General features: G+C 32.8%; 1 protein-coding gene and 1 long non-coding RNA gene across 2 annotated transcripts; both read left to right on the top strand.

Annotated features, from left to right (window-relative positions):
- Nucleotides 1-8,063: 8,063 nt before the first annotated feature.
- LOC139524411 (uncharacterized) lies at nt 8,064-20,336 on the top strand. Its single transcript, XR_011664790.1, has 4 exons — nt 8,064-8,267; nt 10,826-11,023; nt 16,668-16,739; nt 20,254-20,336. It is a non-coding gene; the product is annotated as an uncharacterized lncRNA (long non-coding RNA).
- Nucleotides 20,337-33,046: 12,710 nt separating this feature from the next.
- Nucleotides 33,047-51,729, top strand: LOC139524410 (thrombospondin-1-like). The gene is made up of 8 exons (XM_071319184.1): nt 33,047-33,115; nt 34,204-34,275; nt 41,455-41,526; nt 42,030-42,187; nt 43,920-44,087; nt 45,627-45,794; nt 47,312-47,347; nt 49,949-51,729. The coding sequence occupies exons 1-8, from the start codon at nt 33,099-33,101 to the stop codon at nt 50,020-50,022; spliced, it is 765 nt and encodes a 254-aa protein (XP_071175285.1). The 5' UTR covers nt 33,047-33,098; the 3' UTR covers nt 50,023-51,729.
- The last annotated feature ends 7,080 nt before the right edge of the window (nt 51,730-58,809 follow it).

Genomic DNA, 58,809 nt, shown 5'->3' with positions numbered 1-58,809 from the left:
TGTAGCACCGTTAAAGTCAACAATTCCTCTAAAGTCCACAACACCGCTAAAGTCCACAACAAATTGCCGCTAAAGTCCACAACGCCGCTAAAGCCACAGGCACTTGTCTTAGATTTTTTCCCCTATATACCTTAATATAACACAAGGTTCTTAACTAAATTTTTTGAAAAATGACACCCAGTCCCGAATTCCCGTTATTTTTCGATTTCTCGGTTGTCAGAACTACTTAAACTTATTATGCCGTTAATTTAAATTGATTTATCTACACAATGGTATATGACACGACTATCATTGTTGTCGGGATCATTAGTAGCAGGCCTCAGAAGTCGGTCAACGGGATTTTTTTGCATACGTCTCAAGACTTGGCAACACCCAGTCCGCATGTAATTTTATACTGGTTTCTCATTGGTCAATCGTCTGGCTAAAAATAAATGTGGGAAATTTTGGTCAATTAATAACTCAACATTAGTGTCGTTGTGTACACGTCTGTTTCATAACAAAATGAATGTCAAACAGCTTATAGCATTGAATGAGGTCAAAAATGGTCATAACCTTTTGCTTCTGGAGCAAAGTGGAACGGGGAAGAGCCATTTGGTCTGTACTATAGAACAAGAACTAAAAAAAGTGGGAAAACCGTCGCAGGCACAGGAACAACGGGAGTGGCTTCCTTGAATATAGGTGGGATTACTGTCCATTCCTGATCCGGTATAGCAGATGGTCATTTTTCTAACGATAAACTCTTACAAAAATTGACTATTGATGAACATTTTCAAAAGTTCAAATTGAACATCAGGCAAACAGATGTTTTGATTCTAGATGAAATATCAATGCTTTCTGCTTAAATGTTTAATCAGATTGAATTTATATGTAGAAAAATCAGAGATAGTGATCTTTATGTTGGAGGTATACAAATAATTAGGTCAGGAGATTTTTTCAGCTCCCCCCAGTTCCAGATTTACTTTTGGAGTTATCTCAATATCTTATGTAAAGTCCAGAGAGAGTCTGAATGATGTCAATAAAATGGGAACATCTGAGTTCTAAAATTAGAAACTCTTGACACATTTGACAGACCTCAAATAACACTTATTTGAGTTTGTATCACATAATCTTTAAAGAATTTACAATAAAGATAATAATTCATATTCAGAGGGAAGCTGACAGTTTTTATTTTAATATTTTTTTATAAAATTCAATCACTGCGGGCTGGGTGTTGCCAAGTCTTGAGACGTATGCAAAAAAAATCCCGTTGACCGACTTCTGAGGCCTGCTTTTAATGATCCCGACGACATTGATAGTCGTGTCATATACCATTGTGTAGATAAATCAATTTAGATTTACGGCATAATAAGTTTAAGTCAGTTTGACAACCGAGAAATCGAAAAATAACGGGAATTCGGGACTGGGTGTCATTTTTCAAAAAAAATAGGTAAGTATTTTGTGTTATTTAAGGTATATAGGAAATTTTTTTCCTGAGACAAGTGCTTGTGGCTTAAGTCCACAAACTTTCCGCTAAAGTCCACAAACTTTCCGCTAAAGTCCACAAACTTTCCGCTAAAGTCCACAAAATGACCTCCGCTAAAGTCCACAAGAAAACTCCGTTAAAGTCCACAATAACAAGTTCCGCTAAAGTCCACAAAAAAGCACCGTTAAAGTCCAAACAATTTTTTTTATGTTATTTCAAATAGGCAGAAAAAAACCATTATAGTCATTCCTTATAATATTTAAATATCAATTCCATACAAAACCAAAGCAAATCATGAAAAAATTTGATGACTTCACGGTTGAATGAATAAATTATGTTTATGAGCTGATAGACAAAACACTGTCAGCCAATCAGAAGACACGTTACGCAGGGGCGGATCCAGCCATTTTTAAAAGGGGGGGAGGGGTTCCAGAACTCAATAATTTGAAAACTTGGGGGATCCAACACATTCAATTAGCTATATTCGGGAAAATCATTTAATGTCTAAGCAGTGTCAAATTGTCCTTGCAGCAACTTACAACATTGTTTTCAGGTCCTTCCGGTGAAATATAAATGCACGACATACAAATCATGTAACCTCAAATCAAGAACAAATTCCCTTATGTAACAATAAAGACAATTACGTTTATGTGCAAATTTCGTAAGCTGAGTCAGTGATTTCCTGATTGTAGATTTCAACTTGAACATGTAAAATATAAGATTTGTAATACACAACATGAAATTCAATGACAACTTCAGCAAGCATATACACTACATAATACAAACGTTGGAGTTTTAATGATATCAGATATATGGCAGAAAGTTTAAACAATATTACTTTTTTAATTTTCATTTTACATGTTTTAACAGAAGAACTGAATGAGCCACGAAATCAATAATATCGTGTTGAATGTAAAATTTTCAATTTGTATTTGGTATCTATCATATTCTTATGCTTTATTTATGTTCAAAATACATTTCTCAAACATCCTTCGTGTATTCTTTGAAATAAAAAGTTGGCAGATCTCCCCTACATCGATTTTTAAATCTTGATGATGAACATTCATCAAAACTAGCCCTGACAGGCGTTCTTCGCCCATAGTGTTACGTAAGTATGTTTTTGTTCTCCTGAGAGTTGAAAATGACCGCTCGGCTTCACAAGACGATATGGGCAAGGTGCATGCTACTGTAAGAAGACGTTTCACATTAGGAATACGTCTTCATCTATTGTTTTCAAATACTCATGAAGACTTTCCGGGTAGTCACACACATTCTTGCCCTACCATAATCTCTTCCACAACAATATCTCAGCTCTAAGTGAAGATGGTGTAAGTAAATCGTCCTCCAAAAGCAGAAGGCTTGTGACTAAATCATCTGCACTTTCTAGCTGAGTAATGTGTACTGGAAGCAACTCAAATAATGTAGTACCTTTCCGATCATCCGTCTGAAATCTTACTGCTATTTCGGTTTTTAAAATATTCCTCTGTATTGTCACTTTCGGCATTTGCTCTATGACTCTGTCGACCTGTTATTCTAGGTCTTGTAATTTCGGTACCAATATGCTCTGCGATCTTTTCAGAATCTTGAAGATTAGTTGTTTCATGCTTCCATTTATGAAATTTTCCCGTAAAAGGTGTGAAAGTTATATGAAGTTAAAATAAACAATACAGAACTTGCTTTTTTACTATTTTTATGAAGTTTTGATTCTTTGTTGTTAATTGATTTGTTTATTCCAAATCTCATTTTAAACATATTCTTCAGTTAGTGGTTTTGGACATTTTTCTCTAAAACAAAGGACAATTAGATCCCAAACCAACATAATGAAAACAACATGAAACAAACCAAAAAGAGTTGCAAAAGATAACAAAGGTATATTCAAACTGATCAGATGAAAACTAACTGACCATGCTATTTCAAAAGACTAAAACGTCGAAAAGACAAACATTACATATAAGACAACACAGAAATATAAAGACAAGGCAATACGAACCCCTCGTTAAACCGGGGAGGAGATCATGTGGTCAAGAACTGTAAGTAATTCCTGTTCAACATGTGGCGACTATCGTGTTGCTCATGTAAGTAATATGTACCATAATGTATTAAAATGTATCATAATGTATTAAAATGTATCATACAATTTCGTAGATTTATGACTATTGATCGTGTTACTAGCCTAGCTAGGTTGTGTTCAATATCCTAGCGGCTACATAGGGCTGTGTAGATTTATGACTAGCTGGGCCGCGTTCAATATCGTAGCTGCTACGTAGTGCTACGTAGATTTTGACTATTGATCGTGTTACTAGCCTAGCTAGGTTGCGTTCAATATCCTAGCGGCTACATAGGGCTGTGTAGATTTATGACTAGCTGGGCCGCGTTCAATATCGTAGCTGCTACGTAGTGCTACGTAGATTTTGACTATTGATTTTTTATAGTTCCATTTAGTGTGCCAAAAAATATGAAAACTTGACGTTCGTGAGGTCACATACCAAATAATGACATCATTCAATAAATTGCGTCACGCCCGAATGACCGTTCTATTGGACCTATTTTGAGGAAAATTTTGTCTTAAGCAAACAAACAAAAAACTGACTTTATGTAAAAAAAAAATTAAAAACTTAGGGGTGTGATAAAGGGTGCGCATCAAAGTTGCGCGATATGGATTAAACAGCAGGCTATTTATCAAATATGCAAAACTGCTGTATTTCCTACTAAACATATGATAAATGTGTGTATTTGTTATTTCCAAGTACAGAAATATCGTTATTATTGTATTAATATATAAGAGAGTTTATATGAGTTGTCCGAAGTTATTTCTAGTATTTAATATATTAAATGAGTAATTAACGTACGTTTTACTTTATGTTATTAGTTGAACCGATAACGTCATATATGGCGCAACTTTGTCATGTATTGTTCAGAACGTTACCGTTGGGTCAATATTTTAAGCGTGAACCCAAAAGTGTTCATTTCTAAAAGTTCTTAAATGGAAGAATTAGTACGTCTAGATTTGTTTATTCATAAGATTGTATTATTATAAGCATTTTGAGTCGAGGACTCCTATATTTTATGTAAGCGTTTTACGTTATGTTTTTCTTCCTGCTTAGAATATTTATTTCCGGTAATTTGAATTAAATACCAGTGTAACGTCACGTTCGTCAGTCTTTGCTGTGTTTACATTTGGCTTGCAGCAAGGCTCATCCCGGGGTTCCTAGAGGTAAGAAGCAGCGCATTAGCTGTATGCCTCGAATTTTATATTACAAGTAAGGGTTATAATTTAGAGGTAAGAAGCAGCGCAGATAGCTGTATGCCTTGCATTTTATTTATATTGTCATTGTAATATTTAAGATAATCCCGTTTGGTCAGTAAGAAAATACGAGTAAGACTATTATTTTAGTAGCTCCGCCCCGTATGTAAATTATATATCATTGTTGGAATATTGTACTTGTATGGAAATATATCGGCTGGTCTAGAAGTTTAATAAAAATATCATTTTTTTCTATTGACTATTTATTCACGCTACCAATGATGAGAGACAACAGACAACAGAATTGACGTCCGTATTTCTTTATTACTCCGTGTATTTACTAGTTTTATGAGATATTCGTATTTGCTGGCTTTAATAACTATACCAAAACATAGCAAGAAGCAGAAATTACGACAAATAATATAAGGAAAGCAGATTAATTCAACATAAAAAGAGATATCTTATAACGTTTATTAGATATAATTATTATTAAGGTTTTCAGATGTCTTATCGATATCTTTTCAAATTTAAAACATTATGTCTTCTAAACGTAATCAGATCTCATAAACATTTATTCTATTTAAAAGTAACTTCAACTAAATAAGAAATCTAATAAACTAAATAAGACATCTTATAAACCAAAAAATATACCTGAAAAGCTAATAGAGATATCTTACAAATGAAATAGACCTCTGATTGACTAGTTAGGATGTCTAAAAAAAATAATAAAATGAGTGATCATAGAAAAAACAAAGAATATGGGGTAACCATCCATGAAAGAAAAAAAAGTACTTACACAGCCCAAAAAAAAACACAAAAAGTAAAGGAACAGCGCTTTAATTGCATTTTTCATATGTTTAGTAGTAAATACAGTAGTTTTGCATGTTTGATAAATAGCCTGCTGTTTAATCCATATCGCGCAACTTTGATGCGCACCCTTTATCGCATACCCTTTATCACACCCTTACCCTTTATCGCATACCCTTTATCACACCTTTACCCTTTATCACACCCCTACTTTTTTTTTTTACACAGTCCGTTTTTAATTATGTAAGAAATAATTTTCCTCAAAATAGGTAGGGTCATTCGGGCGTGACGCAATTTATTGAATGACGTCATTGTTTGGTATGAACATGTGACGTCACGAACGTCAATTTTTCATAATTTTTTGCACATTAAATGCAACTGTAAAAAATACAAACAACACAAAAAAATACAAAAAAATACAACAATAACCAAATATTTTTAAAACAACAGCACGCAAATTGTAAGGTAACCCAGGTGCTTTGGAGAAGTAATTGAGCAGTTCTTTTAAGGTAGATGGGGTGTCTAAATTATAATCCATAGAATCTTTTAATAATTTGCCAAAATGTAGTTCATATCCTGCTTGTTTAAAAACATTAATAAAAAGAATGGGTCACCGGACTTATTTTCACACTACAGGTTGTGCAAAATTGTAAAGATTTTGTATAGATTATGCATGGAAAACTAATTTTTCCGCCATAAGACGCAAACCACACCATAGAATTTTTAGATAAAATTTGAGATAGCTCCAATATTATGCTTTCAGATAAGAAAAAGAAAAAATGGGGTCACTGGACTCGTTTTCTTGCTACGTGTAAAAATGGGTAAATTCCTAACACATTCTATTGTAAAAGTAACACTATCTGAATTATCTGCCCTTGCATTTGAGTTGCCTCCCCTTATTTGACAAAGTTTGGAAAAAATGAATCAAACAAAAGAATTCTTATTTTTGTAAAATACAATCATAAATATGATCAAACATGGCATTTTCCATATTAGAATGAAAATTCTTACACATGAATTACCTACTACTATAAAAATTTGCACATTTCATCAAAGATCTAGACCATGTTTTCTAGTATTTCAAAATCCAAAATGGAGGAAGACACCCTATCTACCTTAAGGGTTTTTAAAATAAGACAAAAGTAGAACTGAAGGTAACCCAGTGAACAGTTCATATAATATAACTCTCCTGTTGAAATATATGATAAAGCGTATAAAACATGGCAAAATCCGTATCACATGCCGTATCACCCTCGACCAATATCATCCCTCGGGCCTAAAGGCCCTTGGGCTGATATTGGTGTCTCGGGATGATACGACATATGATACGGATTTTGTCATGTACTATTTTCTATGTATATCTTTTGATATATGACACAAGTTAAAAAGATATCTCATGAAGTAAACAATATCATATCCTATATACTTTTAAAGATATCTCATACACTATGCCCTATATCTCACAACGTATTTGGATAAAATATATCTTCAGCAGATATAAGATATCGTTCAAACTGTATCAGCTATAAGTTATAAAATCTAGTTTCAAAGATATCTTTTAAAGTTAAACAATTATATAATACAGTATGTCAGATATCTTAATAACTTCAAATTAAACATCTAAGATAAGATATAACTTGATAAGTTTAATATCTCATTAACTTAATAACATATCTTGAAGTTGACTACTGCAACTAGTTGTGTTTATTTCCTAAATATAGTAACACAGCTATATTTTGTGCAATGTCAATTTCATCATGGAACTCTTTTTCGTAAACGGCACAAAACTAGTTGCTCAGCCTCATACAGAAATGTTTATATTTTTCTGACATTGACCTAATATTGTATATATATGCATGCATCATACGCTGTCACGATATCCCAAAACTGGAAATTTGTAGATGTGAACTTTTGGTTATCATAGAATTAAAATGATTTAATTCTAAGTTTATTTGATCTTTGCAAAATACATTATATGTTATTATCGCTATTTTACGAAATTTTTCTTTGGTCTTGCTGACTGATAATTTCCCTTCTCAGCGGAGTCGAGTGATATGAAAAATGAACTCTAGAAACTGAGGGAACAAGTGTTATCCATGAAATTACAACGTCGTCATAGGTTAAATAGCGATAAACAGATTACCATTTCTCATCTCAACTCGATTGTTTTTCTCACTTTCGCCATACCGGCTCAAACGAGAAAATCAATCTCTTTGAGATAACCAACGATAATCTACAATAAAAGTTTGTACAAATAAACTTTCAAAATATGATCGAATCAATTTCTGAATTAATGATCAACCTTTCTTCCTCTTGTATGTTTGAGTTTTAATATTTTTGTTTTTAAATTCAGATAATAGTTGAACATGCTGAAATTAAACAATTTGTCTAATTTGATAATTTGACGATTTAATCACATAATTATTTATTTAATATTATTAAAACGTTATAGATAATCATTTGCAATATGTTACATAGAAATATTTTATTTTTATATCTTTAGTCATACGTAGCATTATATTTGTACGAAATGCTCTTCTTTCTCAGGGAAAAAATTATAAAATATCTGTCATGTTTAACCACTGAAACTTCTGTAGACATGTGTTACATCCCAGGACCACGCAAACACTAGCGTGATATAAAACACTTACCATCCCTTCAAACGTGTTATTGCATTTACGAAATCTTTCTTCAAGTGTACAGTTGTGTGCTCAGATATCGCCAGTTGTGAACGTCTTGTCAAATATTCAATATGTAAGTAAAATTATACATTTGAATATTATATTTTTTTATATATATATCTTTTACGGTACCTATAATCATTCTCAGCTACATGGCACAGATGACGACGATTTTCAACTGTTTTGTTATGTTAACTCATTCTGGGCTTTTTTCTCCTATTCAAATCTTCATAAATTAATAATTAAATGATCTATTCACAACTTTAATTCTACGTAGTACTACGTGCTTCTTATTTATTGACGTCTAATTATTTGGTATTTAGATTGTACTATTAGGGCACCCTCTTACCCTGATTTTGTTGGTTCGACAATATCATATTTACCTGTTTATGTCCACAGATGAACAAACTATCATTCCTGACTATGTTTGTGTGTCTGTTTTAGTTCTGTTGATGATATAGTTGAGCCTTTGTTTTTGTCAGATTTTATTGATATCCCTTTTTTTTGGAATCTACATTGGAGTCCGTTATTATTGTTAATATTTTTATGCCCCACCTACGATAGTAGAGGGACATTATGTTTTCTGGTCTGTGCGTCCGTTCCTCCGTCCGTGCGTCCGTCCGTTCGTCCGTTCGTTCGTCCGTCTGTCCCGCTTCAGGTTAAAGTTTTTGGTCGAGGTAGTTTTTGATGAAGTTGCAGTCCAATCGACTTCTAACTTGGTACACATGTTCCCTATGATATGATCTTTCTAATTTTAATGCCAAATTAGAGATTTTACCCCAATTTCACGGTCCACTGAACATAGAAAATGATAATGCGAGTGGGGCATTTGTGTACTGAGGACACATTCTTGTTTATAAAGTTTTATTTTGGTTAACCAGTTTATTGCATACTAATTTTTAAATTTGCCACACATCAACAAAGATCCTTTATTGACAGGATTTGAACGCCTTTGTTTTTCTCACTGAATTTTCACATATATATTTCATTCAACCGCAACATTAATTTAATTTCCTTTGCTCTATTTTTTTACCTATAAGTAACACTATATAAATTTAGTATGTCCAAAGTGCTATCCTTGATTTACCTTCGTCGGCAACGTTCAAATCTGGACATTTTAAAGCCAGGGACGTAGAAACATTAGGAGCTAATACTAAAAATTAAATAGAACAAAAAACGATTATCTTAACTTATTATTTAACCTGATTAGGTTATTGGATTCAGTTTATTTCTTGTATTTATAGCCCGAAGTTAACAATCTCGTGTATAACTTGTAGTGTTTTTTCAACAAATAGCCAGTTTGTCTAAATAGCTTATATGATTATTTGCATTCATTATATTCCTTATGGTTTAAACTGAGGGCATTCGTTCATGCATATCTATATATAAACAATTTATCTTGAAATATGCTACGTGAATTTCACATACGACTTTTTATTTCTGTAATATGTTTTGTAATCTTAAATTTATAGTATATACTTTAGTAAAGGATTGTTTTAAAATGCTTCTTTAATTCGATTACTTTCATTCCAAAATTTCATATTAATTAACGTTGAGTTACCTGGCATATTGCAACAATATCTAAAAATTAAATGAATTTTTGACTTTAGCGTTATTTTTTTTATTATCTAAAAATGGTCTGATATATATATCTCACTTTCGAATTCGCATTTTTGTTAGAAATTTTGTCTTGTATTTGTTTTGTTAAGTTTCGTTTTGTCTTGTTTTTGTTCTTGATTTCTGGTGAGGTTTTTTGTAAAGGGAGAAGACGTTACATTTATTCCCAAAAGGTTTTTTTTTCTAGAGATGCTAAAAATAATTTAGTCCTTTTGCAAATCATAACAAAAGTGGGAAGGCTACCTCCAAAATCAAAATGGTGAAAACCACGCTTCACTATATATGTGTCAGTCATTACCAAAAGTCTACAGTGATTACTACTTGTTGGAAAGAAAAAAAATGTAAAACGTCGTGGAGAACGCTCATACACCAAAAACCTTCCAAGCAAAACACTGCTAAAGAGATAGGAACGTTAGTTGTAGAACACTTTCATAGTATGATGAATTGTTTTAGAACATTCAATTTTCGAAGACGTAGATCAGCCGTTAATTCATGTATAAACTTTTCTTTCCTTTCTTTATTTCAATAATTTGGGTCATTGACTTTAAGATTTTCCGAAATTCTCGCATTTTTATTACAAACATACTTTATAGTTTACCTACCGATACAGTTCTTTACAAAATTGTTGAAGTCCTTTCTCTGATCTGTAGATTTATATAAAGATGATAAAAATATTGTCAGAAAAAATAGTGTACCCTGATAGAAATAAAGACTTAAAATAATCAGGCAGTTATGTCTTTATCATGGGATTAGAATTTAACCTACTTTCGATCTTCGGCGGTTTCATCATGGCGGGTGATGCATATATAGCAGGAGACGACGTGATTACCCTGTTGACGCACCCGGACTCGCTCCCTTCGGAGTGCATTCGATTCACTCAGTTTTTGTTTGGTACCTTCATTTGTCTGAATTGCGAAATTTGATCAAATGTAAATTATGTCGCCTCTATCTACGTGTAGCATATCATAGAAACAACTTTTCTACCGCTTTTATGCAATTCAACATCATTTCTAGATACAAAGAGAAGAAAGCTGGAATCATGATATTTACAGTTACAGTTATTGTGATCTTCAGCTTACTAGAACACATGTTTGCCTTACCATGTATTGGACCACAAGGATCTACATGTGATTGCAGCGGAACAAAGGTCAATTGTAACTTTAAAAGTTTAACAGCAATACCTGATGATGTACCTTTAAATACAACATCGTTGTAAGTATGGTTATAAACACTAATGTTGGTCTTTTAGTAACTTGTTACTTTAAATAATCTGTGATTCAGTTGCCTACTTAGAATTTATGTTGATTTGCGATGATTTTTTTTTATTCAGGATACATGACCAATGTCCCTGATTGTTTTATTTTAAATTTTATTTTGAAGGGGAAGTTGATTGGGATGTTGGTCGATCTTTCGTCTATAAATTAGAGCAGTGCTTGTCATGGTTTTTAATTTTTACTATACAGAGGCTATTTGATTCCATGGTAACCTCTAAAAATAACCTTACACTAGCTTTAGTCGATAGTGCGAACATGGGTATGGACGCTGTAGATATCATAGTAGGTCCTATAAATGCCCTTTTTCATCTAGCATTAATAGCCAATTATCACCGCTGACCTCTGTGTGTTATTTTTACCAACGGGCTGAAGTATTGCATGCCCAACTCCAACTGGCAAAAAGCTTTATAGAATATCAATGGACATGTTACATGTTACATCAGTATTTTGTATGAAACTTCCTACGTATAAGAAATTTAATTTGAATTATACATCGTTTGTTATTTATATTTCCATAATCTATGCATTTTCACAAACGAGAAATTTTTAGAAAATGATTACTCCGAATTTGTCTCCCTTGGTATAAAAGTCAACGAGATGAAAAAGGATGCGATTTTATCATTCTTGTATTGGATATCTCCGAAGCAATCAACACGAATAGGATCCCAGTAACGTAATACCAGTTCATTAACCACGAATGCAGTACCTTAATAAAATTATAAATATATCCCGCCATTGTGTTATTGTGCTATGGTCATTTTTTTTATTCTTGTCTTTCATTTTTGCTTATGTGCTTTGTCTATAGAGTGTCTATATGCCAATTATTTTTCTTTGTTGACATAGTTGTTTGTTTTTATAGTGATTAAGATTATAACATTATTTTGCTCACACATTGTTGTCAACATAATGGAATTATATGCGACTGTCATACAAGTGAGATGCTTAGCTAGCTATTGAGCCAGGTTTAATCCGCAATTTTCTACATCTGAATATGCATGTAACAAGTCAGGAATATGACAGTTGTTTTCCATTTGTTTGATGCGCTTGAGCTTTTGATTTTGCCAAGGGACCTTCCGTTTTGAATTTTCCTTGGAGTTCTGTTTTTTTATATTTTAATTTTAGCGTACTTGGAAAGAAATGATTATGATGATATAAATAAGTTAATTAAACATGTTAATCACTGTAACAATGGCCGGCTCTTTGGCGCAAAAGATGATACAGTTGTTGAAACTCTTCTAAAGATTAACTGCGCGAGGTCGTTACGTATTGTCTAAATGTGAATCTTAACTGAATGTAAAAACGCACTTTTAGTCATGTTTTTACTTCATCATCAAAAGAAGAACTGCAGTTGAAATCATAAACTTCCAACTCACTAAAAATTGGAATAAATATAGGACTTTCTATGCTGTAATCTTGAGAGTCAACTAAATAAAGCATCAGCAAAAGCGTCAACAGAGGGTAGGAAGAATTTAAAAACCCTGTGAACGTGTACTTGTAGATAAAAGAGGTATGGACAAGATTAAGGGAACATGGGAATGAAGGGTTGGAAGGGAGAGTCGATAGCAGAAACCGGAGGAAGAGCGGGAGTGAAAATAGGGATATTCAAGGAAATGCTTTTTAAAAAATTTCAACTTGGAGTAGGAGTATTGGGGATTGGGAGTAAGGGGGAGGGAAGTGAGAATCGGTGACCCCAGTCCACTCCCTCGTCAAAAGTTTCTACAACACATTGCCAATCACCTCATTACAATGTTCATATTTGGTGCTGCTCATCTAGTGCAATCGACAACTGTTGTTGTATGCTAGAGGTTGATCGTTTAATTCCCGATGAAAGAATTTACGCAAACATAGAGTATGATATCATTTCCATCAAATGACAACTCAAAATTTTAAAACCATCTGTGAGATAAACTCATCATAGATACAAGGATTAACAGTTTGTGTTATTTTCATTTTTCTAGCACTGAGTCGATACCGCTGCTGGTTGACTATTAGTTCCGAGGGTGTTATCAGCTCACTAGTTAATACTTCGGAACTAACGTGATTGAAAATATATTTTTGAAATAGAATTCTCCATTGATAATTTCAGAAATCATTAAAACAAAACTAAGGATCCAAATCCCTCAGGCAAAGTTGACCTGATGTTGATTTGATTATTCTTTTGGGATAATTTTGTTCATACTATCTCACCTATTTGTTAGGTAGTTATACATCCTTGGCTTTCACTCCCTTTTTAGACTCGAGTCAATTTAGAGCTTTATATTTCTAAAGTCAACAGTCTACATTATTTTGACCTTCAGATGTCTTTTGATGTGCTAGTGTCGTTTACAATAAACATCGTTATAACAATAGAGTGACCTAAATTTGAACGAGGTAAAAGGTGAGAGCCCACAATCGATTAACTATTGCATGAGTTCAATTCTCAACACTAAATATGAACTTTTTAGGCTAAATTTACCAATATAGATGGCAACATAGAATTGAAATTTGATAGTTTCCAGTACTAGTATTTTGAAAATTGCTATAAATATTGATCTGTCTATTCATCACTCCAGTACAAGTTTTAACTTATACAAATGTCAAGCAGTCACCTACCTTTTTGTTTAAAATACAAGGATATCAACGGGTACGATTTAGAACATATTGGCCTTCTTATTAAATGAAACATCAGTAATAAGTTTCTATTTTCCATAGAACAGAACTTTTAATGCAGAATAAATAGGAATGCATGTGTTGCGGTGCTTGCCATACCCCGCTCGTATTTCAAGATATCAGAAAACGCAGACACTTTATAACACATCACTGTTGAGCTGCTGATCAGATACGAAGTCATTCTGTTCGTCAGTTAACGAAAAAGGTGTGACGGAAAATTAGTAAATACACGAAGGGCTAAAATTTTTATCTTTTAATAAACAGGCAAAAATATTACAAACGTATACTTTGGCCGCCATCCCTGATCCAGAAAATGTTGTGTGTATGGATCTAGTATAAACCTTAGCACCTTTTGGTTTCAAAACCTTTTGGGTCGGATCTTGTGGCAAAGGTTTTCTTAATGTCGAACTTTTTGTTCCCTAACATTATGGTTTTTGATTCAAGAAATAAATCGTGGTATTTTTTTAATACGTTATGATAAAGTTGTAAAAAATAAAAAGTAAAATAACAAAAAATATCCAAGGAAAATTCAAATGAAAAGTCACTTATCAAATAGCAAAATTAACAGCTCAAATAAATCAAACGAATGGAAAATGTATATTCCTGACTTGGTACAAGCATTTCCTTATATCAAAAATTGTGGTACAGCAGTCAACATTGTGTTACAATCTTAATCACTATAAAAACAAACAACTATGTCAACAAGAATAAAAACAAAATCACATGTAGACACTCAATAGGCAAAGCACATAAGCAAATACGAAAAACAAGAATACCACATTCAGGAATAAGAGCAAAGACTGGTTGGTTCGGGGTCAAGATAGTGTGTCCGGGTACACTAAAATTTATGACAAAAGAGATATTTTTTCTTTCCCTATTGTTTATTTTCCTTTTTTGGACGGTGATGTTCCTTTGGTACCATCTTACGGAGTTCATATATCCCAACTCATTCGCTATTTCCGTGTCTGTAGTGACGTTTTGGATTTCAATGAGAGTAATTTATGTTTTACTAGTAAATTATCTAGTCAGGGATCTTGTTACCACAAATTACTTAAAACCTTTACTAAATTCTTCCATAGATACAAACATTTGGTTTGCAAGTTTGACTATACCCGTAGAAAACTTATTTCAAACGGAATAGCACATCCTAAATTTTACAGTGATGTTGTTAACCGAGCTCGGAAATTTAGATACGATCCGGGTAAACTTATCAATCCTTTAGTGTAAACATATTTTATTAATTATATTCAGGTACATACATAGACATTTACATAATAATACAAGTGAAATAATTAATAGGATCCAGAAACAAGCTGCTAGCTTATATTAATCTGTTTCCTGTATCAATCCTTTAAATGAACTTATTTTAAGAGGTTACCAATTCAACATTGTAAATAAATCTTTGAATATTGTTTTTATTGGTATAGCTATTGACTTTGCTATCAGTAAATTAAAACTAAACTAAATATTACACATATATACTTTCACGGTACTACAACGTGTCGATACCTATATGTTTGTATTGTACAAGGTCATGTTTTTCTCTGACTGTTAATGACGTCTTTACATTAAATCCATTTGATTTTGGATGTTACCTCATTGATATTTTAGTCTTAGATACATGATTTGTTTTATTATTAGTTGTTATTGGCTTTGAACTAGCTGTCAGTAACTGCAAATACTCTCAGATCTGTACTTAGTGTCTTTTTTGTTTTTATGGATGAGGGGTTGATATATACCCTACCACATCCGGTCTGTTTTGTTTGATGTTTTTCTTTGTATTGATCTGATGAGTTAAGCCCTTTTCAACTCATTTTATAGTTTCTTATGTTGTGCTGTTACACCACTGTCCCAGGTTAGGTGAGGGTTGAGCGCTCACAAACATGTTTTACCCCGCCACATTCTATATGTGCCTGTCCCAAGTCAGGAGCCTGTAGTTTAGGGGTTGTCGTTGGTTCATGTCTGTCATATTTGTTTTCCGTAAATTGTTTTGTTACAAGTTAGACCGTTAGTTTTCTCAATTGAGTTGTTTCATATTTTTCATGTTGGGGCCTTTTATAGCCGACTATACGGTATGGGTTTTTCTCATAAAGGCCGTACGGTTGCCTATTATTGCTTACATCCACTTCATTTAAACTTTGGGGGATAGTTGTTTCATTGGCAATCGTATCACATCTCCTTATTTTTATGTAGCATGCAGCATGTACCAGCTCAGCGCGTCGGTCTAGTAGAAATCAAGGTTAATATTCATATTACAATTACACATTATCGTCCTGAATATGCATTTAATTTACTACTGGATGTTAAACAGCAATGCATCATCATCATGACTTTGACGTCCCATCCGGGTGTCAAGTCTTGTGTATGTTACATATATAAGCTTCAGGGAAAGAAGTTCTGTATTTCAGTATTCCTTTTACCAAATTTTTTTATTGTTATTTTCCATTAATTGTGGCTTCAACCAAATTGCTCATACTATATACAGTGTCCTATTAATTTTATATCATTACTCTTTAAGTTATGCATTACAGTTTGTTTGTTAAATCATTGTCCGGAAATAATTAAGTAAACACACTAAGATGATCAGATATAAACAATCTTTCTTTTTTCCGTTCTGCTTGTTCATTTGGAAACTAAAAAAGATAAAACGTTCACGTTAATAGAAAATTCAGAAAATTTCATGAGGATATTTTTATATATTATTGCAGGATGAACGTACTAAGAGCTAACCAGCCTTTAAACGTTTCACTCACGATCCCGCTCGTGATGTCTGTTTATTCCCAAAAAGTGTTAATCGACTTACGCAGTAATGAATTTTGGTGAGACCCTTTTGACTGATATTCAAGAATCCAGTGTTATTTTACCTATAATCATGAAATCCTTTATTTGAAATACTAAACATGCTCAAGTTTAATCAGTAATCTTCTTTTTAGAAACTTATCTACCAACAAGATATCGACTATAGCAGCAAATGCATTTGATGATCTTGTTTCTTTGGATACACTGTAAGTTTTATTGTTATGATAAAAAATGATAGAAATTATAACTTGTCGAATTGTTGGGTCGACATTCTGAATTGCACGGGTTTCAACATTCTCATTCCCAGCATATTGAATGCAGTTGGTCTAAGTTTGTTGCATTGAAATAATTCGCCTGGCATGTAGTTTTGAATATGGCTATTTTGTTTGTTTAGGCGAATTGATATTGAATATAAAATTATATGAAACAGATTAAGTTTGGTGCATTGGGCCATGACTTACATGAATAATTCGTCATGCATGCAGCTTTGAATATATTTATTATGTTTGTTCAGGCGAATTTATATTGAATATATAATTATATCAGGCAGATAAAGTTTGGTGCATTGGGCCATGACTTACATGAATAATTCGCCTGACATGTAGCTTTGGTATAGCTATATTGTTTGTTCAGGTGAATTTACATTGAATATAAAATGATATGACGCAGATAAAATAATTTTAAGTTTAGCTATACGGAAGCTATATGTCAGGCGAATTATTTATGTACGTCATGGTGTAATGCACCAAACTTTTTCGGGTAAATTTATATATAATACATAATGATATTTCGCATTTAAAGTATGCCATGACTTATATAAATGGTTTGCGTATGTAGCTTTGTATATAGCTATACAGTTTGTTCATGCGAATTTGTATTGAATATTATTATTTACATAGTGTGCTAGTGACCTAATACGTTATAAATGGGGTCAGTAAATTCCATATGGGCTTCGCTCTCACCCAATAAGGAATTTACTGACCCCATATATGTCGTATTCGGTCTCTTGAACACTATGTAACGAATTCATCCTACCAACTATCTGAACATGTGGTATTTAGACTAGTGGCCTATCAAAGTGATTAATTCTTCAATACCGTTAGAATTAAGAACCTACTTTCATTGGTCTATACAAAAACAAATGCCAACAATAACGATTTGTTTGCTTTTAATGTGTTTTATGAATTTATTTTAATCGTTCATCATCAATTTCTTCGTCTGTTGAAACCTTTAAGATTTTTCCTCAACACCGTGTTGTTTTTATAAAGGGACGTAACATCACTACTAACCTTATACTGAAATGAGCCCCGCCTACTAACCCAATATGGAACCCTACTAACCCAATATGGAACCCTACTAACCCAATATGGAACCCTACTAACCCAATATGGAATATACACGGTCTCCACGCGGTTGCTTTTAACCAATCATTTTTCTAGAAAGGTATAGGAAGTAAGAAAAATAATTATATGACACAGTTAAAATCTTTCGATAGTACTAAGATGATCAGATGTGATAATTACGAATTCCATACTGCATATTCATTTAAATCAAAATTAAAACACGGTAATGTTAAAAGAATATTCAGATGTTTTCTTGGGGATATCTTTGCAGAGAATTGCATGAATAATGTACACAGAGCAGGCATGGGGTAATGGAAATTTGTAATTGTAATGTTTGGTAATGCATTACATTTTCCAAGTAATTGCATGTAATGTGTAATGCAGCAATTTTTGCATTACACGTAATTGTAATTTAATGCATTACATAGCATTAAAAGTAACATGGCATTACTTTTTCACATACTGTAATGTATCTTTCACAGATTGTTAGAGATTTAGCTAAAGCAGAATTTAAGATTTCTGGATTAATTAAGAAAATAATCATTTGGATGTTGACTTTTATTTTATTTGAAAAGCATTACTGTAAAAGTATTTTATTGTTGTCAAAACATCAATGAATAACTTGTTATGATTAAATAACAGAAAATTGACCATTGTCATAAATCACTAATTAGTTTGTTTTGTAATCAATCTTTTCACCATTTTGACACTTGGTCATAATTAGCTCTTTGTTTATAATTTAATTTGGAAAGAAATTATCAGTAAATATTTTTTGTTCAAATTTTATTAAACAAATGTATATTTATAAAAGTAAAGTTAACATTAGTTAAAATAAATATTAAACTTCATCTCTGTAGTTTCTTTTTAGAGAAAGCACAGATATGTTTACCGTGAAACCCTTATGACGTTAAAATTTAATAGTTGTATTGAATATACTTTAATTGAATATGTATACAGATCAGTTATTGCATATGCTAGAAACTTTTCATGTTGTTTTTCAAAATATTTGATTTTTTTTCATTTACAAATATTATGGTAATGCATTGCATTACTTTGCAAAAGTAATTGTAATTTAATGCATTACTTTGATAATGCATGTAATTGTAATATAATGCAATGCATTGTAATGTAATTCGCCCCATGCCTGACACAGAGCTTACCAGCTTTTAATCATTTTACTCACGATACTTCGTCGTGATGTCTGTTTATTCCCCCAACGGTCATTATCGACATACTGGAAAAAATAATCGTACTAGTTGAAAGTTGTTACAAAAATACGTATTGTACTTATAGTAGTCATGTCATACTTTCTTTACCTGAAAATTAATTCATAATTTTGCTTTTAAAAGCTTAGAAAGGAACAAGATTTCGATTTTGCTTTGCCAGCAGATAGTTTTGTTAATCTTATGTCTTTGGAAAATATGTTAAAAAAAACTAATCAAAGATACCAGGTTTATAATTGTGTACGCCAATCGTCTACAAAGATTTCATCAGTTACGCTCGAATGAAAAAAATGAAGCCAAAAATTAAGTACAAGTTTGAAAATCATTGAAGATCAACAATTCCAAAAGTGTTTACCAAAATACAGCTAAGGTAATCTATTCCTGGGATATAATAAGTTTAATTGTAATGATAAAGAACCATTGAATTTGGATGGCAATTATAACTTCACGAATTCTGTAGTCGCCATTATGAATTGCAAAGGTAGCAAAATTACCATCTCAATGAATGTTTATTGCAATTATTTGGTCATAGAAGTTCCAGTGGACTATGACTCAGTTAAGTAAAGTAAGTGAAGATGAATGTCACCTAATAATTTGAAGTATAACGTTACAGTTTTAAGGCGCTTTTATTTACTTTATCTTTTATCATCTTCGAAAGAAAAAAATCAATGAAAAATGTGAATCAAGATAAGACAATATATATAAAACAAAAAGGATAGTAGTACAAAATGAAACACAATCCTTCAATAATTTCAATAAAATTCAGTACCTGAATACGGAAAAAGATAAACAACAGGCCATAACGTACTTTACAGGAAATAGGCAGCACGCAAACGCAATGTTGGCATTCCCTTTGACTATCGAAGAAATAACACGGAAGGAGCTATTCATGAAAACATTATTTTCTAAAATTACAATAAGCCAAAACGCAGTCCCATGTAAACTAATGTAATCGTCTAGATCTGCAGTCAATCTTTCCTCGGAAACATATTAGACATTAAGGCAGAAAATTTAGTTCTTTTAAAAATAAAACTAAGGGGTCTTCATGGACAAAAACGGTTTTAGAATAGCACTTTTATAGCTATATATAGTGTACCCAAAAAAAGCAGGCCGATTGAAATACATTTCTTTACAAATATTAAATCTTTTTTTAGATTTCTAGGTAGAAATAATATTAGCAGTTTACCAAACGGATTATTTTCGAAGAACATTAACCTAAGGAAAGTGTAAGTTTGATCGATACTTAACATAAAAGACAGGTTCATTTCTTTTTTTCAAAACCAAGAAGGAATTTTGAAATAACATCTTTGAACTTAATACATACTAATATAATAGGATTTAAAATCTAAAATTTAAATCAGTTATCGGTAGTGCTCATACCACTGTCCGTCGTTATACTACATCGTCAAGTAATAGTATTTGGTTTTTAGTTGGATTATCGATCTTTGCAAGTGATTGATTTACCCATAATCCTCCTTTTTGACGTCGACATTTAGGAAAAGCAGACGCATTTTTTAGCCATAGATTTATCTTCTAAAAAATTTCTAAAAAATCGGAACCAATCTGACACATAAGTTGTTAAAAACCTTATTTGTTTTAAAACTGTTTCAAATAGTATTTATCAAGGATTTAATTGTCGTTTATTTTGACTCGATGGATACAATTGTCGAAGGGTCATGGCAAATTATGATTTTTAGCAGACGGCATGGTCAGGTTTTTGTCGTCATTCCGAGAAGAAAATAGATTACTTCTACATCGAATTATTTCTAAATTTTATTTCCGATATGCAATTTTGACAATTTGAATTTAGTTCAAATTTAGAGCAAACTTCTAAATCTAAATTTAGCATTATTTTGGTTGATTAGAGACGCACGTTAAAAGTTGAGATGGCTGGATTATTGAATACAAAATAAAATATTGTTTGCTTTACGATGGATGGGCCATTGGCATTGGCAAATCTTATATTCAATTTTTTGTTCTCGTGTTTTGAGACACGATCGGCCACAGCAGAATCAGCAAATGCGTTGTTTTTTTTTGTTTTTTGTTTTTTGTTTCTTTTGCATTGTTTTAATTCTTATATGTTCATATACATATTTACATAATTTATCATAGCATGTCTTTTTCAGTTTAAAATGCTCAAGGTATCTGGAAGGAAGAGGCGACAATGTGTTCTACATAGGCTAAGAAAACTATTTTGCCTTCAAACATTGATGGAGATTCGAGTGTTAACATATATATAGAGGGTCCAGTAGCAACAACTTTACACAGTTCAGAGGTTATGTCTATGACTTACTATGGCTCCGGTATTCACGACCGCTACTTCTAGTTCTGCTGATGATAATCAGGTAATTTTCCAGTTTTTCAAAATCCATCTCCGTGTAGTAAGGACAATGATGATCTTGCAAGAAATGTCGATAAGTTAAAACATTTCAGGCGAATATGTTGATCTGGCCTTACCATTAGCTTATTCAGAGGCCTCTTCTGTGGATAATTAGAAAGTCGTTATTTTACAGGACTTGTGATACCCCCCAAAAAAGGGGGGTCTTCCTTTATTTTTATATGTAAGAATGTGACACAGAAACAGGCCCCTTATTTTCATGTCTTGCTGATTAGAACAGGGTTGCTTTTTCTTGCCCTGCTGTCGGGAACAGGTTTAATTTTTAAACAATTGAATTAAAAAGAACAGATTGGATACTGGATATTGAAACACGTATGTTTTTTGCTTACATTGATAAACTGTTTGGTGACAGGATTTATATTTCTGAACTAGTCTAGAAAATAAAGGTCTCTGGCCAGAATAAGGTGTACATTTTACAAGCGTACGTGTCTAGAACAGGGTATACATTTTCGCATTCTAAGCATGTCTAGAAGGTGATTTTTTTTTCTACAATATTTCTGTTTAGAACAGGGTATGTTTTGCAATGTTTTCTGGTTAGAACGGGTATGATTTAGAAAGTGCTGTCGGCACAGTTATACCTGAAAAGATAGTCAGTAACTCCCCTCCCCCGGAATACAACCAAGACAGCAACAAAACAGAAATTTACACAATAGGTACATTGGGTAACTGGACAGATGCGTTTTTTTTAGTCTAGATTAGTATATTTTGTACTACTGATCACTCGACTGTTTTTCAAGATTTACTCAAGTACATACATAGTATACGGCTAGGCGCTAAGTGGTGCGCACTAGGATGGAAGTCGTACGATGAAAAATTTCGTCTCAAAATGTCACAGGATCCAGCTGGTTCTTGGGCTGTTGTTGACCCTGACTTATGGCTACTCAATATGTATCCTCCGTCTAGTATTGGTAATGGCAATAAGAATGGGGCGCTTAAAATGTTACGCATTCAATTACCAAGGTTCATGCGGGAATCATTCATGTGCTTATACTCATTCTTGTTTAAGTTGCTTTGAGGAACACCCACTTATGATTCAGTGCCCATACAAGACTGTTTTCCTGAAGGCAGGCAGAAATGTAAGATTTAAGCAAACTAGGCCTCTGTTTAGACCGAGATTTAAGGCACGTGTAAGCAACTCGTTGCAGTATCCCGTCAATACGAACTCGTATACTGGGCAAAATATGAGGTGAATTTTTAGCAAATGCTATTACAATTGATCTTAAAGAGATATCAAATTGAGAGTTTTTGTTATATTAATCTTATGTTTAATTTTGTATAGAAGTTGGATTGCATTGATTTCGAATCCAAACTGATGTATCATCTATTGGATAAACACAACTGAATTAAAAAAAAAAAAAAAAAAAAAAAAAAAAAAAAAAATATTAAAAGAATGTAACTTTGGGGTTATACAAAAGTGTAGCTTCCTAGCTCCGACTGAGGGGTTTACTTTTGGCTTAAGGTTATCATATGAAAAGCGGGGAATAAATAAAAAATTAAACTACCGCAAATAAATTTAACGTAAATTCGTATTACTATCATGTAAAATCAATCAAGAGCTATACTGGGATCAGATACTTTTAATCTTATTAAATTTTTGTTAAAAGATAATTCTAACCTCTCAATTTAGCAACATTTTTTTTAATTATTATTTATTAAGATTATATTAAAACCAAGCACTATATTTGATGATTAACAAGCAAATATCAAAGTTAGTAAGGATGTTGATTCGTCCACTAGTATTGTTATTAATGGTAATTAATTTCAGATTTGAGCGTTGTATATTCCAGGCTCAAGTAATGCAGCTGCAGATTCTCTGTCTCGTTTTCGGGTGATCCGATCCCGTACATTGGGACCGGAAGCATTTATTATACCACACATAACTTTCATATGGTCATTTCGAAACTGGAATAGACTTTCAAATACACAAATCGGTAGTAGATAGTACGAAAAGTTTACACGGGCTTTACATTTGTTAAACAGTTTCGGGAAAGATTTCGGTCTTGCCAATGTATGGCTTATGTCCTTGCAGGACATTGTGCTTTTACTGCATATATTTTAAATTAGGATTTGCTAATTCAACAATACGTACACATCGATCAGCTTGATCTGGCTTAAGCATTTACAATAAGCTAAATGTGTATGAAGACTTTACTCAAAATTTACAGTAAGCGTTGGTTTGGAACGTTCAAGGTTGCTCCAGATGGACAGTAGGTTGACTTTTTAAGAGAGATATTGCATCGTAATTTGTCAATATTATCAGGTATATGAAGTTCTGCATACAAAGCTATGATATTCCAGGCTGTTTTTCCTTGGCTTGTGGTCTTTTTATGTATGGCTGGGGAGTTGACAGTTCAAAATATGAGCAATACATGGTCTACAAATCATGCTTTAAACAAGACTGATGTCATAATTTACAAGAAATATGTAGAAACTCATTTGGTTTCATCTAAGACCGATCAGTTTGGTAGAGGGTTAACTATAGAATAGAGTATTTTAATATTAAAGTGCAACCTGAATTATAACAAGCAATTACATTCATATATACAAGTAATTTTCAGCCAGCCAAATAGGCTTATGATGCACTGTACATTGTGTATCATTATTGAAAGTTAAACAAATAAATATAGTTCAAATTTACACGCAAATTATAGCAAGGCACGTTATCAGTTGATCACAGATTGTCTGATGGTAAAACACTTCAAAATAATATACAACTTTACACATTCTTCCTGAGCAATTAGACAAATGTGTTTGTCCAGTGGCTTTTATTGCTTTGCTATTTGCCAGATAGACTTGTAGTAGGTGGACCTCTATTTTGTCTTTTGATGGTTAGCTAGTTTGACTAAATACCAATTTTCTACAATACTCAAAATATGATCTCTACATGTTTTAGGTATTAAACATTCTCGTTGTTCGTCGAACTCATTCAACATAGGTATGGACCTATAATGGTTACTTCTATAAATTGTGACTTGGATGGATATTTGTCTCATTGGCACTCATACCACATCTTCATATATCTATATATGGAGAGAACTTGTGTTGTGATGGATTATCCAATAAAATATTTAGGTCGTTTGAAAGCGGGTGTATATTTGCGTTACATATACGAATTCCCAGTTAATTGTGTGTATGTTGCCGATTCTCCTATAAGGGATTGGATTGTTAGGTCGTCAATTATTAAGAATGTGATTTTGGAAGCAAGACAACGACCGGGAGGAGGTAATTTGGCTTTGAAAAGGTCGGAAGTGAAAATTTGATGGTAGGTTTGTTTTTACCGATGGCTTAACTATCTCTAAGGTGAAGAATATTCTAATGCGAAGATTGGAAGATCCTCACAGCTATATTACAGTGCACATTGGGAAATGATATATTTAAAATATCAAACTAGGTTACTTTCATCATTAGCTAGTTCAATTTATATCAAGGTTATATATTGATTTGCCTGTTACAACTTGATTTGGTCTCGAGTTTTATTGCCAAGACTGCAATGACGGTCTTCAAATATTGCATTATATATATATAGATTAGACCATTGGTTTTCCCGTTTGAATGGTTTTGCACTAGTAATTTTGGGGCAATTTATAGCTTGTTGTTCGGTGTGAGCCAAGGCTCCGTGTTGAAGGCCTACATTGACCTATAATGGTTTACGTTTTTTTTAAATTGTTATTCGGATGGAGAGTTGTCACATTGGCACTCACACCACATCTTCCTATATCTATTTGACAATTTTTTAGTTGCCTATATATGTTCTTAGTGAACAGTTAAACGAAACATCGACATTATTGGGCTGTTTTATAAATAATACAAATAGTTGCTTGTTAATTTACAATTTATATCATATAATGGCATATTCATTTATCAGAAAATTATTTTAATCAAATTTTGCTTGAAATGGCACAGCTATGCGCAGCTCCCCCCAATTTTATTGGCGGTTGACGGTTCTGTGAAAATTTTAACTATAGGCTAAAATTGTCGCAGCACCGCCAATTTGGCAGATTTCGCTGCGCTTAGATAACATATTTGCAGTTTACAGACTTATTGTAATCGTATGATAGCATTAGCCTCTGATTTCCAGGGTTAATAGCTTATCTTGAACTTCCCCTTTTCATATATGGTCTGCCACCTCAAACATATTCGGCGATCATCATATAACATTTTCAAAGACACATATGCATTTTTATCAGTTAATTTTAGTTCATATATCTACATGTATCACAAATTGCATTTCATATAATAGTACATATATCATATCTGTTAATAAATGCTGTGGCCATTTCCTGCCAATACCTATCTTGTTATTTTTTATGAGCATCTAAGATAATAGGATTTAAAATCTAAAATTTAAATCAGTTATCGGTAGTGCTCATACCACTGTCCGTCGTTATACTACATCGTCAAGTAATAGTATTTGGTTTTTAGTTGGATTATCGATCTTTGCAAGTGATTGATTTACCCATAATCCTCCTTTTTGACGTCGACATTTAGGAAAAGCAGACGCATTTTTTAGCCATAGATTTATCTTCTAAAACCCGCCCACCCTCCCTTAAATTTATTAGTAGAATGCAATTCCTACGGAAGATACTGCTGTTTGGTTTTGTTTGTTTATTTCAGAATTGTATTGTCTAGACTACATCAATTAAATCAACACTCTATGTGGAAAGATGTACAAAAGTTCTAATGACGAGACGGTCATTCAAGAAAAAAGATTAATCCTGGACGAGGAGTTGACGTGCATGCATATAGAAATTGAATGGATGACTTGGAAAGAAATTTATTAGTTTGTTGTTGTTTTTTTCTGATTTTTATTAAACTTTGCGTTGGTAGCGATAACTTCTGATATCCAGGGTTAGTCGCTTGATTTATGGCAGATTTCGCTGCGCTTAGATAACATATTTGCAGTTTACAGACTTATTGTAATCGTATGATAGCATTAGCCTCTGATTTCCAGGGTTAATAGCTTATCTTGAACTTCCCCTTTTCATATATGGTCTGCCACCTCAAACATATTCGGCGATCATCATATAACATTTTCAAAGACACATATGCATTTTTATCAGTTAATTTTAGTTCATATATCTACATGTATCACAAATTGCATTTCATATAATAGTACATATATCATATCTGTTAATAAATGCTGTGGCCATTTCCTGCCAATACCTATCTTGTTATTTTTTATGAGCATCTAAGATAATAAATGATATCTGATATGATAAAATTGAGAATGGAAATGGGGAATGTGTCAAAGAGATAACAACCCAACCATAGAAAAAAACAACAGCAGAAGGTCACCAACAGGTCTTCAATGTAGCGAGAAATTCCCGCACCTGGAGGCATCCTTCAGCTGGCCCCTAAACAAATATATACTAGTCCAGTGATAATGAACGCCATACTAATTTACAAATTGTACACAAGAAACTAAAATTAAAATAATACAAGACTAACAAATGCCAGAGGCTCCTGACTTGGGACAGGCGTCATAATTTTGTTTAATTTTGGTATCAAATAAATTAATCCTGAAAAATCGCCTTGGTATATGCAAGGAGGTTATATATGATACAAAAAGAAGTTGACAATAGATAACATTCCGGCGAAATGAAAAAAAAATTCAAAAACATCACACAAATAACATCGGATTAATTGTTACGATCACCGCTAGAAAACAATGGATGAAGTTTGACTGAACACAAACACAAAGAACTCACATTTTTTTAGAATTTTTACATTACATTTAAATATATATCAATCTTGTTTTTTAAAGATTGAAATTAAACATAATTGGAGTTTGTTAGACGAAACGATAACAGTTTTAGAATACATTATTATATATTGCGTGCTATTTTCATTTAGATATGTTAGAAGTATCCCCTTTGTATTGCAATCCATAAACATGTCATATACACTGTGAAATCATTTTTTTTTTTTTTTTTAAAAGACTATATACTGGTTTAGTATTGAATAAAGTGGTGGAATTGCTCAGTCACTGGCGAAAAAAAAAGACAAGACAGATATTTATCTTGTTTATTTCAAAATACCACCTTGGTGTTCGCGTGATAGCGTGGAAGCTTCATGTACACGAATTTGTAGGTTCAATTCAAATTTTGATTGTTTTATGATGTTTCATCGCCAAACAAAAATCTTTTATGAATTTAACAGAAGACAAGTCGACTTAAAATTGGACTTATAATATGTCAAATGTTTGTGTCTTGTTAGATTGTCATATATCTCCATGGTGATACGATATTCCAGGCCTTGTATTTCCTATCATGATTTCCTTGATAGAAGGTTGCTGCTCAAAAGGAAGCTATTAAACCAAGAGTTCCAAGTGATGAAGTCGAAATCATCCCTTCATAAAATTTACGGACACCATCACAAGTTGGTTGACCTTTATGGAATATCCGTTTAGCAGATGACAACGGATATTTTTCAATTCTTGTAACTATAACCCCATCCCCTTTTCCCCGAATGTGACCTACCGAATTGGACTTATCACCGTGTTTGTACTAACATGAGCAACACGACGGGTGCCACATGTGGAGCAGGATATGCTTACCCTTCCGGACATCCTGAGATCACCCCTAGTTTTTGGTTGCGTTTGTGATGCTCATTCTTTAGTTTTTTATGTTGTGTTTTGTGAACGGTTGGTTGTCGGTTTGTCTTTTTCTTTTTTAGCCATGGTGTTGTCAGTTTATTTTCGACTTATGAGTTTGAATGTCCGTTTGGTATATTTCGCCTTTTTAGCTCACCTGGCCCGAAGGGCCAAGTGAGCTTTTCCCATCACTTTGCGTCCGGCGTCCGTCGTCCTGCGTCCGTCGTCCGTCGTCGTCCTGCGTCCGTCGTCGTTAACTTTTACAAAAATCTTCTCCTCTGAAACTACTGGGCCAAATTAAACCAAACTTGGCCACAATCATCATTGGGGTATCTAGTTTAAAAAATGTGTCCGGTGACCCGGCCAACCAACCAAGATGGCCGCCATGGCTAAAAATAATACATAGGGGTAAAATGCAGTTTTTGGCTTATAACTCAAAAACCAAAGCATTTAGAGCAAATCTGACATGGGGTAAAAATGTTGATCAGGTCAAGATCTATCTGCCCTGAAATTTTCAGATGAATCGGTCAATCGGTTGTTGGGTTGCTGCCCCTGAATTGGTAATTTTGAAGAAATTTTGCTGTTTTTGGTTATTATCTTGAATATTATTATAGTTAGAGATAAACTGTAAACAGTAATAATGTTCAGCAAAGTAAGATCTACAAATAAGTCAACATGACCAAAATGGTCAGTTGACCCGTTTAGGAGTTATTGCCCTTTATAGTCAATTTTTAACCATTTTTCGTTAATTAAAGTAATCTTTTACAAAAATCTTCTCCTCTGAAACTACTTGGCCAAATTAATCCAAACTTGGCCACAATCATCTTTGGGGTATCTAGTTTAAAAAATGTGTGGCGTGACCTGGTCAACCAACCAAGATGGCCGCCACGGCTAAAAATAGAACAAAGGGGTAAAATGCAGTTTTTGGCTTATAACTCAAAAACCAAAGCATTTTGAGGAAATCTGACATGGGATAAAAATGTTTATCAGTTCAAGATCTATCTGCCCTAAAATTTTCAGATGAATCGGTCAATCGGTTGTTGGGTTGCTGCCCCTGAATTGGTAATTTTGAGGAAATTTTGCTGTTTTTGGTTATTATCTTGAATATTATTATAGATAGAGATAAACTGTAAACAGCAATAATGTTCAGCAAAGTAAGATCTACAAATAAGTCAACATGACCAAAATGGTCAGTTGACCCGTTTAGGAGTTATTGCCTTTTATAGTCAATTTTTAACCATTTTTCGTAAATTAAAGTAATCTTTTACAAAAATCTTCTCCTCTGAAACTACTTGGCCAAATTAATCCAAACTTGGCCACAATCATCTTTGGGGTATCTAGTTTAAAAAATGTGTGGCGTGACCTGGTCAACCAACCAAGATGGCCGCCGTCGCTAAAAATAGAACATAGGGGTAAAATGCAGTTTTTGGCTTATAACTCAAAAACCAAAGCATTTTGAGGAAATCTGACAGGGGATAAAAATGTTTATCAGGTCAAGAACTATCTGCCCTGAAATTTTCAGATGAATCGGTCAATCGGTTGTTGGGTTGCTGCCCCTGAATTGGTAATTTTGAAGAAATTTTGCTGTTTTTGGTTATTATCTTGAATATTATTATAGTTAGAGATAAACTGTAAACAGCAATAATGTTCAGCAAAGTAAGATCTACAAATAAGTCAACATGACCTAAATGGTCAATTGACCCCTTAAGGAGTTATTGCCCTTTATAGTCAATTTTTAACAATTTTCATTAATTTGGTAAATTTATGTAAATTTTTACCAAATATAGTTCTCTGTTACTAATGGGCAAAGTTCATGATAGATATAATTGTAAGAAGCAAAATCGTTCAGTAAAGTAAGAACTTCAAACACATCACCATCACCAAAATACAATTTTGTCATGAATCCATTTGTGTCCTTTGTTTAATATGCACATAGACCAAGGTGAGCGACACAGGCTCTTTAGAGCCTCTAGTTTTATCTTGCTTAAACAAGCACTTATCTCATCGGTCTAGTACAAAAAACAGGATATTTTTATATCACCTTAACCAGTTTCCATGTTTTGTCATAGGACTTGTTGATACAGTAAAATATTTTCGTATTCCTACCAATAGGAATTGAAGAATTGTTTAGGAAACAGTAGCAGTACATATAGCATATGTGGATTTATAGGGACAAAATAAATTTTGTATATAAAACTAATATTTCTAAATGATATGTGAAAGAGTTGATCAAAAACATTGTGATACTTAAACAAAATAAAAATTGCTAAATATAATAACTTTGACTAAGATAGAATTTATTCCATCACAAATCATTGTTTTTTTTCAGAATTTTTTTCCAAAATAAAATAAGCAGTTTACCAGAGGATTTATTTTTGTTTAATATAAATCTTGAGATGGCGTAAGTGTAACATATAGTCAACTTAATCCATAATTTATGGGGGCTTGAATTTGTATTGATTTTACCACAGATTGGTCCTTTACGAAAAATATTTTACCACGAGTGATAGCGAGACATCTTCTTTCTATTCTAATAGGACATATACGATAATTTTTTCGGAATGAGGCGCTCTAGGTAAAGACAAAATATTTGCTACTCCCGAAGTAAAACACACTGTTAATATTGATGTACAAGACACAGAAAACTCAATTAGTGACATGCTAATACGATTTACTATAACATACTAGTATGTGGACAGGTATGGACGAAGTTATCTTACTTTATTTAAGAAAATGGCTATCATCGTTTGTTTTTGTTTCCGTGTTATAACAGTTTCATGATTCATGCATTTCGTCACCCTTCAATTCGCTCATTTGCTCTAATTGGTCGAAAAGTCTGTGTTGACCAATTTCAAAGGTCACTGCCTTTATAATTTTTTGGTAGTGTACCCGCCTCGGGTGTACGAGATCGTTGGTTCGGTTTAACAGTTTGTAATGGGTTTTCCTTTTATTAAACCATTGTGGTGACGTCAGCCTATTCATATACCGTGGATTCTTTTTCTAGAATCAACGCTTCTTAAATCCTTCGCTGAAATGGACTCACCAGATTATATTCTATTGTTTCCTTTGTGTGCCTAATATCATTAAGTTTGAGTTGACTAAATTACTGATTTCTGTTCACTAATGAAATTATTTTAAAAACTTACCTTTAATTTTTGTAATTTCTATAGGCCTTTACTGGGAATCGAACCCGTCCATCAATTATGTTACGTGTTACTGACATCAACTTATCGACGAAACCTCTGGGCTACCAATCGGTTACGATTAATAAGATTATTTTATATATATAAATGAATATATGATAAACATCGGTACAACGGACACACAAGGCTTGTATCTTTATATATATACATAATAGGCAAACGTATAGTATGAGTTGGTAGCCACGAGGTTTTATGGTAAAGATAAATGAGTTAATAAAGCTAAGGACTTGTCTGTCTAGGTTCGAATCCCTGAATTCTTTTTGTTGTTTCTATAGTCTAAATTTCCATTTTTGTTCTTGTTTTGTATATTAATGCGGATATTTTGTGTAATAAGAGCGAGTTTGGTCGTTTATTACCGGATTATTGTTGGCTATTTCATATGTTTGAAACAAAACAAAAATGGATTGCATAGTTAGTATTGGTCCATTTTTGTTTTATAAATTAATATAATAGGATTTCATCTGATTTACTACATAATTTGACAAATTTTAATTCGCAAATTCCTATGCTAGAAAATCGTGATATGTCTAGAATTACGCTTATTGATAGCAATTTCGGAAACATATTTTTTATATGTACTATATATATTGTTCATTGTCGGGTTGTTGTCCCTTGGACACATTCTCCATTTCCACTAAGAATAATTTTAATAGAAATAAGTTCGAATATATCTTATTTGGTAAAAAAAAAAAGAAGATAACATTCAGATGCCTGATGATATGAAGATCTTTAAGGGCAGACGTGTTGTTTTATGTTTTTAATCATTTAATTGTAATATATAATTTATTGTAATGGATCATTTGACACAATAACATGGTTATTTAAACTCACTTACAATACCTTCTAATTAAGAATAGGCGTTAATTTTTAAAAGACATTAACACAATAGTTTAAGTGATAGATACAATGGATAAGCGTTAATTCATGAAAAACAAACCATTCGCCCTCCGGGCTCATGGTTTCTTTTTCAAGAATCAACGCTTATCCATTGTATCTATATCACATAAAGCTTTCTCCATTCGCCTTATTTAAATTTCCGTTAATAAATCATTAAGAAAATAAGGTTTCGACTCAATCAGGCAAAGTATCTCTTAAACAAGTTTGGCTACTATGATGAAGTATTTTGTTGTAATATAGCTCTTCAACAGTTTTGGTTCTTATACATCCTTTAATTTCAAATATTCGGCTTTTAGCATTTTAATGACGGCAACTCCATAAAAGCGCTTCCGACGCATGACATTTATGAAGTGTTGTTTTCATATTTTAGGAGTTAAAACAAAAATAAGTCAGATCAAAATACCATGTCCCGTTTTCTTGAAATGTCTTTGGATTACCAATTTGCAGCCCTGCAGGTAGAAATATCTAAATCAGTCAACCAGGTCTGGTACTAAAATCAAGATGGCTTCCTGTAGTCATGTTTCTATGTCTTGTCCCTGCCCTTGTCGATACACAAAGGATTTTTTTTTGTATTCATGAAATTATAAATGTAGCAAATATTTTAATTTAAAGTATATTGTAGTATGTACGGTACATGATGATTTCAAGAAGAACAATATACGTCTGTCATATGTCTAAGGATGAAGAGAAATAATTAATCTTTAACATTGTGATCGCTTAAAAAATTCTTACGTTGATCATGTTGATTAAGTTTATGTAATTTAGAAATATTTAAACACGTACACGTCATCAAAATTTTCCATAGAATTGGACGTTTATAGTTTAAACAAATTAAAATCATGAACATTTTACAGTAAATTGGAGGAAAATCGTTTAAGCAGTTTACCAGTGGGTATTTTTTCATCGAACATGAACCTTGTTGAAGTGTAAGTATAACGCAGGTATAACATCAAAATACAGGTTCAAATAAAGTGTTTAATTTTTTACCAAACATTGCATTTTTAATGAATGGAACATTGAATATTTGTTATGCTCATTGTTGAATATTATACGATGACCTACAGGTGCTTATATCTACGTGATTTGTACACTGGAAGATAGTTCTAGTTTACTTTCATTAAACCTTCATATACCTTTCCATGTCTCGTATTTACAGCCGATTTTAATGAGTATGTAGCTAAAGGTAATATCTTTGGTTAGCTTGCTTGCTAGCTGAACCGTGAAGTCATTGTTAGGTAAGGTATACTACCCTCCTTTCGAAGTAGCCTAGTCCTACAGACAGATAGACTGTCAGACTAGTCTACTCTTAAAGGAGGGTAGTTTACCTAACCTAACAATGACTTCACGGTTATACTTGCAAGCAAGCTTACCAAAGATATTACCTTTAGCTGCATACTCATTGAAATTGGTTGTTAATACTGTAAATAATTTTGTATCCATGTCAATAGCAATGTAAAGAATGTCTTAACTAACAGTAGCATATACGGTACATGAGGACTTCAAAAGACTCAATATGTCTATTATAATTCTTTGGAAGATTAACCCTTTTTGTCCAAGCCCATTGTATAAAAATAATTAATCAACGTGTTGTTGCCGATGATCTCACTAGATGATTGGCTGAGTTTAAGGGTCATAAACTTTATCAGCTAATTGGATGAGTCGAAATGTGCTAACAGGTGTTAGAGAAATTGACATCTTTGGGGAATGTGAAAGGCACTTTATCCAAACTCGATAGTAAAATTACCAATTTTAAGTCTTCGCCGAGGTTCAGACTATCGAGTTTGGATAAATTCGATAATCCACGATTAGCTACTAAGTATGTAAGAATCTGTTTCTCTGGTACTACTGGCACCAGTGTAATAATCTATATATATACTTCTGTCATCGAAATATTATTTCTAAGTGTGAAGTGAAATGTTTAGTCATAAACATCGTGATTCATTGATAAAGTATTAATTGCTTCGAATTAAGAATTATCTATTGAAACCAATAAAAATCATGATTATTTTTCCAGTGATTTGGCGGATAATAATTTTAGTAGTTTACCAGTGGGGGTGTTTTCATCAAACATAAACCTTGTTTTCTTGTAAGTATAATATATCTTTAAAATAAAAAAAAAAACAGTGTTGTATTTATCATTTGTTTTTTCTAGTTGATCATATATTGAATTGGTTCTTTTGCATGCTTATATAAAGGGCTACACATTACTGCATTTAGAAGTACCATATTTGTTGTTGTTAATACCGAAATAATTCTGATAAGGTTAATTGTAAAAGTTACTTTTGCTATTTTAGTGTCTAATTGGATTTGAAATTTTTGGGTCGAATCCAATGATTCAAGAGATATGAAGTGTAATAGTGGCCAAAAATTGGTGGCCTGGATTTTGTTAAGTTTTTAAACGTTGAACAACAGATGTAGTAGCGCAAATGAATAAATTAGTTATTATTATTTGAAATTTTAAGAGTCACGGGTCTCTGCTAGTGTCATCACCTTCAAATATGTATGTGTATTTTAAAGCTACATTTTATGCATCGCAATTGTTCACTTGATCAAAATTTTACGACCTATGTTATCGAACATCTGTGTCTGGATATTCACAGAGAGATATTAAGGATGTTGTGGTTTCTACATAATGAGTTCTAATGGGCTTTGGTGGTTAGATTTGTTGATTTGTAACAATAAAATGTATGCACACTTGTTATTTTGACAAATCAGATGAACAAAATTTCTGTTTCGAGAACTGAAAATAAAACTGCCCATTAATTACACTGGTCTAAAGTTAACCCATACTCATCGATTCTAATTGAAAGATGTTTTTTGGCTTTCTATTTTTTATACGATCGTAAACAATTTTTTTTGCGATCGTGTATTGGTATCACGTCGTCGTCGTTGTCCGAAGACATTTGGATTTCGCACAATAACTTTAGTATAAGTTAATAGAAATCTATGAAATCTAAACACAAGGTTTATGACCACAAAGGGACGGTTGGGATTGATTTTGGGAGCTTTGGTCACAACAGTTTAGGAATTAGGGGTCAAAAAGGGGCCCCAATAAGCATTTTTCTTGGTTTTCGCACTATTACTTTAATATAGGTAAATAGAAATCTATGAAATTTAAATACAAGGTTTATGACCACAAAAAGAAGGTTGGGATTGATTTTGGAAGTTTTGGACCCAGCAGTTTAGGAATTAGGGGCTAACAGGTTAAAAGAAAATTAAACTTTGTTTGATTTTATCAAAAAATGAATTATTGGGGTTCTTTGATATGCCAAATCTAACCGTGTATTTTAGATTCTTAATTTTTGGTCCCGTTTTCAAATAGGTCTACATTAAGGTCTAAAGGGTCCAAAATTAAACTTAACTTGATTTTAACAATAATTGAAATCTTGGGGTTCTTTGATATGCTGAATCTGAACATGTACTTAGATTTTTTATTATGGGCCCAGTTTTCAAGTTGGTCCAAATCGGAGTCCAAAATTAAACTTTGTTTGATTTCAACAAAAATTGAATATATGGGGTTCTTTGATATGTTGAATCTAACAATGTATTTAGATTTTTGATATTTGAGCCCCGTTATGTAATTGGTCCACATTGAGGTCTAAAGGGTAAAAAAATGAACTTTTATTCGAATTCATCAAAAATTGAATTCTTGGGGTTCTTTGATATGCTGAATCTAACCATGTGTTTAGATTTGGATATTGAACCATAAAGGGTAAAATGGCCAATTTAAAGTTTTTAAGTTCTTAGACCACATTTATTCTGTGTCAGAAACATATGCTGTGTCAACTATTTAATCACAATCCAAATTTAGAGCTGAATCCAGCTTGAATGTTGTTTCCATACTTGCCCCAACTGTTTAGGGTTCAACCTTTGCGGTCGTATAAAGCTGCGCCCTGCGGAGCATCTGGTTAATTTTAATAATCCGAGCGAGTATTACACGGATTTATCAACAGGTTAAAATAGAAGAAATAAAATGAACGGCGGCTTTTTTTACAAACTGGTCAAAAAGGGGCCCCAATAAGCATTTTTCTTGGTTTTCGCACTATTACTTTAGTATAAGTAAATAGAAAACCATGAAATTTAAATACAAGGTTTCGGGTGTGTCTATGCTGTATTGAACTTGGCATCATGTATTCGGGTTTAGTTTTCTGTAATAAGTTAGTACTTCAGTTTCATTATGAATATATCTTTCACATTCATTTGTTAAAATTTACTGTTTGCAATAGCATGAATCGTTCTATATAAAAGTGTTCTTATCCCGGGCATAAAAATAATGCCGTATTTGGCAAATTTTTTCAACTTTTGATCTTCAGTGCTGTACAACTTTGTACTTTTTTCACTTTCGATCTTTTATATCTGGGCGTTATGTATTCGGGTTTAGTTTTCTGTAATTAGTTAATACTTCAGTTTCATTATGTATATCTCTTTCATATTCATTTGTTAAAATTTACTGTTTGCAATAGCATGAATTGTTCTATGAATAAGAATGTTCTTATCCCGGGCATACAAACAATGCCGTATTTGGCAAAACCTTTTCAACTTTTGATCTTCAGTGCTGTACAACTTTGTACTTTTTTCACTTTCGATCTTTTATATCTGGGCGTCACTAGTGAGTCTTGTGTGGACAAGACGCGTTTTTGGCGTATTGAATTTTAAACCTGATGCTTTTTGTTATCTATTAATCATGCTTTTCTTTGTCTAATATGGTCTCCTTTTTATTTGTATTGTAGTCCTGTAATATTATGTTGTCATTTCAATGTTATATTTAACTTTGCCATTAAAGTGCGAGGTTTGGCATGCCATAAAACCAGGTTCAACCCACCACTTTTATTCCCCTTTAAAAGTGTCCTGTACCAAGTCAGGAAGATGGCCATTGTTATAATATTGTTCGTTTCTGTGTGTGTTGCATTTTAACGTTGAGTCGTTTGTGTTTTCTCTTATTTTTGAGATAAGACGTGGCACGGTACTTGTCTATCCCAAATTCATGTATTTGGATTTGATGTTATATTTGTTATTCTCGTGGTGTTTTGTCTGTTGCTTGGTCCGTTTCTGTGTGTGTTGCGTTTCGGTGTTGTGTCGTTGTTCTCCTCTTATATTTAATGCGTTTCCCTCGGTTTTAGTTTGTTACCCCGATTTTGTTTTTTGTCCATGGATTTATGAGTTTTGAACAGCGGTATACTACTGTTGCCTTTATTTATGACCACAAAAGGAAGGTTGGGATTGATTTTGGCCGAAGTTTTGGACCCAACAGTTTAGGAATTAGGGGCCAACAGGTTCAAAAAAAATTAAACTTTGTTTGAATTCATCAAAAAATGAATTATTGGGGTTCTTTGATATGCCAAATCTAACCGTGTATTTTAGATTCTTAATTTTTGGTCCCGTTTTCAAATAGGTCTACATTAAGGTCTAAAGGGTCCAAAACTAAACTTAACTTGATTTTAACAATAATTGAAATCTTGGGGTTCTTTGATATGCTGAATCTGAACTTAGATTTTGTATTATGGGCCCAGTTTTCAAGTTGGTCTAAATCGGAGTCCAAAATTAAACTTTGTTTGATTTCAACAAAAATTGAGTATATGGGGTTCTTTGATATGTTGAATCTAACAATGTATTTAGATTTTTGATATTTGGGCCCCGTTATGTAATTGGTCCACATTGAAGTCTAAAGGGTCAAAAATTGAACTTTTATTCGAATTCATCAAAAATTGAATTCTTGGGGTTCTTTGATATGCTGAATCTATCCATGTGTTTAGATTTGGATATTGAACCATAAAGGGTAAAATGGCCAATTTAAAATTTTTAAGTTCTTAGACCACATTTATTCTGTGTCAGAAACCTATGCTGTGTCAACTATTTAATCACAATCCAAATTCAGAGCTGTATCAAGCTTGAATGTTGTGTCCATACTTGCCCCAACCGTTCAGGGTTCGACCTCTGCGGTCGTATCAAGCTGCGTCCTGTGGATAATTTTATTCTAATTTTTATTCATTTTTATACGACCGCAAACAAATTTTTGCGTCGTATAATGGTATCATGTTGTCGTCTGCGTCGTCGTCGTCCGAAGACACATTTAGTTTCCGGACAATAACTTTTGTTTTAGTGAATGGATCTCTACAAATTTTTACCAGAAGATTCAATACCATTAAAGGAAGGTTGGGATTGATTTTGGGGATTATAGCCCCAATAGTTTAGGAATTAGGGGCCAAAAAGGGGGCCCAAAATAAGCATTTTTGTAGTTTTCAAACAATAACTTGTGTTTAAGTGTATGAATATCTCTGAAATTATACCACAAGTTTCCATACCATGAAGGGATGGTTAGTATTGACTTTGGGGGGTTATTTTTCAAAATGTTTTGGAATTAGGGGCAAAAGGGCTAAAAAAAGGGAAAGCTAGGTTTTTCTGGTCAATGGACAATTAAAACTATTTAAAACCAGTGTAAGGGAGGTAATTCAAAATCATTTAACATACAACATTAGGTATGTTCAGATAACACTACTTGTAAATTATGTATAAAGAAATGTCAGGTTTTGGTCTAATTGCCAATTTTTTTTTCCAAATTTCTCAAATTCCAAAACTTTTAAAAGTTTGAAGAAGAAATCTTTAATTGCACAATATTGCGCAATAGATTTGTAAGATGTTGACATTTGTTTTGTGTCAAAAACTAATATTATGTCAAAAATTTGATCAAAACCCAAATTCAGAGCTGTATCAAGGTTGAATGTTGTGTTCATACTTGCCCCCAACTGTTCAGGGTTCAACCTCTGCGGTCGTATAAAGCTGCGCCCTGCGGAGCACCTGGTCTTTATATATACAGATTTTATTAACTAGTAAGAATTTTTTATAAATTTCTAATTTGGGGGCAGGGTTGTTATATTTATCTTTTTAACACTGGTTAATGAAATCATAACATGTGTAATGACTGATCATTATCGCGTATGTGATTTTGACATGCCTACATATATAGCTATTGAATATCCATGACTTTATAGATAAGAACAGCACGTGCAGCCACACACAGAGAGTTGTAGATTAGTAGTGTTCATGTATATATGTATGTAGTTTTGAGAATACAAAATAGCCGACCGTGCGAAGGCTTTATAGCCAGTCAAGGTTGTTAAAACACCCCATAAGTAAGAATACGAAATAATGTCAGAGATATAGTTTTATACGACCACAAAAATTGAAAATTTTGTGTCGTATATTGGTATCATGTTGGCGTCGTCGTCGTCCGAAGACATTTGTTTTTCGCACTCTAACTTTAGTAAAAGTAAATAGAAATCTATGAAATTTAAACACAAGGGTTATGACCATAAAACGAAAGGTTGGGATTGATTTTGGGTGTTTTGGGCCCAAATAAGCATTTTTCTTGGTTTTCGCACAATAACTTTAGTATAAGTAAACAGAAATCTATGAAATTTTAACATAAGGTCTATGACCACAAAAGGAAAGTTGGGATTTTGGGAGTTTTAGTCCCAACAGTTTATGAATTAGGGTAAAAAAAACAGGTCCCAAATAAGCATTTTTTCTTGGTTTTTGCACAATAACTAAAAATAAAAAATAGTATTAGTTTATAGAAATCTATGAAATTTTAACACAAGGTTTATGACCACAAAAGGAAGGTTTGGATTGATTTTGGGAGTTTTGGTCCCAACGAATTAGGGGCCAAAAGGGGCCAAAATTAAACTTTGTTTGATTTCATTAAAAAATGAATTATTGGGGTTCTTTGAAATGCCAATTCTAACCGTGTATTCAGATTCTTAATTTCTGGTCCTGTTTTCAAATAGGTCTACATTAAGGTCCAAAAGGATCAAAATTAAACTTACTAGCTTGATTTTAACAAAAATTGAATTCTTGTGGTTCTTTGATATGCTGAATCTAAACATGTACTTAGATTTTTGATTATTGGCCCAGTTTTCAAGTTGGTCCAAATCGGGGTCCAACATTATTATATTAAGTATTGTGCAATAGCAAGAAATCTTCAATTGCACAGTATTGTACAATAGCAAGAAATTATCAATTGCACAGTATTGCGCAATAGCAAGAAATCTTCAATTGCACAGTATTGTGCAATAGCAAGAAATCTTCAATTGCACAGTATTGCGCAATAGCAAGAAATATCTAATTGCACCATATTGCGCAATAGCAAGAAATTTTCAATTGCACAGTTTTTATGAAATATTCTTTGAAAATCGGAGTTATCTTTCTTTGTCCAGAATAGTAATTGAATCCACTGAAATCATTGTTTTAAACAATATACAATGTATATTCCCTTTTACTACCAACTAATAAATAAAAATAATCTTTACCATTCAGTGATTACAAGCATTTTTTTTTTACATTTTAATATTTTATGATGTATTTAAATGAGTAGTTATTGTTGCAAACTCCAATTCATTGTTTTTTCATTTCAGATTTCATAAATAAAAAGAAAATTTCTTCAAACATTTTTTTGAGAGGATTAAATATAAAACAGCATAGTGAATTGCTCAAAGGCACAAAAAAAAATTAAGTTCATTAGACCACATTCATTCTGTGTCAGAAACCTATGCTGTGTCAACTATTTAATCACAATCCAAATTTAGAGCTGAATCCAGCTTGAATGCTGTGTCCATACTTGCCCCAACTGTTCAGGGTTCAACCTTTGCGGTCGTATAAAGCTGCGCCCTGCGGAGCATCTGGTTAGTTTTAATAATATTATTACACGGATCTATCAACAGGTTAAAATAGAAGAAATAAAATGAACGGTGGCTTTTTTTACAAACTGTTTTACAAATATCACCTTTTTATTGTTTATATATAAAAAAAAAATGTATGATAAAATCGAGGGTATAATATTGCTTTTTTTTAAACTTGTAGCATTGTTGTTACTGACCTAAAAGACGACGGGACGAACTTCGTTTTTTGAGATACGGCCTTTGGAGTCTCGGAATGCTGTGTAAACAAGATGCGCACTTATTTTAAACCGTCGAAAATTAAAAGATAAAAGCAATAAAATATCATATTCAAACAATGTTTTTATGACGGAATTTTGATGCATCGCACTTTTTAGAGAGAAAAATTCTTGTAAGGTATTTGTCTCTTCATATAAGTTATGGACTTTAAATTGATTGAATCTCCGAAAAAATCTGTGCTTCCTAAATAACACCTTCAATATTTCAATGCAGTTGCACCCGAATATATAGTCTTTGCCTAAAATTATATTATAATATTTTAAATATTTAGTCATGACTGTTGTATTTCAATGTTTTTAATGATTTCATTTCAGAGATTTATCCGACAATGCCTTTACTACAATATCACCCAATATATTTAGGAATATGACAAATTTAGAATCCATGTACGTATTATAGACTTACCATAATGATTGTTAACAAAAAAGAGCTTAAGAAATGATTAAAAATGTCCAGATTTCACTGTTGTCATTTCGTCGTTCTTTCCTGTAGTATCGCTATTTTCGATATACTAATCATTCATAATTATGACAATGTTTTTCTTCACACTGAAACCCCTAAAAAAATAACTACTGATTGGAGCATACACAAATCAACACCCAATTCGATCAGGCAAAGCTGACCTTAGATGTTTTGGCTATTTTTACAAGGTCCCTCAAATTGCCTCCCAGGTATTTATTCGTTGTTGGCTTTGGTTTTTTTTTTTAGCGTTTCTGATAAAAAAAAAAAAAAAAAAAAAATAAAGCGCCGTCAAACACTTTTAGTGTTATTACTGAATCTAAATATATAATTTTCGTAATGTGATTTTCATTAATGCGAATTTCATAACCGAAAGAAGAAGAAAAGAAGAAAGAATGAAATAATAGTGTATAAATATTTTACGTTTTAGATATTTACAAAACAACCCATTGGAGTGTTGTAAAATAATCGACTTCTTTAAATGGGCAGCCCGCCAAACCAAATTAACCGATTTTCAAGGACACTGCCAATATTTGAATTTGAGCAGATCTCTCAACAAGTTTAACATATCGATTTGTCCGATTCCAGGTAGGATTTTTAATATATACTCTTTTTTAATGACTCACTGTGATTTTAAAAGCAATAATTGCAATATTATTGACTTCAATACGTACATTTAAAGACTACAAAAAGCATTTTATACAAGCCATTTCCAAAACACAAACGACAAACGACCGAAGACAATACAGAAAGTCGGCGTGAAAATGATTCATGCAATGTCCGCTATGGTAATGTGAACTACAAACGTATATTCTTTACCGACGAAAGTCATAATAAAATATTCAAGAAGAACTACATGAACTTAAGTAACAACTCGGATTCCTAAGCAGTACCTGGCAGTTGAGATATTTTTTACGACTTTACCCCCAGTAGAGCTATAGAAAAACAGTAAATTAACGGGTGTTACACGGACACTTTTTAGATGATACACGGACACTTTTTAGTTGTTACACGGACACTTTTTATGAATAGAATCACTCGTGCATGATCAGTGAGTTCATGGGCACTTTAAATTTCAATTAGATTTAATTTTTTTGTTTCACCGACATATTTCCTGTCTTTTTTTATTAAAATATTTACGTAAGTCGTGAGCACCAATAACTATATTTCAAACAATTCCAGTAAATTCATATTCATATCTGTACACTAAGGGATTGACCATTTAACTTTAAAAAAGGGGGGTATGTCTTTTTTCTAAAAAATATTTTGATCCCCAATTTTATGAGAAAAAATATATTGTGGTCAAGCAGATGACAAAATAATGTTCTGATTCCTGATTTTCCGTATACCGTATATTAAAATCGTCTAATTTCGAAAAAAAAAATGAAAATAGTTGGGTGATAGCGTTGAAAAAATAAATAATGTTCTTACTCAGAAAAGAAGATACCATACCCCCTTTTGAAGATAAATGGTCGGTCCGTAAGTGTTTATTCCCCTTTAATATATGGACATGAATAGTATGCTGAAAGTAAAGAAATGCTGGTACCAACGTTTATTTCAATAAAAAAGACAGGAAATATATATACAAAAATCCAATCTAATCAAAAGATAAAATCCCTATCAACTCACCAATGCACGATTGATCCTATAAATAAAAAGTGTCCGTATAATACATGTTCAAATATGCAGCAAATCGTGAAGAAAAAATCATTCAACTATTGTCATCAATTTTGAACGGTAAGCTGTGATTGGATCATATAGTGAAACGTGTTAAATCCTGATCAATCCTGATATACTATCAGAGACATATAAAAAAAATGAGAAAAGAAACAGGCAGGTAACAAACTGCCGTATAGTTTGTCTGCACTTGTAGTCAGGTCAAGGTCCTCGGATAGCGCCTCGGACCTTGACCTGACTACTCGTGCAGAAAAACTATCCGGCAACGGTTGTTACCGGCCTGTTTCTTTGTTACCTTTGTATTGTATCTAATACTTAAACATTACTAGTGCACACTTTCTCAGACGAGTAAGTGCTCCTTCTTATAGTGTGAAACAAGATGCATCGTTATCCTCGTTGTTACGTTATATTCACTTCAAGCTTCCAAATGTTTTTGAACTTATGTTGTCACACAATTAACGTTTTAGAAATTTTGAATGTACAACTTTATTTTTGCAACCTGTTGAAAATATGAATTAAACTGTAATTAAAATAATAAAATGAAACGATGGTTAAGGAATGTTGTCTCGTAGACATTACATATATTGCAAGGTTTTACAAATGTATGTAAAGTATTTTCTTTTTGGTATTTACATTTCCTTAGTTGATGGTCAGTGGGGCTCGTGGACAACAACATCATGTTCAGTGACATGCGGTAATGGAATTAAACATCGAAATAGAACTTGCAACAACCCCTCACCTTCTGACGGCGGAAAACTTTGTCAAGGTGTTGACAACGAATCGCTAGTTTGTAAATTAGGAGATTGTTCAGGTAATTTTTTTTTTGAAATGTGAAGGATCAAATTTTTAAATTCGTCATCCTCTTCTTAAAAAATGTTTATTATGTTGTTATGAAGCGATAAATACTTGTTGATAATCAAATGAAAGAGATCCAATATTAATTTGACAATCCAACGAATCAATAGTACATGACATCTGTAAATAGTTTACATATTATCGAATAGCAACAAAAAAATACATTTCGTGTTAATACATTTTTTAATTCATCCTCAAATTTGCTTTTTAGTTCAGAAAGAAACATTCCATTTGTATTTATACTAAACTGGTGTGCTTTTAAACAATTTTTTCTTGAGAAACATTGTATATACCAGTATAAAATTGAGAATGGAAATGGGGAATGTGTCAGAGACAACAATCCGACCAAAGAGCAGACAACAGTCGAGGACCACCATTAAGTAATGTCTTTTAATAGTTGATTTCCGATGTTCACGATATTTTTGTTTCTTTTCCCGATACGAGATTATCAAAATTGATATTCATTGATATAACGGCTATTGATAATTTTAACACAAAAAACACACAAGTCATAGGTGTGGTTTCAATGCAGTTGGAATTATATGCATTTGGTCCAATTCTAGCTTAAAATTTGGTACGTACAGTATCATCAATATTACTTCCATGGTATCATGGAGGTTGGTACAGGTATTTGTTTTATATTAGTATATTTGCATCTCAATCATATAATTTCATTGTTCACTTTGAGATTTATTATAATTTTTTTATAGAACATTATTAACTAATACGTTTGTTTATCTGCCTATCTACTGGAACACATGAAATTAACACCGGATTTTGGTGGGTTTTGTGTAGCAGATTTTCCGTATATTCCTTATAAATGGACTTTGTTTTCTTCCAGATAACTTTAAAAACATAAACCATCCGGGAATTTTACCAAACTTGAACAGAAACTTCTTACAATCAAAAGATAGTATCTTGTGGAAAATTTTAAATATTTGTTTACCAATTTGTGTTGAGCCTGCGTCTTACAGTAAAAGAAGGCGAGACACTGGGTTCCGCGGAACCCTTACATTTTTATTTTTTGTCTTTTTTACCACAGTATTGATATGTTTCGATGTTAAGTTAATTGATTAGAGTATCCACAACAAAACTACTACACTGGCTAACGCAAAAAAAAAATTGTCAACAACAGCAAAATGTATGTCTCATTTGTGTCCGTCATCAATGCGTTCACGATTTTGGTCAATATATTCCGAATATGTAATAAATTCATTTGTCACTATAACGTATTGAGATAAGAAGACTCATTTTGTTTCTAGCTGTACTGAAACATTAATGTGTATTTCTAAAATTATTGACCGTTTCTAAAATATGTAAGAATTTCCTCGTTTGGTTCTGTGGTTTTAGGTGAGCATGATAAACTCCCATGCAAAAGCTGAAGTGCAAGATTCCTACCTGATCAAATCATAAACTTTAAAATGTGTATTTGCTGATTCTCTGCTATGCAAGACGTAAGTAAAAAAAATTCTGTATACTTTTTTATTTATCATAGTTGATGGACATTGGGGCCCGTGGTCGTCTGTTACATGTTCTGTTACCTGTGGTAAAGGACTAGGAATACGAAAAAGACGATGTGACAACCCTCCTTCTTCTGGGGATGGAAATGGTTGTTTTGGTTGTGATATTGAGAAAAAACTATGTTCCTTGGAAAAATGTCACAGTAAGTATGGCCTGTTTACGTAGGTTGTGTGTTTCTTAGTTTTGATATTCAAGAAATATTTTGTCGATGATTACATGTTGTTCAATTAAAATGAAGTAGTAGATACATTTTGGTGCGTATTTGCCCTGTGAATCACAGAATATTAAAAGTTGTATGAAACCAATTATAGTCGCACTTTACATAAAAGAAAAATGAAAACAACACTTGATTAATAAAACACGTCCAATGCGCTTATCTGGATTTACTTTCCTCAGGAACTCTTCTAGTAACGGTTGTGCTTTACATTTTTTCTTGGCATTTACTGGTCTATGTATTGCGTAATTGTTATATTTAACTGAATAAACCTGTCATGTAATAGCTGTACAAATTTATAACCCATGAAACGCAAAACAACAAACCTTCTTCAAAGTATGTAATCAACATTTAAATTTTGCTAATAACTTATATGTACTTTTCTAAAAATCATACCTTCTCTTTTTTTCTAATCTATATTTGCTGCAGTGAAAGGAAGTCATAGATGTAATTTGAATTGTGCACATATATCACGGTCCTTGCAGCAATCAGGTGTTCATTTGTGGAACAGGGTAGAGTGGGTGGCGCATATTCGCCCCGGACACATTTTCGCCGTTTTTGCTTTTTTTTCTGTAAAAATTGTGTGCCTTTACCCAATACTTGCCTAAATAGATGGTAAAGGCTGTTTGTAATGTTCGAACTGTTGATATTCCTCTTTACCCAATTTTCAAGGTTATTCGCACATATAAAGAATTATGACGGTGTTTTTAAACGATTTTGGCAATTATGTAAGATTTATATTGGCAATCATGCGCAGTCTTAAAGTAAATATTTGTGAGAAAAATCGTACAGGAATGATCTCTCAAGCTAATTCATGTAATTACAAACATTCGTTTTCATAATATACCAGGATAATAAGGATGGTCATATCATAAATTACGGCAAAAATCTGTCCCCTATGGTACACAAACAACTTGATTTCCTCTTGAGTTTGCGTTAATTTTTAGAACAATTAACCAATTTTTTGAAGATAATTTCTTTATCAAACATTTGTTTCATTTAGTAAAATTTCTGAAACCTACATAAAAAGTTCCAAATATTCGAATGTAGGTCGGATGTAAGTGGAAATAAACGAATTATGCGGCGAATATTGGTCACTCACTCTACTGATTCTGTATAAAAATATAACCTTATGAATACAGCAGTATTTACTGAAGTCGCTCTACGAAAGCATAGGAACGAAATATTGCTCACTGGATCTTAAAACGTCAAGGTTAATATGTGTAATGACATCTGTGGTAGAAAATTTCCGCAAGCGATTCCTGTGAGAAAAAAGTTATGCATGACTGTAATAGTTTTGTCGTAGTATTTTCGAATAGTAATAGTTGGTTGAATTATATATATATTATTTATTGATTATTTATGTATATGTATAATTTCATATTAAATTATAATCTATTTTATTATTGTGTTACATATAAATGCATCCAAATTCTATTTTTCAGAATCGTGCAATAACGCAGGCAAAAACAGTAAATCAGGTTAATATTATTAATTATATACAATATTTGTAAAACGTTGCCTTTTTAGTCAGCAATTTATTTGAAAGAACATTATTTACGTACTTTTTTTATTTTCTAAAATTCAAAAGAAACAAATAAAAATAGATACGAAATAAACTATGGACATAAGTCTCATAACATTCATCCACTATATCTTACATTAACCAAAAATATCATGCATTTAAATACTTGTTGTATTCTAAAGGTTGTAAACAAATTGTCATTTTCGATGCCATTAAAAACATTGGAACTTTGCATACATACTAGTATATCTTTAGCATATTCCTCCTATAGTTGATGTGTTTCCCGCGGTTTTAGTTTGTAACCCGGATTTGTTTTCTCTCAATCGATTTATGACTTTCGAACAGCGGTATACTACTGTTGCCTTTATTTGTTCGATAAACGAAAGAATGTTAAATGTATGAAAAAAGAGCTGGATGATACCAATGGGACATTCTTAATTCATAAGACAAAAAACAACTGACAACGCCATCGCAAAACAAAAACAAAAACATCTTTATAAATGAATCATGCGTATTTATATCATTAGCCACAACGAATGAAAACTTATCATCTTGTTCTACATCTTGTTCTAACACGTCTATTATGTTTTGAATTTTTTTTAAAGGAAAAATCATCTTAAATCAGATAAAAATAATATTTTTATTTTAACCCATTTATTCATTGATTGAAGGATAAAGGTTTGCATGCAAGACAAACGATTTGAATGTCATTTTAAAGCGTCGGCTAAAAAATCATGTATTTACTGTTAATTCTAACATTATGTCAAGTTTAAGGATTATATGTACCGATGGTATGGTTTTGCAAATGTTTTGGGGGGTCAGACAAGAGATATTCACCAATCAGCTATTGTATGATGAGGGATTACTTTAGCATGAGTAACATACGGATGTCAATGGAAAAGCAGGAAATGCCAATCATTCCAAAGCATTTAATATAGAATTGAGAATTGAAACGGGGAATGTGTCTAAGACACAACAACCCCAGAAAAGATCAGAAAACAGTCAAAGGCCACCAATGGGTCTTCAATGCAGCGAAAATATTCCGCACCCGGAGACGGGCTTCGGCTGGTCCCTTAACAATAATGTATACTATAGTTCATCGAAATGGACGTCACAGAAAATTCCGAAACATATGAATGAACCAAAATTAAAAAAAACCATACAAAACTAACAAAGGCCGTTCCTCACTAGGGAAAGGCACAAAAAGGCGGCGGGGTTAACATGTTTTGTGAGATTAAACCCTCCCCATATACCTCTAGTCAAATTGAATGTGGAATAAACAACCACACAGCAATACGCACAGTTAAACTCAGTTTAAAAGAAGCCAGAGTCCGATATTAGAATAGGTAACAGAATAAACTAAGAAAAGGAGAGTCGAAAGAAAGAAACAAAAGGGACATTGAAACTCATAAGTAGAATAAAACTGACATTGCCATGGCTAAAAAAAAAAAGGATAAACAGATAAACAATAGTACACAAAACACAAAATTGAAAACTAAAGACTGAGCAACACGAATCCCACTAAAAACTGCGGGTGATCTCAGGCTGCGGTATGGTAAGCAGATCTTGCTCCACATGTGGCATCCGTCGTATTACTCCTATGAAATACATAGATACGTTTTATCGAGTGATTAGACTTCACAAAATAGCGGATTGGTAATAGACTTTTATCTAACCATAAGACATCACAAGATTAAGAAACTATCAGTCAAGTAAATGTCTGTTTAAAGGTTTGGATAGCTTTTTGAATGACTACATTTTTGTGCTTTGTATAGAATATTACTATTAAAGATGGGATGTGAAATACCAGAACGTATGTCTGCACGTTGATTTATATTTACGAATGATGTCCTTGTACCGATGATAAAATTAAGTAAAAGTTTTGACAAGTTTTGATGTCGAAACCCTGGTGTAATAATTTGTCAATAAATTAAGGATTTCTTTGATTAAAATCAAATGCGTTGTTACATACATGACCGAATCGAACAGGTTGAGATACACCATAAGAAGGTGCCTAGGGAAGGTCACATTCCTAAATTGGATAATTAACAACAGGTATTTGAAAATCATCTCTGTTATGTTATTTTTGTATTAAGCTTCCTGTTAAAGATATAGATATTAAGATCCAGGAAAGGGCAGTGTTCATTGTTAGTATTACTTTTATCTAAAGTCAGTTCAACATTAGTCCATCCTCTATTTTCGGAATGGTTTGCATGGTTCGATCCGTAGTTTTCTGTTCGGTGTTTTTCTGACTATTGTTTGTATTTTTTATTTTCGTTTTTGATTTGACCAAGGTGTTGGCAATTTTTCTTCGACTTGTGGTTTGTTTTGTACATTTGTGTCTTCATCCTCCTTTTTTTTTTTAAGCATTAAGAATGTTGAATCTTCTAATGATTATTTGTGAGTGATTAAAACGCATTCATTGGTTACAAAATAATATGCACTATGGTTGTTGGCATTTATTTCAATAATATAAACAAAATCATGCACAAGACAGCAATAACTCTATAAAAATGACGGTTATAAATATAATTTTCCAACTTTCTATTTTCTGTAGATGGGAAATGGAAGAAAGCAAGAAGATCTAAAATTATATCTAACTACAGATTTATGAAGAATAGTATGAAGTAAAAATAAACCTGAGGAACGATGAAATTATGTTTCACATGAGGCTGTCAGGATAAATTTCAACTGTTTTTTTGTTTTGTTTTATCGTTTATCATTTGAAAGGGTTGCACATGCGATTGTAGGGATACATGTAAATCATATATTACTTTGAGGGATTTCACATGAGGTCGTAGGGATAAAATTCAACTGGTTTTTGTTTCTCATATATCATTTTAAAGGGTTTCACATAATCTTGTAAGGATAAATGAAAAGTGGCTTTTGTTTCTCATATATCACTTTGAGGGATTTCACATGAGGTCGAAGGGATAAAGATTAAAAATACTGATTTTTGTTTCCCATTTATATCACTTTGACGGATTTCACATGATCGTGTAGGTATAATTGTAACATGGTTTTGTTTTTCGTATATCATTTAGAGGGGTTTCACATGAGGCTGTAGAGATAAATGTCGACTGGGTTTTTTTCCCTGATAAATCACTTTGAGGGATTTTTACATAAGGTTGTAGGGATAAATGTCAACTGGTTTTTGTTTCTCATATAACACTTTGAGGAATTTCACATCAGGTTGTAGGGATAAATGTCAAATGGTTTTTGTTTCTCATATAACACTTTGAGGGATTTCACATCAGGTTGTAGGGATACGCATAAACTGGTTTTTGTTTCTCATATAACACTTTGAGGGATTTCACATCAGGTTGTAGGGATACGTATAAACTGGTTTTTGTTTCTCATATATCATTTTGAAAGGTTTCACGTGAGGCTTTTTAAGGATAAATGTAAACTGGTTTTCGTTTCTCATATATCACTTTCAGGTTATAGGGATAAAATTATGTAAACGGGTTTGTGTTTCTTGAGGCGGTAGGGATAAATATAAACTAGTTTGTGTTTCTCACATTTCACCTTGAAGTACGTTCTATTGGCTATCCTTTAAATTTACATTCATATATCTGCTGTGTTTTATTTTTCCAATGACAATATTACATTTTAAAAAAAGTGTTGTTAAGTATCTTTCTGGTAGCTTTGGAATACATAAATATATTTTTATTCAGCTTAAAATGTTTTATCTGTGGGCAATATTTCACTTTTCAAATTTCTTATTTCACTTTGAAGGATGTTCTATTTGCTGTCCTTAAGAATTACCTTTATATATTTGTTGTGATGTTTTTCCAATAACAATATTATATTTTTTTAAATGTGGTTAAATGTCCTTCTGGCGGCTTTCGCATACATACATACATATATTTTTCATTCAGCTTAAAAGTTTTATCTGTGCACATTATTTGTCAGATTTTTTGAGGATATCTTGTGGAAATATGAAGTGACATCAGGTGACATTGCTTTCCGTGTGAATATGAAGTGGCACCTGGTGACATTGGTTTCCGTGTGAATATGAAGTGGCACCTGATGACATTGACTTCCGTGGAATAGAAGTGGCACTTGATGACATTGATTTCCGTGGAATAGAAGTGGCACTTGAGGACATTGATTTCCGTGGAATAGAAGTGGCACTTGATGACATTGATTTCCGTGGAATAGAAGTGGCACTTGATGACATTGATTTCCGTGTGAATATGACGTGGCACTTGATGACATTGATTTACGCGTGAACATTAAGTGGTATTTGATGACATTGATTTCCGTGCAAATATGAAGTGGCACCGTGGGAATCATTTAATTGATTTTCTCAATAAATCTTGATGATAATTTTAATATTTTGTAGTTTTCTCCTTTTTTAGATAATTACTTCAAAATATTTAAAAAAAAAACAATGAATAACTGACAATAACGCTATATTAAACAGGTCGTATACTGAATAAATAAACACTGTCAGTTACATACCATATGCTGATATTCACATTTAAACCATAAACTACATAAACGGCATCACCAGCAGGTAAACGGACAGAAAGTCACAGGACAAAAAGTCACAGGACATAAAGTCACAAATTTGATAGGACAAAAAGTCACAAATAATTTGTTGACAATTGTTCGAATATATAAGAGAAAGATCTTGAAATATTTTCTTTTTATTACATCTATTCATTTTAAACTTTAGGAAATTGTTCATCAGCGAAAACTTATTATATTTTAATCATGCAAAGGATATATTTCTTGGCACCATGAAGCCATTTAAGTACCAAGCCACTTTGACATTTTGTTTTCATAACAATTATTTGATCATTATTGATATTTATTGAATAAATTTTAATTACAAAGTTGCTTTATATATAATAGGGTTTTTTTCTGATGCGGAACATCCATTTGTATGGGGAAAAACAAGGAAAAAGTAATCGTTAATTACTAAAATAATGAAAATTACTGGAAAAGCTTCATATATATGAGATGAAGTAGGTTCAATATAAGGTATCTACTGAAATATTGTCGGTTCTCAAAGAGGGACGAAAGATACCATAGGGACAGTCAAACTCATAAATCGAAAATAAACTGACAACGTCATGGCTAAAAATGAAAATGACAAACAGACAAACAATAGTACAAATGACACAACATGAAAAACTACAGAATAAGCAACACGAACCCCACCAAAAACTAGGGGTGAACTCAGGTGCTCCGGAAGAGTAAGCAGATCCTGCTCCACATGTGGCACCCGTCGTGTTGCTCATGTTATAAAAAATCCGGTAAATAGTCTAATACAAATGATGAGTAGGTTGCGATAGTAAAATTTGTGTTAGACGCCAAGGTTTTCCTATCACCAGGGATTTTCCAATTGTTCCCGGAACACAGTTATCGTCTTTAATTCACAAGTCCCTCGCATGGACAGTGAATTTTCTCCACATTTTTATTGATTTTTATCTTATGCATATAACACATGTAGTTAGTAGGGGGTTGCAATTACATGTTGAAATTTCTTTAATTTACTTGTTCTTATATTGTCTTCCTTTTTTTATATTGTCTATCATGACATCTTTATAGATAGTTGTTGCTAAAATGGAGGGTATTTCCTAAATGGTTTTCTTGAAGTCATCTCTTCGAAATTTTACAGATAACATGATTCGGTTGAGTCTTTTTATATCTGTGTTACAGATGAATACGGATAAATTTCACTTGTCGTAAAGGCAATACCGTTCACTTATCTGCTTCCACATCTATCACTAGTGGAGCAGAAACAATTCATTTATCGTATACCATCCATGTGTATACTCCAATTCGTATTGTTTAGTCTTATAAAGCCCCACTCACACTGTCACGTGCTACTACGTTTTAAAATGCTACGTTTCAACTGCGTTTTAAATAAAAATGTCCCGGTTTTTTTTTAAAGTTAGGTTTTGCTAGGTTTTGCTCTCGAGGTTTTGCTACGTTCTTATCACGTTTTGCTACGAATAAGTACGTGTAGACCCACGTTTCCATCACGCATTGATACGTTTCGATACGTAGCTAGCACGTTTTGTTGCGTTGCGCTAAGCTTTGGTACGTATTTACTAGGTTTCTACTTCGTTTCAATTTTCGCTACGTTTGTTGTTGAATTTTCAAAACATACGGGACAGGTCCCGTTTTGAACAAAGGATCACTTCGTTGATTATATAGGGAATCACCGCAGCATGACTGGAGGTGGCCCTTCAAACCCAAAGCCCACTGAGTCAGCGGGCCCTCCACTTATGAAAAGTTCTGGATCCTCCACTGTATCCACACATCATGTGGACCCTTTGACTAAAATAGATGAATTTTCACCTCAAAATTTAGTCTGAGTAGAGGTCGGTCATTTAAAAACGTATCAACCGTATCATATACCATGACGTATCCGCATATGCAGATACATCAAAAAAATATTATGCAATCCAGAGCTTAAGACGTTTAACTAATTGGAATCTGTTCGAAACAATCAAACATGTACTTTCAATTTTTGCGATAGAGGTGTTTTGTAAAAAAAAAAAGGGGGGGTCAATCAACTACTTTTTCATGCCCATAAAAAGGAGCCAATGTAGGGAAGGTACACGAATATCGTACAAAATCCTTAAATAATCTATGTCAAAAATATTTCAAGATCTTACATGAATAAACACATAAAAAATTTAATGTACCAAGTATATAAATATAAGGAACTTTGAATATTGTTCATTTGCGATTTTATCATAAAAGGTAATAGAAACACTAGTTATGTTTTAATGTACGTTGTTTAACCAAACATAAAGTATTTATGTGCTAAAATGCTCCATCTATTTTGAACATATGTGTAAATAACTGAGCACATCCAATTATTTACACTTCAACATTAGCCTTTACTTTCTAAAATCAATAAAACAAACAAAAAAAGTTTGGATACTGAATGGCGCAGTGACCACCTCTTAAATTTTATTTCTTATACAAAATAAATCTGATCTGCATGTTTAGTCCATCAAACTAAAAAAATAAAAGTCCCATCAAAAACGCAAGATGTCAGAATCTTGGACAATATGTTCTGCAACAAAATAATCTACAAAATAAATACAACACATTTAAATACTGTTCTACATAAAACTTGAATACAAATATTTTGTATACAAAAAAAAGAAAATAAACTTCTACCTAAACATATATGACGTGCGCGTATGTGGTCACTACCCAGTCCTCGATAACTAAAAACCCGTGCAATTTACTTTTATACTGACCGCCAAACCGGTTAACGGCAATAGTATACAACTTATACAAAATCTCCCTTATAAAATTAATGCGCAATCTTTCAAATACCTTCCGCATACCGCACATAAATTCATTTATGTTTTAATGCACGTTGTTTAACCAAACATAAAGTATTTATGTGCTAAAATGCTCCATCTATTTTGAACATATGTGTAAATAACCGAGCACATCCAATTATTTACACTTCAACATTAGCCTTTACTTTCTAAAATCAATAAAACAAACACAAGTGTGGATACTGAATGGCGCAGTGACCACCTCGACGCACAAAGAAAGAACTACTAGACAGAAATATACAAGTAACTAAATTCCAAGATTCTTAGAAACTGATAAACGCTTTTGTAAATTTTCTAACACATATCCATCTTTGACTCTATCTGATTTCCAGCGACCGTGCATTTTAAATAATCTATCAGATATACCATTCTGAGCGGCGGCTGTTGCCCCTCCAGCTCTGAAGCTATGTAAACCAAAATCAGTTATACTACAGCCAAAATCAGCTAATGCCATAGATACGATTTCTCTAGTTCTAGTGTACGACAGACATACATTTTTCTTTCTTAATGAAAATACATTACGACTCTTAAACAAGAGGCTGTCACAACGACAGCAAACCGGATTTATTGACATTTATTTGTGTCCTGGCAATATCACAAGAACCATTACTGATGAATGGTGAAAGTGAAAATCGTCAATATCAAATTTGACCTCCATTTTGTCATCAGTATCAACATATAAAAATTTGAAAAGCTTAGATTGAATGGTTCATGAGTAAATGCAACAACCTGAATGGAAACGCCATTTTACGATCTTTCAAGAACCATAACTCCTGAACGGTAAAAGTCAAAATCGTCATTATTGAACTTGACCTCTATTTTGTCATCAGTAACAACATATTAAAATTTCAAAAGCTTTGGTTGAATGGTTCATGAGAAAATGCACAGACACGACGGGAAAAACCATTTTTCAATCTTTCAAGAACCATACCTCCTGAACGGTAAAAGTCAAAATCGTCATTATTGAACTTGACCTCCATTTTGTCATCAGTAACAGCATATTAAAATTTCGGAAGCTTTGGTAGAACAGTTCATGCATAAATGCACGGACACGACTGGAAACTCCATTTTACAATCTTTCAAGAACCATAACTCCTGAAGGGTAAAAGTCAAATTGGTCATTATTGAACTTGACCTCCATTCTTTCATTAGTAACAACATATTAAAATTTGGGAAGCTTTGGTAGAACAGTTCATGCGTTAATGCACGGACAACTCTATTTTTCAATCTTTCAAGAACCATAACTCCTGAACGGTAAAAGTCAAAATCGCCATTATTGAACTTGACCTTCGTATAGTTGTCAGGAATAACATATTAAAATTTTAAAAGCTTTGGTTGAACGGTTCATGAGTTAATGCACGGACAAACATTTGATTGCCGCCCGCCCGTCCACCCGCCCGACCGCCCGGCCGCCCGCCGTACATCCCCAAATCAATAACCGACATTTTTGTCACAAAAATCCGGTTAAAAACGAGATCGATCTAAAAATATACATATCGGACTTCATATCTATATTGGCTACATCTAAATAGTTTGAAAGTAAAGCAACAGGACATTGTGGACTTTCTAGCTTTGATATGAAAACATGGTTGCCTTTTCTATAACAATCTGTTTTGCTCCTTTCGACAAAAATATCTATATAACCATCACAAAAACTTATATGTTTGGCTTTAATGTTACATAATTCATTAAAACGTAAAAAACCAGTATAAACTTAAGAACAGATAGTAAGTAAATGTAAATCTTTGAGTGTGCTATTGGAAGTATTATATCTAGCAAACAATTTAATTATAATATCAGGTGTCACGGGTTCCTTTTTCTTAATAGGTCTAGAAAGTGTTCTTCTTGCTGACTCAACTATTGAAGAAATTAAATCTGAGTCGCAAGGATTTTTTTACACCAGCTAAATTTTGTGCCCATCTGATACTATAAAATGCAGACTCAATTGAACTAAATTGATTTGCAGATTCTATTAAATTTTGCAGATAAAGACCAACATAAATTTCTTTGCATGGTAAAATACAAGTTATTTCGCGATACTTTTCTGTCCATTTGGCAAATCTTTTAAAACCACCACTATATTTGTCTACTGTAGATTTAGCTCTAGCATCAGTTACAGTTGTTGGCAAATTATGAAAAAAGCAGACGAAGCTCAGGATGTGCCACTTTTTCATTTTCAGACCAGAATCTAGTTGAAAATATTTTCTGTAATCAAATAAACACTCTAATAAAAAATGTATAATATAATCAATACATACCGTTCTGATTTCTATATGGTCCTGTGACCAACACTACACAATGCAAATAGGTAACACATCATAGAAGATGTACGTCCAGTGACACTTAAACATATGGTCCAGTGACACTTAAACATATGGTCCAGTGACCTCTAAACACATACATGGTCCAGCAACCTTTAAAGCGGTCCAGTGTAATCAGTACATAAAAACACCCAGTGGTGCAACATCTTTATCCACAATCTGTAAATAATAAAACGCATATTAATTCATCTGAGAAGCATCCAAACGAACAGCTAATAATAGCCCATTAAATGTCCCATTAGCGAACATAGAATTCTTATTATTGCCTGCAACTAAGATTCTGTCAATCTCATGAAATTCTAAAACATCTCTGACAAACCAAACATATTCTAAATTTTCCTTAAATAAAAGAGACCAAAACGCAGACGATGACCATTTCGGAACGATTAATGTTCCTACTGCCATGCAATTAATTAAATGATTAATGCATTTGCTAAATAGATTAACAGGAGGGACTAACCAATTATTATCCCCCTTCCAATTACAAGTAAAAGCATCAATTCCACTCGTACCCGGATTCCAAAATAGAGAATTAAATCTCCCGAGTTTCGCATTGTTCATATTAGCGAATCTATCAACTGTATGTAATCCCTATAATCTATCTATGAAGTTGAAAAATTCAAACGAAATACCCCAATCGTCAATATCGACGATCCTACTCAAAGCGTCTGCTTTTTCGTTATCTTCCCTCGGGATCCATTCTGGATGTAACGCAATATTATAATAAAAGAAACACAAATACTAAATATTGACAAAGCCAACGTTTGCAATTCTGGTACTTTGCTACCTTTCTGAATAATACCAACAGCATTTTGGTTATCTGTGAAAAACGAAACTAAACTATTCGATAGTAAATGCTTAAAGCTATCTATAGACAGTTCAATAGCTTTCAATTCTCTCCAAGTGGAACTTTTAATAGCTTCATGCTTCAACCACTGCTTATGCATGATATGATCAGAATTAGCTACAAAACCTGCAGCTCATTGCCAAGAATCTGTCCGGTTTAAGGGAGATAACTCAATTTGATAACAATTATTTGTATCAACAAGGACGATAACCCATCCTCGCTCCACATGGGGTTACTTGATAATTTGACATGTGCGATAAGACGCACAATTAAGGGGTTGAACACCCGCTGTTTTGTAAAGATAACTTCAGTGAAAACCAATACCAGATGTTATCTATAAAATAATTTCGAATCATGTTTTCTGTATTTTGGTACAGTTTGTTAAATTGATTGAAGGCCGGAGAGATCTTCGATCTATGTTGAAACCTGGGACTTCTGAAGAGGATTATAAGTCCTAGTTGAAACGTCTCAAGATGTTTGATCTCAATTGGTATATGTAAAATGCATATAAATAAAAATAGATATTATTTTTTATATAGATTAGACCGTTGGTTTTACACTAGTAATTTTTGTGGCCCTTTATAGCTTGCTGTTCGGTGTGAGACTAAGCTCCGTGTTGAACACCGTACCTTGACCTATAATGGTTTACTTATATAAATTGTGTCTTGGATGGAGAGTTGTCTCATTGGCACTCATATCGCATCTTCCTATATCTATATATAACTGGTACCTCAAGAATTCGAAATGTCTGTCATTTCATTTAATTTCAAACATTCATTGACATTTCATAATTATTTAATTTAACAGTATACTTTAAGAGCGGATAACAGCACAATTCCTCGAGTAAAATAAAGTGTTGTTGGTTAATGTCTGTCATATCTTTTTTTTCGTAAATTGTTTTGTTATGAATGGGGCCGTTAGTTTTCTC

Source organism: Mytilus edulis, chromosome 5, assembly GCF_963676685.1.
Source record: "Mytilus edulis chromosome 5, xbMytEdul2.2, whole genome shotgun sequence".
NCBI classification, from domain to species: Eukaryota; Metazoa; Mollusca; class Bivalvia; order Mytilida; family Mytilidae; genus Mytilus; species Mytilus edulis.
Note: the sequence above shows the minus strand (reverse complement) of the source record. Positions and strands in the feature narration are given on the sequence as shown.

Excerpts from the sequence above, each read along its gene's own strand:
- LOC139524410 (XM_071319184.1), top strand. Across the intron at positions 42,188-43,919 it reads ATCGATTTGTCCGATTCCAG|TTGATGGTCAGTGGGGCTCG; the intron begins GTAGGATTTTTA and ends ACATTTCCTTAG. Across the intron at positions 47,348-49,948 it reads AGGCAAAAACAGTAAATCAG|ATGGGAAATGGAAGAAAGCA; the intron begins GTTAATATTATT and ends TATTTTCTGTAG.